This window comes from Mus caroli, chromosome 1, assembly GCF_900094665.2.
Source record: "Mus caroli chromosome 1, CAROLI_EIJ_v1.1, whole genome shotgun sequence".
NCBI classification, from domain to species: Eukaryota; Metazoa; Chordata; class Mammalia; order Rodentia; family Muridae; genus Mus; species Mus caroli.
The window spans coordinates 127,553,487-127,625,140 of NC_034570.1; the positions used below are offsets into that span (position 1 = coordinate 127,553,487).

At 48.0% G+C, this 71,654-nt stretch overlaps 1 protein-coding gene across 1 annotated transcript; it reads right to left on the reverse strand.

The window, feature by feature from the left end:
• Positions 1-10,502: 10,502 nt before the first annotated feature.
• On the reverse strand, positions 10,503-41,672 carry Igfn1 (immunoglobulin like and fibronectin type III domain containing 1). Its single transcript, XM_029481289.1, has 24 exons — positions 41,655-41,672; positions 38,648-38,756; positions 36,687-36,826; positions 35,045-35,144; positions 33,726-33,770; positions 33,479-33,524; positions 32,734-32,911; positions 31,581-31,694; positions 30,202-30,370; positions 28,763-29,035; positions 27,959-28,008; positions 23,497-23,614; positions 22,889-23,013; positions 22,125-22,266; positions 21,504-21,803; positions 20,599-20,898; positions 19,896-20,069; positions 18,823-18,951; positions 16,483-16,785; positions 15,722-15,810; positions 13,463-13,658; positions 12,338-12,637; positions 11,340-11,666; positions 10,503-10,809 (listed from the first exon to the last, which is right to left on the reverse strand). Exons 1-24 carry the CDS (start codon positions 41,670-41,672, stop codon positions 10,796-10,798), a joined length of 3,759 nt encoding a protein of 1,252 aa, XP_029337149.1. The 3' UTR covers positions 10,503-10,795.
• Positions 41,673-71,654: the final 29,982 nt, after the last annotated feature.

Genomic DNA, 71,654 nt, shown 5'->3' on the forward strand with positions numbered 1-71,654 from the left:
CCAGCAGGAATCTGAAAACTCTCATCTCAGCCAAGCTGGGAACCTTTCCTTTCCTGGCACCAGGGACAGCACAGTAATAAATGGAGAGAGACTAGGCTGGACCTCCAGGAGCCATCTTTGTGTGTTCACACTGCACCCTCTTCTCTGTGGCATCCTGCCTCTGTCCATCACTGCCCCCCAGCTCCCGGGTCAACACACTTGACTCCCGTTTGGAGACTGTGACTGGTCTTCACCAGGTGATGCTGGTGTCAGAGATGGCACAGGACACAGTGTGAGGGGCACCTGATTGCTCTATAGATCGGGATCTGCTCTCCAGCAAGAACATGAGTTGATTCTCTGTGCTATAGCACAGCTTGGTGATGGGTTTCCAGACCCTACTGCATGGACCATGACTGTGCCCATGAGAGCTGAAGACTAGATGCAGACAGACCCTGGATGTGGACAGGCTCTGGCTGTATGTTCCTGGGACTGGAAGCAGGAGGTGGGGAAACAGGGACATGGGCCTGGGTTTCCTGGTTTGGGGGAAGGCCCACGAGGCAGGAGTCATCCATTGAGAACTGCCAGGGGTAGCACACTGGCTGGTTGGATGTAGTTCTGATTAGTGGAGCCTGGGACTAGGAAGGGCAAGGAAGACAGGAGATAGTAACCCAGCCCAAGGGTCTGCCCTGAGCTGGCATGGGCCCAGTTCCCTGCTGTGAGCCTGCAGCTCCTAGCTCAGCTGTTCCACAAGGGCAGCTGTGGCAGATCTCTCCCAGCCTCTCCCTTGGGCCCCTCCCTCACCAGCCTGTGCCCAGCCTGTGCCCCACATCTCAGGCACCTCACCCAGGACATCACGTCCTTGGAGTATGACAGAGCTGCTGGCAGCTGAGACCACACCCTGAAATGTCTCTCCTTTCTCCTGGCCAGCCTCACCAGATTCCCCAGGCTGAGACTGGCAAGGAGGGATGGGCTAACCCAACTCTATCTTTCAGGGAAATGTCTTTTCTGGGAGCCCCATGCCAGCTCCTAGCCAGAGCCCCTGGTTAAGCCTGGCTGCCTTCTCACTTTGCTTTCCAGCCATGTCCAGTGTCATCTTGTCCCTTGATTGGACTCTGAAGTCTCATCCAGGTCATCTGAGTCGAGGCTCTGAGGGAATCCCACTCTTACTGGGCCCCAGGAGGGTCCCTCCCTGACCCTCAGAAAGCCTCCCCCCAGCTCTGGGCCTTGAGGAGAAGGGATGGGGAGATGGTATGTATGATTTGGTCTACCGTCTTCTCCACACCATGTCCAGCAGGGGTAGAGAAGGAAGTCTGAAATCTGTCTGGGATCCCCGAGGGAAGGAAGCAGAAAGGAGGGATTTCAGAGGAGACTTTGGAGAACTAAGTAAAGGGGTGGGGGTGGGGTGACAGAGATCAAGAAAAGGAGATGGAGCCAGGCTGTCTCAGAGCTTGTCCTCTATCTGGTATTCAGTCCCTTCTGGTAGACACTCAGAACCACGCTCCAACCTCCAGAAGACCCCAGGATGAGGAACTGCTCAGACAGAGGACTACAGAAGGCAGGAGCTGAGAAAGGAGACCTCTTTCTCCAGACTGGAAACAGGACCCATGGGGACAGCATGCAATTCTCCCCAGAGAGGCTTATAGAGAACAAACAGCGATCTGTTGGTACCCACAGTTCCAACCTTACCTTCATGTCGCTCCCCTATCTTAGGCTGTTCCCACATTTTCCCCCCATCTGTCACTTTAAACATCAAGACTCTCTCTATTCCAACTGTAAGTCCTATAGCACCCCCTGGTGGCACACCAGGAACAGCCTGTGATGGATGATAGTGTCCTAGGAAACCCAAGGCACCTCCTTCCCAGCTTTGCCCACAGCCTCTGCCCCGTCGCATCCTTCCTCTATTGCGGGGGCCTCGTGATAATGCGGTCTGGTCTGGCAACTTTACACCAGCTTTAGAAGGCTCCTCCGTGATAGCAGAGAGCCGGGCCACACTGCCCGAAGCCTGCGCGGCCCCGGGATGAGGGATGGAGGTGGGTGGGCGTGGCATATGAGATTTAGAAGTAACAGTAGTACCTTGACAGAAAGGCACCTTTGATCCTCACGGAAACTCTAGAAAGATTCGCCTAGGACTTTCATTTTGCGATGAGGGACTGAGCGCAACAATGTTAACCAACTTGCCCAAGACAATGCGACCAGTAAGGACGGAGCCAGGATTAACCAAGGCATCCAGGGAGCCCTGAGCTAGAGGTGCCCGTAGAATGCATAGCCGCAAATCCAGAACTAGCTTGGAGACGGAAGTCTATTCTGCCACTTACTCAGGCAAGGTCCTCTCTGAGCCTTATTTGTTCTCTGAGGGAATTAGACTACCCTGTCTCCATGACTGCCCTGAGATCTGGCCTACATATAGACTTGGTAGGCTTAGGGACCAATTGCTGCCCCAGCTGTAGTCTGGCTGCAACCCCCACCCTCAATACCCACACAAGACTGAATGGGGTCCCAGGGTCTTAAGGAAAGCAAAACGACAGACTGTAGGTGAGTGCTCAGGGAAGCAGTCTTCTTGTTTCAGCTTCCCTCTTCCAGGAAGGTCCTCTAGCATTTATTTCCCTTGAAGCCTTGAAGCCTTCAGAGCCTTTTCTCCCACCTGTGAAGCTACAGTTCCTTCTTGGTCACCAGAGGGCGCTCTTACCTACGGCCCCAAGGCTCTCCTCCAGGCTTGGCTCAGGACCCACTTTACTTCCTGTGTCTTATGGCCTCATGGCCAGAACTGTCCCCCAAGGTGAAGACTTGGTCTCTGAGCCTCTTAATGGGACACCTAGCAGCTATTGTACCAAGTAGCATCTGAGGCTGCCTGGGGCATACACACAAACTAACCAACAACAAACAAAAAACCTAAAACCCGAACAGCTGTGCGATTTCACCCCTTATTATTACCATTGAGTAGTGACCTCACGCCTGTTTACCTGTTTACCATTTTCCTGCCCTGTGTTGTCATCTCCTGAAGGCATGACTTTGTCACACAAAGGCTGGGAAGAGGTTGCTGCTGGGTGGTTCTCATGACCAATTCCAGCATGTCTTGGTGGCCACCAGATGCCTAGGAAGTGCCTGTTACAGGGCAGTAGGTAAGACCATGCCAGCTCTGGGCAGGAGGGCACATGCACAGGGAGACAGACATAAAACACTGGAGGAAGCCAGGCCCCGTCCCAGCACACCCACAGTGTCAGAACTAGAGCCAGCAGGAAGGAACGATGTATAGGTTTAGTTCAGAGAAAACAACAGACACAGATTGGCAACGTCTTAGGCGTTGTCTGTGGTCCTGGTGCTATAGAAGGAGGTTTCCATGGAGACAGGAGGCCCTACCTCACTTCCCAACATGATGGAATCTTCTGAGACCACAGCCATTGATTAAGGATTGGGGCAAAAGGACACAGTGGGTGGGTTGGCAGAGTGGGGAACTGCTGTACTTTTTTTTTTTTTTAAGGTCAATTATCCTTGTCTTCCAGCAAACTGAGGCTGGTTCCAAAGGATGCAAAACGCTTCCCGTGGGTGCCTGTGTGGAGGTGTGCTCTGCCTAGTGAGAGGCAGGAAGGGCTCTGTCTGTTTCTTCAAAGTGTTGTTTAAAGAAAGTTAGCATTCCCCTTAGTATGGAGCAGGAAGATGAGCCACACGGTCCTCCACTACCTGTGGGCAGGCCTAAGGCTCCTGGCTTTTGCTTACATTAGGCCTCCTCCACAGCCAATAGGAAGAGTGATTTGGACACAGACTGGGAGAGTCCTCTTGACCCACATGTCCTACAAGGCTGTGCTCAGGTGTAACCTCCTTCAGGAAGCCTTTCTTGATTCCTTAATGTGAGTTAGATGTCCCACAGGTGCTGTCCCATAGCTCTGCTGTGCTTATCTAAGCCACCACTGGCCCAATGTCCTGAAGCTGCTTGGCCTCTGGCCAGTGTGCCCTGAGGTTAGGGCCATCTAGGGTAGAGGCTAAAGTGTTCCCTTAACAACCAAATACAGTAAGTATTGTGTACCACTGCTCGAGGCAGTCTATAAATTAAGAGGTCATTTGGGGGTCAGGCTTTGAGGCTAGGCAAACATCCACAAGGCCAGAAGTGAGCCTGGCCTCTAAGTCTCCCTTAGTTTGTCAGAAAGGTTGCCACCAGCATTTGCATGGATAGGGGAGCACGGGGGGGCCCCAGTTCAACTCAAGAATATTCATCCTCAGCTCACAGTGGGTAGGCAACACAGGGCCATCTCTAAGGGTCCCTAAGATTTAGTCTGAGGAGACTGGCCTGGCAAATGGCTGAGAAGTGCTTAGGTGATGGGTCTTTCAAGATAACCCCTAGGTCAGATAAGAAGTTTTGGTATTTGGCAATTGACTTGCTCAAGGTGCCTTTTGTGTAACACTGAAAAGAGCTTCTAGGAGGCTGTCAGCATTCGTTCGTCCTTCAGAGACTGGTCCCTTGCCGCTGAGAAGCCTGAATCCATCCTGCAGAGGCCCTCTTCTCTTTGATCCATGGTCCACGTAACCCCAAACAACAACATAGATCCACAGTAGGTTCAGTACCTGAGAGCAGCTCTTCCACACACATGGCCACTCTACAGCTACTCAGGAACTAACAGCATCCAGCCGACTGTGCGGCTTTGCATACCTTTGCAGTTCTGTGATGTGAATCTCAGTCCTGAACCATGCTAAGCAGACATTCTATCACTGCTCTGGACCCCGGCCCCTATATTTTGATACCAGGTCTTGGTGCACAGCCTAGGCTAACCTCAGATTTGCAGTCCTCCTGTAATTCTGGTTGCATGTCACCACAGCAGGCCAGCCACATGCTTTTTTCTAACAGCCATGACCAAAAGTCAGGGTAGATGAGTTTAGAACTCTGAACAAAGCTAATGTTGAGGGGTTGTCTCGATGACGCAGTAGGGAGAGCTGCTTGCTAACAAGCCTGACACCCTGAGTTTGATCGCTGGGACCCACATGGTAGAAGGAGAGAATCCACTCCCAGAAGTTGCTCTCTGACCTCAGTGGTAATGTTAGTCCAAGCATCCATAGTAACAGTACATGACAGCTCAAGGCCACTTCCACCCTGCACTCAACTTTCCTGTCACTGCACAATGAACTGCTAGGCCCCTTCTGGTTGAAAAGACACCTATATGCAGTTGAAGAAGCCAAACAAGGGGCCATTTGAAACCAGGACTGTGTAGCAGTACTCTATCCCTCTCTACCCATTGGAGACATCACCAACTTCTGTCTACCTGTGCCCCAGCTACACACCTCCATCCCAAGCAAGGGGTTTCTCATGAACTTAATGGAAGATGCTGTTGGCATTTAGTCTAGGCTCTGCCTCACAGTTGCCTGGCAACAGCCAGGTGTGCCTGACTCACTAGGAAAGGTGCTACTTGTTCTCTCCTCTCTCTCTGCCTTTCTCTCAACTCCCCTCCCCATGCCCTGAGTAAACTTTATTGTATACTATACCGTCGTGTGGCTGGTCCCTCAGGGAGAAGGGATGCCTCAGCATGGGCCCGCAGAGGCACCCCCTTCCCCCACACCATACCACACCTCCATCAAACATATCCCAGGACTCTCTTTCTTTTTACAAAACACAACAGATGCATGCTTGGTTTACCTAGTACCACCCTTGGAGTGCATGGTAGCCCTGTTTCCGCTGAGACACTGGGAGTCTGTCCAGGAAGGGATTAAAGCAAGGGGCAGCTGGAGTGCCCAGGGCAGAGAGCAGGTGCTGCACTTACAACCTAACTATAGGACAAATAGTTGGGATAATAGCCACCAAGGCTGGGCTGTTAGAGTTATAATTGTTAATGCCACTCCTACACTCAGCTGTGGGGGAAATAGCAACGCCAAAGTGATTATAGAGAACCCACTGTCTTTACAATACCAGCTTCCCATCCATTAACATAGCATATTCATTTTTCCATGCCTTATTTTTAAAGTAAAGTTTTATAATTTCTCCATGTGGGTTTTGTTTCATCTTTTATCCATTTGATTCCTTGGGCATTTCATGTATTTGCTGCTACCCAAAGTGGTAATATTTTTAAAGTGATATTTTCTAGTTGATCTCTGCTGGTTGTAGAAATACAAACTGTCCTGAGTTAGATTCTTTTATTCAGATTCCTGTTAAATTCTCTGAGTAGTGTGTGTGTGTGTTGTGGAACTCTGTCCTTTGAGCCTGGCAAAGCAATGGCCATACTGCAATCAGAACAGCTATGATTTCTCAAGAGACCCTCACAGGATTAGGCACACTAACCTGCTATGGAAGGAAGGAAGGAAGGAAGGAAGGAAGGAAGGAAGGAAGGAAGGAAGGAAGGGCTCACAAGTCTCACGGGGCACACAGGAACAAAGGTGTATGAAACCCCATCCCCACAAGTACATAAGTAGGTAATGATTGTGTCGGTGTGGTCACCTACAGATGTCCATGCTCCCTTAGGCAACTCCAGTTAAGTTCTGTTCCCAAGCTATAGGTGGGCAGAAGCGTTTCTTTGCCTTCTGTTGCCCCCTCTGTCGCGAATAGAAGCAGACCCCTCAGGGACGTCCATGCCACACTTGATGCCTGAGGCCCAACACCACAGGGCTGGGGATGGATAAGCTTGAGAGGCACAGTCGGATTACCTCAGCTATTACAACAAGGTACATAACCAAGGTTTCTCCACCTGAGGGTTGGGTAAGGCTGGGGGGCTCTCCAGGGTGGCTCTCTATGTAGTATGGAGTGCTATGCCCTTTAGTAAATGAGATCAGCAGTGTGAGGGGAAGAATGTCCCTAAATGGCAGATGGACTAGAGAATATATTCCAGTCCTTAAAGCACGCCATAATCAGGCACTGGCTGCAACAGCGTGGACTTTGTTATGGGCAATAAGAATTGCCCTCAGGCCTCAGCGGGCACCCACACACGTGCGGTATACATATATGCAGTATACATATACATTCATGCAGAAATGAAAATAATTTCAACAGCCACAAAGGTGGGGAAACCCACGATTCAGCATGTAGATGGGGGGCACAGTTATGATCCAATATAGTAAACTGACAATCTGGAGAACTCTGCATCTAAAATGCCATGGCACATATGAGACACGGGGCTAGTCGACAAGACAGGCTACTGCTTCATCGATGGCAGAGAGTCTCAGGAATATCAGGGACAGAAGACATCACAGGGAGGAAAGATATCATTGAGAGTCGGGCTTGAGGGGGTGGAGCCTGATGCCCATTTCACTGGGTTGGAGAAATCGCATTCATAGGAAAGGTGGGGACCGAGTCCCATAGTAGAACAAACATTGTCTTTACAAAGTAGGAGAGGCCTTGTTGCCCAAACGACTTATGTTGACAGGTAGATTGGGACCCTAAGGTACCAACAGCACTCAGGGGTGGAGGAAAGGAAAGGTGAATGGCAAGTGTATTTGTGTCTCTTGAAAGCCAATATGGCAAGATTTGTAGCAAGGCAGAGAGTCTGGGGGTGTGACAAGTGTCAAAGTTGGGGCTTGCAAGCCTTCAGATGCTTTAAAGCTATAAAAAACAAAACAAAACAAAACAAAACAAAAAAACCAAAGGGTGTGAGTGATTACCTCCTGCTGAGAAGAGGGAGCTCCTTGGAATGGGAGCCACAGCCACCACGCCTCTGAAGGAAGTACTGGCCACATTGCCCACAAGACCCCATATTGAACTGAAGATCTATTAGTCTCCTACTAACTTGGAGGATAGCTGGGCTTGGACAGGAACCAATGTGACTTGGTTTCTCGCAGCCCCTGGGGCATCAGAAGCAGTGCGTATTGCAGAATGGTGGAGAGGAAAAGGATAAAACCTATTGAAGACATGGGCAGTTGTGAACTCCCTCTCCAAAGACATCCTCTGGCCATTTCTCTCCTGCAAGGTGTGTCCTGGGAGTGGAGATGGTTCACCCAGCCTGAGACCTTTCCAACAACCCAGGATGGACGATAATGGAAAGGTGGTGGGGATGGTTCAAGGACTTAGCTCCAGTTTAGTGATAGACACAACAGGAGAGAGCACAGCCTGGACCAGGCCAGGCAAAATAGCAAGAGTAAAGCCTGCCTAGTCCCTCAAGGGTGTGGAAATGCACAGCAACTCTGACGCAGCATCTCAGGATAGAGGTAGGATGGACGGCTCGAAGAGCATCATTGTGGACTACAAACAGCTGAGGTAGCGAGTGCCTCCCATCCACAGCACTGAATCCTGCACTGCTGTGGTGTTTGTTTGTTTGTTTGTTGTTTTATTTTTTGAGGCAACAATAAAAACAGTAGGGTCTTTTCCTGGTGCATAAGGAGATCTCATCAAATAAAACCAACCTGCATGCTTTACACATCTAGAGAATTAGCTGAAGGCAGGATAGTACTCATGACAGAGCAAGAACAGGGATTCAGCCTAAACAGTGTGCCGGGGCTAGGCGCGGTAGTGAGATTCTTAGAAGGGCAATGCATGAATGATACCCTACAAAGAGACTGATAAAATGCTACGATCCTTCGCACAGGCGAGGATGTCAGCCAAGGGCTGTAAACACAAAAGGCACACACAGAAGCTGAAAAGGTAGTTAAATAAAATCCCAGGGCTTGGGGTGTGCCATCTCCCGATGAGCTGTCCACCAAGGAAACCCCCAAAAGAATAAAGTGACATGCTGTTGCTACTGTGACTTAACACCCCAGAACTACATACCAAAACTTTATTGCTGAAGAGGCTGTATATTCTGCATAAGGGACACAGAAATGGAGCGAGGCTGGAGGTGGAGGCTCTGCCTTGCTAGATGGCATTTGTAGTATCAGAGGGGCTATGGAGGCTGCTGGGGAGAATTGTTGCCAAGGGTCCTGCTCAGCTACATAGGCTGCGTGTCAATGCCATTGTACAGTGAGTGAGACAAAGGATAGGTTAGGCTTTGAAGAACAAAGATTAAAGCTCAAACGTGTGATGATATAGATAATCCAAAATAAAACAACACATAGAAAGAGAGACTGAGGAAAAATGAGCTGGGCCCTCATGAGCCAAGGGAGAATATCAGGCAGTCTAACCTAAGGGAAGCTGGGGTCTCACAAGTAAAAACAATTTGACTGAATAATTAACAGAAGTGCCCGCACTTGAGGAAAATCAAGATGGCGGAGGACCTCTCTACAAACTCTACAAGCCAACACTTAACGTTAGTGGTACAGACTTGGCATCTCAGAACTGGGGAGGCGGATGCAAGTAAGGCTGGCTGAACATTGTAAGTTCAAGGCCAGCCTAGCTCTCTCTCTATATATATATATATAGAAAGAGACTCTGTTTTATATAAGCCAAAAAGTCAACAACCCAAGCCAAGCAAACAAAACCAAAAATCCCAAAGCAAGCAAACAAAAAGCTATCAACCTGGAGTTCTATGTCCAGTTTGGGAAAAAAAAATTTTTTTCGGGATCTGCGGAGATGGCTTAGTAGGTAAAGTGCTTGCAGCAGAAGCATGGGACCTAAACTCAAATCCCCAGAATTCCCTTCTTGTCCTGCTGCAAAGATGGCAAGAGAAATCCGGAGGACGAGGCAGCTTCCTCAGCGAGGCGGGAATGGACGACAGCCTGTCATACAAAGGCATTCTGGAATCACTGAACATGTCTAGTGGAATGCTCACCTCAACCACTCTCAGTCGTAGGAAGGTGTTCTTAACATCCACCCCCAGCCCCTCGACCTATGACTTCTGTTTCTTCTGCCTACGTTTGCCATGCATTTTGGTGAAGGGGAGAGAATAATCAGAAGGCAGGCAGAGAAGACTGTGCCCGCTAGTCAGGTAACCTTTCAGACCCGGTTGCAACATTCTGGGAGACTGAGGACTTGGCTTTCTCCAGGGCTCATTCATTCTCTTTCCCTGCAAACTCCAGAACAACTCTAGGTGTTCTGAAGTATTGGACCATACTTACAGGAGGGTACAGGTATAGGTATACAAGTATACAGGTGCGCCTATAGTTTCGATGGTGATGGATCACATAGAGATGGTCCCATCCTACCTATCACATGGGACAGTGAAGCTATGGAGAAATTGGCTGCGTGAATATGGAATGAGAATCAAATCTTTATGTGCTTGATAGTCTCCTGGCTCTGCTGACAGGAGCCCCCAGAATAGATTGCAGTAGAACTCTCCCCAGTCCAGAATGCTGCTGGCTCCAGGGAGGAACAACTGGCTCACAGTCTCTATGCACACAATGTTTAGGGAGGCTTAAGTCCTGCTCGTCCCAGGGTTTTTGCAGGGCAGAGGCATGCAGAAAGCAGGAGCCAAGAGAAGGGAGCCTCCACCTTACAGACTGTCTCCCCTACCCTGGCTTTTTTTGCCCTGCTGCACATGAACACAGTCCTGACTCATTCTCTCCCGTGAGCCCAGACATTCTCAGCTCCGAGGTTTGGCTTCCTTCAACCAAGCAGCCCCAAGTTACTCTGCAAAGAATTCACCTTTGACAGTCTGTCCTTTTAATGAAGTACAGATAGCCCGCAAGCCCCATCCTTGATGCCCTCACCCAGGTCCTCTGGCCTCTCTGAATTTCCATTCCTCTGGTCACAGTGGGCTCAGCTTCTGCCCCATGCACCACCCTCTCTGGAGCTTCGTTCAGAGGTGCTTAAGACTACAGCCTCCACTCTTCTTCTAGGTCTTCTTCAAGGACTTCAGCCCTTCTGGATGCCTCTCACTAGAAGATCCCTTGTTCCTGTCTCACCCAGGAACATCCACTGTCACGCTGGACCGCTGGGACCCCAGGCCAGTGTGGGTATCAGCAGCAAAGCTTCAGAGATTTGCCATCCATCTCATAGCTGTAGGGTGGGGCAAGGCCAGCATTCCAATCAAGTGGCCTAGGAGTCGTATTCTACAAGACAAGGAATGTTTTCAGATGATCCTGAAGGGACAGTGGGCCCTCTCACACCTAGCCCATTGTGAAGAGTCTGCAATGCTGGGCGTGGGATGACCCAGAGCCACCTAAGTTTTTTATTATTGGCAGCATTATTCACCTTGATGAATGGAGATGGCCAATGAGAGACTCAGCATGACCTTTTAACTCTTCCTATCCGACACAGTTATAAAAGGACTTGCAGAGCAAGAGGCTCATGTCTCACCCTGAGACATGTGCCTGCCCACACGGGGACTCTTAGGTGGGTAGTGTAGGCCCCTAAAGTAGCCAAGGTCTCATTTTACAACTGAGCAAATCAAACCCTAGGAGGTTCTGTAATGGTTAGGTTAAATATATAATAGAATGCTCATGGAGGCAGGCAGAAATCTCATGGTATACCATCTGTGTCTACTTGAAAAGCCAGGCCCTTGAGGGCTCCCTGAGGTCAGAGGCTACTCCTTCTGTTCCCTTCTGTTCCCACTTGGTCCTCTCCAGGCAGCCATGGTTACCTGTGACAATGAGGGTGGCTGTGCTGACAGCTTGTCCCAGTGGGTTCTTGGCCACAGCCTTGTATTCGCCACTGTCCTTAAGGGACACGCTGGGGATGACGAGGGAGCACACACCCAGCAAGTCAGTACTGTACACCGCAGGGTTTCTGTCCAAGCTTTGGTCATTCTTGAACCAGGTGACATGGGGCTGGGGTGAGCCCTGCACGGCACATGTCATGCGGCACTCACAGCCCTGGGGCAGAAGGTGAGCCCGCAGACCCACCAGGAAGCGGGGCTTCTGGCTCAGGTCAGGTTCCTGGTATGTCGGAGACTTCACTGTGAACCTGTCTGTGGTGCATTCCCCGGGCAGAAGGAAGGATGGTTAAAAAGCGAAGAAGGCCCCACCAGGACCCAGGATTGCAGAGTGCATCGCAATGCTGAGCCTTTCCCCACAGCTCATCTGCACCACCTGACACTGTTTTTATCTTTTTCCTAAAATCTTGTTTGGATTTTTAAAAAATGGTCAAAAACTTTAAAAGTTATTGTATATAAATCAGAACATAAGTCTCACTCCCTGGAGATGACTGTAGCTGACATTTTGGTGTAGCACTTTCTAGATATTTTTGTATTTTATAGACATAAAATGACCCAGCCAGTATTGTAATCTTTCTTTTCTAGTGACCCCTTTAAAGATCTACACCTAGTTGATTTATAAAATATACTTTGTTTTAATAGAAATACTAACTTCTATTTTTAACTCATTGCTTGCTGTTCTTTTTGAGAATTCACCCAAAGGCCCCCAGACAGTCCAATACTCACAGCCTGACTCTTTCTGCCCATCGAAGTGGGGCCCAACCTGAATCCAGTGCAGTGGGCACCAGTTCAGGTGGGCACTGAGCAGGAGGTGGGAGGCCCACTACATGTCTGGCTAGACGGAAGGCCCCAACTCCATACACTTCACAGCCCAAAGCACAGAGGCAGACACTTAAGTCCCTCCCTCCCTTTAGGGGTCCCCTTACCTCTCTGCCTGGGGATACACCAGGGTTGGCTGGTGTCTGAAGGTTTGCTGACCCCCATCTCATTCTTGGCCAGCACCCGAAAGTGGTACTCATGGCCAGGGAGGACCCCTAGGAGGGTAAAGCGGTTGGTGCGGACATAGTCGGCCACCTCGTGCCAGGATCCGTGAGATGAGGACCGCATCAGCACTGTGTAATGCAAGGGGATGCCCTGAGCCTCATCAGGAGAGGGTTCCCATTGGACTGTCACTGTCCCAGGCACATTCTCCTGCAGGTAGATGGACCCTGGTGCCTGTGGGCATGCTGAGAGAGAGAGAGAGAGAGAGAGAGAGAGAGAGAGAGAGAGAGAGAGAGAGAGAGAGAGAGAGATCATGTTGCAGAGAACATGAAATTCTGCTAGTGTCTTCTCCTGGGGGTCTACAGAACACTGTTGTCAGGCAGGCGATGGGCCAGAGGGCTTACCAACTAAGTCTGGGTATACAATTATCTCTGCATGGTGAAAAATATCCCCCAAAGAATGCTCTTTTTTTTTCTTTTGAGGCAGGGTTTCACCCACATTAACCCAGGCTAGCCTTAACGCTGAGTTCTGCCTCAGTCTCCCATGTCTGGGATTATAGGTACCCACCACCACAGATGACTTCCAAAAAAATTACTTATTAATTCACCTTTTTAATAGATAAAATGACGGGACAGGGACAGAAGTTAGAGTTTTCATAAAAATCAAATCACAAATGCCTGCGGTTAGTCTCCCTGCATTTCTGAACATTCCAGGCTGGGGAACGAGAGTCATTCCGGGGAAGGGACAATCTTAACTTGCACCAGGGTCGTGGGCAGATTCTTCCCATGGTGTCCTTTAGTGACAAAATGCTGGGAGCCATTTTTGCTCTTGGACTCAAAACAAACAAACAAACAAACACCCCCACAGATTAGAAGTAAGGGTGTGGTATCTCCAAGTTCATAGGTCAGAACATCGGGGCTTTCAGGGACTCTCCTTCTATCTGGCCTCTGAGCCTTGAAGTGTATAGGCTCAACAGTGTGGTCACCTTGCACACTCAGCACAATGAGCTACGCCCAGGACAGGTGCAGCCTTCACACCCTGGTGAGAGCTCCCTGGCTGAGCGGCCTCACCTGCTACACTGATGAAGAAGCTGTGGGTAGCTTCCTTCCCCTGTAGGTTCCTCAGCATCACCGTGTATCGGCCACAGTCCGAGAGGCTAGCTGCAGGGATCAGAAGCTGCGTGAGGCCAGCCTTCACAGTGGTCACACTTCTTTTGGGCAAGGGCAAGCCATCCTTCAGCCAGGTCACCTCAGGCATTGGGGCAGCCTGAGAACCAAGGGCAAGCTCAAATTGAGAAGAGGAAGGTTTTTTGTTTGTTTGTTTGTTTTAAAGTGTCTGTTCGAATAAATTATGTAGTCAGTATATAGAATAATAGGCTTATTGATGACATTTTATTGCATATGTATCACTGAATCTTCCTGATATTCACTGCTATAGTCCTTCTGCTTTCATTGTACACAATTCTCTCTCACACACACTTGTGCACACAGGCACACACCTACACACACACACCTACACATGCACACACACACACACACACACACACACACACACACACACACATGCACTCGAGTGCACTCAAAAAAAAGCATGCTGATTTTTTTTTCTTTCTTCCCTTAAGGCCGTCACCCTCTTGCCCCTGTCCTTTGTGATTGTTTCCTCCCTGACCTTTGCTCTCCATGGAGGAAATTTTGTAAAAGGAAAAGTATATAAGCTGGGTCCAGTGTAGAAGGGCAAGAAGGACTATTCTAGGCAGGAAGAGATGTGCCTGAGCACATGGAGATCAGCGAGGAATAGGCTCTCAGGGAGGCAGCGATGTGTGGGGCTAGCTGGTAGGTATGGAAGGATGCTGGGATAGGAAGAGCAGCTTAGCCGGGAGGCTCAGTAAAACGGTTCTGGCCCTCAGCCTCACCCCCACGCAGACATCTAGACTTCCCTGAGCGAGGTGCTGCAGTTAGGACAGTGCAGCTGGTTCTGGATTTACATGAGTGTACTTGGTGGGAGTGAGAAGAAATTCACTGGGACGAGAGTATTCCTTCCCCCCAAGGCAAGCTAGGGGTGTCTGGGGAGTTCCTGCAATAGAGAGAGGCTGCAGGAAGCAGACTATGCATCTAGCCTGGAACTGTGGTGACGAGAGGAGAGGAGAGTGGCAGGCTTAGGAAAGGAGCTGCCAGGGCTGGTTAAGAGCAGGTGGCACAGGCCTTTAATCCCAGCACTTGGGAGGCAGAGGCAGGTGGATTTCTGAGTTTGAGGCTAGCCTGGTCTACAAAGTGAGTTCCAGGACAGCCAGGGCTACACAGAGAAACCCTGTCTCGAAAAACCAAAAAAAAAAAAAAAAAAAAAAAAAGAAAGAAAGAAAGAAAGAAAGAAAGAAAGAAAAATAGAGCACTGACTGCTCTTCTGAAGGTCCTGAGTTCAAATCCCAGCAACTACATGGTGGCTCACAACCACCCGTAATGAGATCTGACGCACTCTTCTGGTGCGTCTGAAGACAGTGACAAATAGCAGAGGTCCTGAGTTTGATTCCCAGCAACCACATGATGGCTTACAACCATATACTCATTTACATAAAAATAAATCTTTAAAAAAGATTTATCTGTATCTGAGTGTCAGGCCTATGATGTCCCACTGCCTACGGGACCCCCATCGTGTGCACCTGAGAATGCTAATAGTAAGTTGCCCATGGGGGGTGTCCCAAGGATTTAGGCATCAATGATTCGTGGAAAGCACAGAGCACAGCATCCAGGTTTCGACCACCACTTTCTCAGCCCTTTGGTCAGCTTAGTCTCTTTGGTAAGAGACTGAAGAACTCAGTGCCACGTGAGAGATGAGGAGTTAAATTAGGGAGCGGTGATGGCATCAGGCAGTCTGTGTTTTACTACCACACTAGTGACTCTACGTAGAGTTGTGTGGCATTGACATTGGCTGGGGACCATCCTGAGTCAGACCCTGATCATTCACTTGCACAAAAATATATTCTAAAAGCAAAAATGATCATCTACCCTGCTGGCTCCCTCAGTTCCCGGACTAAGATTGGGAGAGATGCAGCTCTAATTTGGAGGTGTAATATTTGAAGCGACCACTAGAGGGGTGTGTAACCCCCGTTCACTCAGAGAGCAGCATGAGGCCAAATGCCAGCTTGGCTTCAAAAACCATCTTCCTCCCTACCCACCTCACATTGGACCTTATTTCAGAGACAAGTCAAAGTCTATGACTAAGGTTAAAGAATAATAAGGAAGAAGGAACACTCCACGATTGTCTAGTTTCCTGGTTGCTCAGTGACATCCCCCCTCCCCATGCCTGCCACACACTGCTTCAGGTCTACTCACTTCGAAGGAGATAGGAACGCGAATACTGTCCCCAACCCTGACCATCAGTGTATCCTTTGTGCTGGAGTCCATGAGGAACCTGGGACAGACTAGAACACACAAGATGGCTTGTCACCTCCCTCCACAGTGAGCAGCTAGCTCACCTAGGATGCAGATCGAAGGCTGAATCAATGGCCTGACAGAGAGCACTTGGAAGGGTGTGTTGGGGGAGAAAGGCCATGAGACAGGAACAGTCTTGTGGGACCATCAAAGTTGCCACCTGGGAAGGGTGGGTGACATCTTTTAATGGGGTGACATCCACTGAAGATCAGAGCCAGGCCAAGAATCTAAGATTCTGGACTCAGGAGCTCTTGGCTTTTTATTGTCTCCTTATTGTCACATGACAACTAGAGAGGATTTGTATGGCTCGAAAAGACAAAGGATCTGCTTCTAGCGATTAAGGCCCAAAGGGAAACACAATCTGCCTTGCAGTAACAGGGAGCTGGGGTATGTGCTGTCTCAAACCAAGCAGTGCCCACTCCTCAGAGTCACTTGTTTTAAATCATGGTTCTGTGTCATAACAATGGGGAGACCCTGGGTGAAGCATCTCGGGCCTTTGTGGTCATCTCTGGAGCTGTAATGAGAACGCATTTCTAAAAGGGGTCCACTTAGCTCAGTGCTCCATGCCACCCCTCTGTTAAGAAGGCAACTGGTGACTGCATAGCAGTGCCTCTCAGGAAGGGTCTATAGGATTCATGGTGGGGAAAGGGGGTGACACTCACCAGTGGCGGGCATGGCATGAACCAATGTGTCTAGAGAAGTGGCCTGGCTCCGGCCCCCATCATTAACTGCTGTCACCCGCACAAAGTAGCCTTCTTGTGGCCGAAGCCCCTTGGCTGTGAAGGTGGTGCCTGGCACAGTGCCCACGTGGCACGGGCTCCACTGATGGCTGTCTGAACCACACAACTCCACAATATATCCCTGGGCTTCATCAGCATCCTGGGCATCCGGCACTATCCAGCTCATGGTGATGCTAGTGTTTGATGTGTCTGTAACCCGTAGATCCCGCACAGGCCCTGGGGGTCCTGGGCAAGCACCATGGAAGTTTCAGGAGTGTGGCATCTTCCTCTGAGGAGTCTTCCAACCAAGGAGTCTTGGGGTTTCTTTCACTTAGGGGTTTCTGCAGAACTGTGGGTACCTGGCTACCCCCTCAACTCACCCACCAACTTGCCAACCCCTAACTATCCCATAATCCTTGACAGTTGGTATTTCCAGTTGAGAACCGTTTGTGCTCCATTATGTCTGGGGGCTGGAATTTTATGTCTCTATGCTGAATTATAACTCTTAGTTGGGAACGACACCAGCACAGATTTCTTGTTCCTTGTCTGTTAAATGGGAACAACAGCAGCACTACCTACCCATGGGGACTGTGGAATAAGCAAAAGTCAAAAAGTGTGTGTGTGTGTGTGTGTGTGTGTGTGTGTGTGTGTGTGTGTGATTTGGATATTTCACTGCAGCACGATATTCTGGCTGTTAAGGCTAGCTGCATATTAAACATTCTGTCTGTGAGATACCAGCCCCAAAGGCACTAGGATTGGTAAGGGATTATTGGTATTTCTAAACGTGTGATCATTGGTATTTCTAAACATGTGATGATGTTTAAAATCACTGGTCTAGGGGAGTGCTTCTAACCTTGAATTTGTACTCAAATCACTGGGGACTTTATTGAAAACAAAGATCCCAACTCAAGGGTTCTGAGGTGCAGAATAAGATTTCCTTCCTTCCTTCCTTCCTTCCTTCCTTCCTTCCTTCCTTCCTTCCTTCCTTCCTTCCTTCCTTCCTTCCTTCCTTCCTTCCTTCCTTCCTTCCTTCCTTCCGTTCTCCTTCCTTTCTCTCTTCCTGCCTATATATCTATGTATCTATGTATGTGTCTATCTATCTATCTATCTATCTATCTATCTATCTATCTATCTATCTATCTATCTATCTATCTGAAATATGTGTGTCTCCTTCTGTTCAACTTCTTAATGCTGGGGTTGGATTGCAGATGTGCACCACTACACATGGCCTGAGATTCTACAGGAAGTTTCCCAAGTGATATTTCCAGGCTACAGATTTTGCACAGTAGTAAGGGTCTAGAAGGTAAGACCTACTGCTGTAGCTGCTGCAGACACTAAACATTCTGTTTCCTCCATCCCCATCACTGATGAGAGAGCCAGTGGTTGACAGTGAAGCAGAATAGGTTTGCTCTGTTTGCAATGCAAGGACACATGGGCTGGCTCCCCTCCCGTCTCCCTTGTAGAATATTCTGTTGTTACTGGAGTTATACACGCAGTCTGTCACACAGCTGATTCTACAAGTGCCTTGATTCTGCTGCCTTGATGGCTTGTCATCAGCAGGCTTATCTGAGGGGCTCAGAGTAACCCCTTCTAAACTCTGTGCTCTGGAGCAAAGCATTTAATAGGGGTTTTGTGAGAAGGGCACTCACTCTCTACTTGAATCGGGAGTTTGAATCAAAGTTAGGCAGGCAAGTGTCTTTCTTGTGGGGCATGGGCATACCAGAAGATGCTATCGTACCTATCTTTAATGACAAATCTTTAGTTTTTGCTGTTTCTGTTTTCTAGAGAATGATTCTTCACATCTCTGATACTGCTGAGACCTCAGATAGGCAAATACTGGGCTAGGCTCTGTTAACCAAAGACAGAGGCTGGGATGGAGGAACCTACCTCCACGTGCAATGCTGGCCCCTTTGCATATGATGAACAGTGTGAACTGGATGGAAAACTGAAGCTAAGCTTCCCTGCTGCCTATTCCCCAGGGATGAGACTCTCCACTAGTGAATGGGCAATGCCACTGGCCTAGCATGGCTAACACTGACCTTCCCTGAGGCCAAAGAGTGCCAGACATGATCTTGCAAAGTCTTCATTCCTCCTGCGTGGCCCCTGGACCCATCTGATTTCAATCTAGATCCTTTAGGACCCCAGTGGCCTTTCAACCTTGACTTCCAGCTCCTTAGAATATCTCCCTCCAGACTGCCCTTGACTTGTGAACTTGCATCCCACCGTTTCAAAGCTATCCCATGCACATCCCTCCCCAACTTCCTGGATCGGTGCCTTACTTACTCATGGGGTCTCTAGCAAAGACAGCATCCGATGGAGGCCCAGGATCTCCAGGGCCCGACAGAGTCATGGCCGTGACCCGGAACTCATACTGGCAACCCTGTCGCAGACCCACCACAGTGTACCTTCTTTCTGTGGAAGACCACATCCCGTATTAGTTTCCCATTGTGGGACCAGAAAACGGGGACAAATCTCAGCACCCCCATATTCAGGAGAAGATCAAACGTGGGGTCTAACACAGCCCTCCTGCATCGCACCAACCAGGTGTGACAGAGCTGCTTCCAAGGTGTTTTCATCCCCATCCCATCTGGTTTGCCTCAGCCTTGCCAGATGGTCATGATGGCACTTTGATGTCTCTGATTCATGCTGCCTCACAGAGTCATAATACTTAAATACTAAATGGTGACATTAGAGATGTGAGGATATGGTCCCCAAGTAGCCTTAACTCCTAAGTGGCATTGCCATTACCGGACTCCTGACAGTTTGTCCTGAGCCTGGTGTTGGGCTTCCAATACACACAGAGCACAGCCATGCATGGGGTTCTGGAGGCTGCTGTAGCACCTGCTTCAGCCTCAGTCTCATCCAGATTCTTTCTTATCTCTGGAAGCAGCTAACTCCTAGGATACTAATTAGAGAGTAGGGTCCCTTCTGTCTGTGTTATAATCAAGGAAACTGAGATCTACAGAGGAAGTGGGCTGCCCATGGTCAAAGCCTGAAGCGTGTGTGAGGGGGTAGGGAGGAGAGCTGGCTTCCAGCCTGACACTTCTATTCTAGGGGTCCTCTGCTGATAGACCTTGCTGGATGAATCTTTGGGGTTTGGGGGTGGGGTGTTTAGCAGCATCCTTGTCTTCTTCACACAAGATATCAAGAGCATGTATTCTCCACCCAGCTGTGACTATCACAAATAGCTCTAGACGTTGCCAAATGCCCCCACAATGGGGACAAAACCACATCAGCTGAACAGCATCTATGTTAAACTGATCCTCACTAGTGACACCAAGGGATGCTGTGGCCAGGAGGGGCTCTAAGGCAGCTTGGAATGGGGTCAGCGAGAAGCTGCCCTCAGACCAACTCACCAGACACAGGCTGCTCATTCACAGCCATCCAGGTGTTGCTCCCCTTCTTGCGCTTCTCGATCAGGTAGCCCAGGATGTGGTTACTGCCAGGGCCCTGTGGTGCCCCCCATGTGAGAGTGATGCTCTGACTGGAGGCTGACAGGATGGATGGGGCAGAAGGGGGCCCTGGGAGAGCTGAGGGCAGAGGGAGCCAGTCAGCAGAAGCTGAGACAAGCACCAGTTTGTGGGAGGTGGGGCTGTGGGGAGAGGGCACGGGGAATCTAGGGGCACAGTCACACTCTGCTGTCTCAAGCATTCCAGTGCTGACTCAGCGTTTCCTGCCACACTATATTTGCTGTTCTGGGACAGAGATGATAGAACAGAAAATGCTCTCCTGCCTTGGTTGGAGCCAGTTCTGAGATCCCTTAGCCTCACCTACTGATAGCTTGCTCCAGAACAAGGACACGTGATAGAGAATGATGTTGGCCAACATGCAGGTCCTGAGAGAAGGGGGCTGTGTGTCTCAGCCTCAAAGAACTGTAAAAGGCTACCAAATTCCCAAAAGAAGTCATAGTAAGATGTGTCTACTGTGCTCTACAAAGGCCTCAAGTCCCACCCCATTCCCATCCCCCAAGCATAGCTAGTGACCCTCAGGTTGTATTCTAGCCATAGTAGAGAGAGAGAGCAGAGGAGTTCTGTATCCAAATGTTATCTGTTCTCTCACCCTCAGGACCCATCAACACCTCCTCCGACTCCAGGGCATCTCCGGCTCCCACTGAGGTCACAGCCCGCACACGGAAGACATATTTCTTGCCCTGCTCCACGCTGGTGTCGGTGAAGCTGGTACTGTCTGGTGGGGGCTCGCCCACCTTCAGCCAAGTGCTCCTTCCAGCCTGTCGCCTCTCCACCACATAGTGTTGTATGACCTGCCCCCCATTGTCCCTCGGGGGTAGCCAGCGGAGGCAGATACCTGATCTGTGGCAATCCTGAACCTCCAGGGGTCCTTGTGGGGGCTGAGGCTTGTCTGAGGACCCGTGGAGAGAAACAGGAGGAGAGAGGAGTCAGAGAAGCCGGGAGGGGGCATGTTACTTAACCCCCATATCATCGGATAAGTCTGTAAAGGAGTGGACAGCCCAGAGATACACATGGTTCCTGACACAGCCAGAGGCTGAGGCAAGGCGGAGCTCCTGGGTAGGTTCCAAATGTCTCTTGGTGTCTTTGGTCTCTACTTCCCCAGTCCTGCCTTAGGAGATAGAATGGGACCTCCAGCCTGTACCTAGCCCTATTCAGTAGCCAGTATGTCCTTCTGCTTAGTGCTCTTGTATAGGCAACCTGACCTTGCTGGTACAGACTAGGGGCCACCATTCCACTAATCTTCCCCCGACTCTGCTGTGTTAGAGCTCACACAACAGTGTCCACCAGCCTGTACCTGGCCTTGGCCTATCTCTTCTTCCTAGGCAGTCTGGGGACAGGGAAAATGGGTCAGTAGGGGTGGCTTAGGATCTTAACTCTCATGCAAATAAAGACCAAGGCTAGCAGAGTCCATTCCCAGACTGATCCAGGTTCCCAGGGAGGTCCTGGGATCCCAGAACCCTGGGGCCCTGACTGGAGAACAGGCAGGGTCAGCACCTATAACTTGCAGGGTGAACTCAGCCTGCACACAGCCTCCCTCGCTCCTCAGCGTCACGCTGTACCGGCCACTGTCCTTCCTGCACACGCTGGGGAGGCACAGCCATGTGTAGCCATCTGCCAGAGCCAGTTGGATGCCCTTGTGGTCGCCGCCCACCACCTCGCTCCCATCTTTCCTCCAGGCAGCCTGAACAGGGAGGCGGCTCTGGAAAGGGATTTTCACAGTGACTGGCTTCCCAGCCTTGAACACCAGTGGCTCTCTCAGTGTCTCTGTCACATCTGGAGCAATGGTGGGGGGATCTGGAGATTTTAAAAAAAGAGTAAAAGAATCAGAGAGGACCACGTTCTGGGCCACTGGGGATCATGGGAAGAGCCTAGAGAAGGAACTCCCTACCCCACCTCATGAGGACTAGTAAAGGGAACGGGCTGGGTCTGCAGCAGGGAAGGCCAGGGTCAGACCTCAGCGAGAACTTCCTAGTAAGGAAGGAGATGGATAAGATGTTGGGTTGGGGGAGGCATGGGTTGGCTTCATGAACAATCTTCATAGACTGAGAAGATTGCAGACAAGCGAAGGATTCAAGGCTTCCACCGAGGAACATTTCACCTGGTGCTGGGCCTCACCCTGCACGGTCAGGCTGGCCTCGCTGTGCTGGCGGCCGGCTACAAAAGTGTATTTCCCAGCCTGGGTCCCCTCCACGTGGGTGAGAATCAGTCTGTGCGTGAGCCCATCTTGCTCAAAGATGACTCCATCTTGGGCAGTGAGCTGGAGGCAAAGATCACCATGGAGATGGCCACTCCCACCCTGTCCAGTTCAGCACTAATAACTGCCCTGTGGATTACATGGTTGTTATCACTTGCCACTATGCCTGTCCATGCTTCTCAGAGATCAGTGGCTGCTCAGAGAGACCAGTGAGCCCAGCTGGCCATCAACTCTCAAATCAGCCCTAGGAGATGAGCGCTGTTATCGAGCAACTCATCCAAGGTCACATAATTGCTAACAGAAGAGCAGGGATCAGGAGTCAGACTTCACTGACACTACCATGCTGTGCCACCTGGTGTGACCGCTTTGATGGGGCTCAGAGAAGCTGCTCAGAGAGACCAGTGAACCCAGCTGGTCAGGATGAGACCAATGGGCTTGTATAAAGCCTTGTAGGCTGAGTGGAACTCGTGAGAGAGGATGATGGGAGAGTGTCATTCACGATTCATAATGAGTTTATTCAAAACACACCACACACCCACTGTCTAAATGTCTCCCAAAGTAGAAACATCAGTAAAATAGTGAAATATAGTGAAAACTTCTATAAAGTCTCTTCGGTCTACTTCTCTGCTTTGCTATGGTCCCTGACCCCATTAGTTAGGCAAGAGGGGTTATGAGGTGTCAGTACCTTGACTCCATCCTTGAACCACGTGCCAGGTCCCAGGTCACTGGCAAGAGTACAGGAGAGTATGGCGGCTTCTCCCAGTTGTACCTCTGTATCAGTCAGACCCTGAGAGAAGTGGTCCATGGAGCCTAGAGAAGATACAAAGGAAGTCCCCAAAGCCCAGCTTTGGCCTGTGTTGAATTCTGGGGAGCCTCTATGGTCCTGCCCACAGGGCTCAGTCAGACGCAATGCTGGGCCTCTCATTTCCCTAGGCTGGTACAGAGATGAGGGTGTAAGGGAGATAGATATAAAGCACCCCCATATATACCCCCGAGTCCCACAGAGAGGCATTTGGAGTCACAGAGGCAAGCTAATACTCTCGGACCTTGGACATGGAGTTTCAAGAGCTAATACCAAGCAGACCTTTGAGTTTCACATAGCTTGGATCCCTTCTGCACAGGGAGAGGAAAGGAGCGGAGGCTCCCTGAGTTTGCAAGGGATTCTGGGAAATAGAGACACTGGTAGTGATGAGTTCCTGTGCTGAAGGTAGAACTGGCAAGTAGGCACCCCAGTGTCCAAGGACTCTACCCTCTGGCTCCACCCTATAAGAGCCACCAGCTGGGAGTACCTACCTCGGGCCTCCGAAGAAGAGCGGCCAGTGCCAGGCTGGTATCTGGATCTGGGGCTCTGGGTAGCATCTTGTGCCTGGCCACAGACATCTGACCTGCCCTCTTGGGTATCTCTCCTGCTGCCAAGATGCCTGTGGGGGCCTCGCCTCCTGTCTTCACTCCAAGGTTCTCTCAGAGACCCTCTATCCTCACTGCCAGCCCAAGGCTCCAGACCTCGGGCCCCCTCTGGGGTTGCTCTCTTTGCTGATCCAACTTCAGTCCCAGACTGCACCTGATGCCTGCTTCCACAGGGACCAGGCTTCCGGCCTGACCAGCCAGGGTCTTTCCCTCCCTGATTTTCAAACTTGGCTGAGGCCCTGGATCTTTGGACCTTGCCAAGCTCAGCCTCCCAGGACCCCGACTCCTGGAAGGATTCTTTTCCTTCTCCCTGTCCTGTTCCTTGTTGAGAACCTGGCTCCTGGATTCCTTCTGATACACTTTTGAAGTCCCTTCTGCCAAATGGACTATATAATTCATTCTGGGGTTCCTGGGGCTTTGATGTGACACCATCTCCGTAGATAGTGGAATCTCTTCTACCTGGAACACTTGAGCTCCCTGTAAATCCAGCCCTGCCCCCTACAAACTCTGAGACTCTGCTCTCCAAGGAGCGTGGTCCTTGACACTCTCCAGCAGCCCCTTGGCCAGTTTCACAGCCCCTGCCCTTGAAGGCTCCTTGTCCCATATGGGTTTCTCTGAAAATGGCATCAGTATCCTGCAGTGAGCTAGAAGCCCCGGAGCTGCATTGAACCCGGTCTTCCCAGTCTGCAGCCCGAGTGTGGCTTGTGGCTCGCCCACTGCCAGGTTCTGACATTACCTTGGTCTCCCTTCCAGGTGTAGAACTTCTGTCTACCTCCTGCCCTACCCCTGACAAGCTTCCAGAACTTGTTCCCCTCCTCCTGCCATTGAGTAATGAGCCTCCACATCCCTGAAGTGTCCCTCCCTGCTGGTCAGCAACTCTACGTCTTTCTGTTGTCCCCAAGCCTGATTTATTAAAGTCAAAGTCATTTTCTGGCTCCGGAGCAGCTAGCCCTGAACCACTCCCATCCTCCACTGTCCCCCTACTATCAAGAAGCCGAGATGTCCCTATAGCTCCTGCTTGGTCTACAGATCTGATCTCCTCACTCGGCGTCCCTCTGTCCCTGAGAGACCCTTGGAACCCAGAATCATTTTTCCATTCTCTGATACCTGGTTTCCCCACAGAGCCAACAGCCCCCAAGGCGTCAGGGATTCCCAAGGACACACAGCCCCCAAGACTGTTCTTGGTACCCTGCCCCCCTGAAAAGATATGTGGCCTATCTGGTGTCCCCAGCTTCTCTGTGCCCATAACACTTTCCCCGTGTGCTATGGCACCTGTAATATCCAGCATTCCAGCTAACCCAGAGCCCACCTCAGGCCCTGTTGCATCTCTAAACCCCATTACTCTGACTTTCTCCCCATTATCTTTGGAGCCAATCTCTGCTGCTCCCTCATAAACTGACCCAAGACCCTCAGACTCATGTTCTTTGGGTACAACCAGTGACCCTGGTCCTCCTAGCCTCCCTGAACCATCTGCAAGGCGCATTTTCCTCTCTGACCCCATCTCCCCAGGACCCACTGAGCTTCCCCTATAACCAACCCCATTCTTGGACTCCATTCTTCCTGTTTCTCCCAAGCCATCCCTTATACCTGCCTTATTCCATGACAAAATGTCTCCCGAATGTTCTAAACCGCCTGCCTCATTCCTTGATGAAATAAGTTCAGAATGTCCTAAATCATTCTTATAGCCTGTCAGGCCCCCTAATGCCCTGACCCCATGACTCTCAATGTTGTTCTTATAACCTGCTTTACTCTCTGACCCCGTACTTCCAGAACACCCAAGTTCATTCCTATAATCTACCTTAGACCCTGAACCCACGGCCCCAGGGCCCCAAGTTCCACTTTTATAACTTGCCTCACTTGCTGGTCCCATTCCTCTGAGGCCCGAAGAGCTACCTCTAAATGCCACCTCACCATCTGGTCCTGTTCTTTTAGGCCCAAGACCCTTTGATTCTTCTCCATAAGCTGTTTTGTCGCCAGCACTCCAAGGCTCTGGAATTCCAGACCCATCTCTATAACTGAATGCATTGCCAGACACTTGAGCCCAGTGGCCCTCTGAACTGGCCTCATGAGGAGATGGTGCCCTGGGGTGCCTGGCTTTGTCCCAATTCTCAGTTCCAACTGTAGAGGTCCTGGCACCAAGAAAACTGATCCTTTCTCCATCTCCTTCCTTGTCCCTTCTCCCCAGAGACCTTGGTCCCATGGATAATGGAACCCCAGTGCCGTTGCCAAAGTCTCCTTCCCTAAAGGCCCCCAGGACTCGGAAGTCCTCATAATCTCCAGTGTGACCCCAAGAACTCAACCCTCCGGAGTGCCCTGGTTCTGCTTCTGTGTATCCCTCTCCATCCTTGCCTGCTGTTCCAGAGTCTTTCCTACCATGTCCACCCACAGATCCCACTGTCTCAGAACTCCCTAAGCCACGGTCACAGTGGTGCCCTCCAACATGGCCTGTCTGACCATGGCCTTGAAATACATCCCTCTGCTGAGCTTCACTAGAAGGCATTCCATGAAGGCCAGCCGAGCCATTTCTGAAGCTGGCCTCTCTTCCAGATACCTTTCCTGCAGGACTACACTGACCTTTGCTTCCAGACCACAATCCCCCAGGGACCCCTGAGTCATGACTGTAAGTACTCCACTTCCCAGACTCTGTCTCCGCAGGTGCCCCACAGGTGGCCTTGCAACCAATATCAGGGCCAGATCCTGTTCCTTCCTGCATCCTGGATCCATCACGACAAGTGGCTCCATTCCTAGAAGCCATCCCTTCAGAATACTCCCATTCCTCCTCATTCCTAGACTCTGCCCACTCTGGACCTCCTAAGCCCATCCCACCTCTGGACCCTTTTCCTTGGGACCTCCCTGACCCATTCCAGAACTCTTCTTCAGATCCCACTGCCTCTGGGTCTCTTAATCCTTCCATGTGTCCCAGTGTTCTGCTAGAACCCTGGACACCCAGGCCTGGGGATGTAACTAGCCCGTGGTTTCTGGCATCTATCCTCTGACTAGACATCTTCAGGGCAGCTACTTGGGAACTGCCCACGCTTCCTTCCTTCCCACCAGACCCCAGCACTCCAGACCCACAGTGGCCTCCCATCTCTCTGATATTGGACCACGTGCTATCCTGAGGACCTATGTTTCCATACTCTGCTCCACCTGGCTTCCCTGCTTCCCTCTGTCCCACTGTCCAGCTCTGAGGAAATTGGAGGCTTCTGGAACCTTCCTCCGTTCTGCCCAAGGCTCCAGCTGAGCCTTGACCATTCCTTCCCTGAATCTCTTGTAAGCTACCTTTCTTACTCCTGAGATCTTCTGGGCCGTCAGGGCTGGGTTTGTAGACCCTCCCCACAATCCCATGACCACCTGTGCTCTGGAAAGAGCCCTCAGCTTTGGCCTCAGGACTCGTGCACCCCAGAAGTTTCCTGTCTCCAGATAGTGATGATTTCTGGGTGTCATTGCCCGCAGATGTCTGTCCTGGATATCCCCCTTCTCCCCAGTACACCCCAGCTTCTCCATGGCCAGCATCTCCACCTGGCCAGCACTCAGGGCCCATGCCTGCCTTGGAGCTGTGAGCTCCCCCTCTAGGAAACTCAGCGACAAAAGGACTTCCGGCCCCATTGCCTCCTGGAGCTTCCCCAAGGCGGGTTCTGTTACCTGACCCTGCTGCTGTTCCCCTCTCCTTTCTCAGGTTACCCCTACCTTCCCCTTCCGTCACATCCAGACAATCGCCCCACATTTCTGTCCCCTTCTTTTTCAGCTGAAGCCCCTCAGCATCAGACTGGGATCCCCACGGCACCCTCTGCCCTGCCCCTGCTCCCAGCTGAGGGTCGCAGCGTTGTCCCTGGCCATATCTGTCCAGTTCACTGCCATGGCCCTCACTGTGTTCCTGTCCTTCTCCTCTGCTCTCAAGCCTTCCATCCCGAGGGTGGCTGGAGCCAGCACTCTGGCCTCCTGCTGTCTCCCATCTGCCATTCTCACTGTCAACTCTACCAGGCCATTGTTGTCCTCTCTCCAGGAAGCCCAAATCTGATTCTGTATCCTCTCCCTGAAGATGAGACCTTCTGGGGAGGCTTCTACCACAGTCTCCCTCTCTTTGTGGCTGACTATCCCCTAGAAGAGTGACCCTGAGTTGTCCTCCTTCCAGAAAGCTCTTTTTGTCCTGCCCAGGTCCCCAAGTAGAATTAACTATGTCTTCATCCACCACCAAGGGATAGCCATGTTTGCCAAAGGCACCCCTGTCTGGGCCTGCTGTGAGCTGTGCCCCACTAATCTCTTTGAGGGAACCCTGCTCTCTGGATTGCCCTCCCTTGATGCTGATGCCTCCAGCGTCTTCTGCTTCGGAGGCCAGAGCTTCTGGAGTCTGCAGCCGGTGGTCAGTATCTGTGGTCTGAGGGCCTTTATCCTTCCCACCTTCCGTGAGGTGTTAATTACACAGAGGTCATTAGCCCATAGAGAGACAAGAGAAAAGACCCTGTTAAATGAGGGCAAGGCTCCTGTCTGACATGGTTGTTTTGCCTAGCCCTCACCCTCCCCAGTGGAGAAGTTGCCCATTAGAGGAAACAAACAAAACAAAACAAACAAAAAACAAAAAACCAAGGATGTTTCAGCACATTTAGTAGGTGCATCCATCACCTCCTCCCCCAGGCCTGTATCTACAAGCCACCCCATCCTGCCACGTGTGTCATGGGGTTTTGGCACACAAGCTTCTGTGTCAGAGTTGTTAACTTATCAAGCTGCTGTGGGTTTTGGAAGACCCATTTGTCCTACTGTCTGCCTTGCTTCTGCCCAATTCAGTTTCTGGGGATCATATTGCCCCCAGATGCCAATGCTTGCGAGGATTGGAGTGTTTCCTGGCCCACCCAGGGGCTTCTCATCCACATTAATCATGCGCCACGGGCATAAGCTCTATCCCAAGTCCTGGGTCTCAGGCTCCTGAGTGACCCTAAGAGGTTTAATGGAGTACACACAGCTGGGTTTGGCAGGCCATGATGAGGCTGGGTTGTACTCAATCAAGAATAGATCTAAGGAGCCTTCCTCATTCTCTCTGAGTGAGAGAAGTATCCAGAAGTAGATGACAAAGGGAAGGAAGCCCTCCTGTTTGCACTCTGAGACCTGAGACCTTGTCATAGGAAAGGCAGGGGAATTCAGAAGTGTGTCCACTCACCTTCAACCACCAGCCAGGCACTGGAGGCATGGAGTCCAGTGTTCAGCGAGTAGAGGCCCATGTCTGAGCTACTGGCCCCCTTCACAACCAGCCGGTGGGTTAGCCCATCAGGGGACACAAATACTTCATATTTGTCACTGAGCCGCAGTGGTCGGTGCTGGAAATGCCAGGTCGCATTGGGACAGGGATTGGAGAGAGTACATTCAAAGACTGCATTACCCTGTTCCTCACAGTGGGTCTCTGCCAATGGGACCACCACTCTGGGGGGGATGGCTGCCATAGAAACAGGAAAGAGGAGGTGTATCAGCTTTGTAGTGTGACTCGGGGACTGTCTAAGCACTGGAGTTAGGAATTAAGAAATCTAGTCCAGAGCAGTTTGTCACAATCTTCCTGTCACCTTGGATAGGTCGTCTCCTTACCCAGTTTCTATAGCCACCACCAGGTTCTTACTGAAAGCATTGGTACCCTCACACACACACATAAAATGTAGGGTTGTAATCATATTGTGATCTCCGAGAAAACTTAAATTCTCTTTTTACAAACAAGGAGATGGAGGCTTAAGAAATTAAAAGATCTATGTGTAGCTGTGTATATAAATTGATAATCCCAGCTTCTGGGGAGGTCAAGGAGGGAGAGTCACAAGTTCAAGGCCAGCTTGTAGCACAGTGGGTTTGCGACCAGCCTGGACAGTTTTAGAGAGAGCATTTCTCAAAATAAAATAAAGAACTGGGGGACCGGTATTTGCCTAGAATGAGCTAGGCCTTAGGTATAAAAAAACCAACAATGACTTGTCTCATTCTGGCAGCTAAGAGGTGTCCCACTCCCAAGGCCATGATCCACTGCCCTTGTCACATTGTTTCTGGGCTTTCAAAGCCCATCCTAGTACCCTAGGCCTGCTGGGTGACCTTTCCCTTCCTGTTCTTCAGGCTTGGTTCAACCTTGTTCTTTATGATCGTTCTTCCTCTAGGTCTCTCCTTGTCCTCCTAAGAGGCCCCTGGTCAGGTGCTCTATAGCTGGTGTAGACACAGGAGCCTGTGGATACAGGACAGAGTTCATAGAGGGGCACAAGGAGGGGAAGGAACACAAGAAGCAGGACTAGAAGAAGCCTGGGCTGCATGGGCCTGTCTGGCCCAGGTGGAAATTCTTGCTTGGGAATTGTGGGAAAGATGGACATTTATCAGAAGGGGTGATGTTGTAGCAAAAGGGTCTGGGTCTGATCTGAAATAATTGCCACAGAAGGCCTGTGGGCAGAGGCATGTCATATATGACTGTGTCCCTCAATCACTCTGTAGAGCCCAGCTGGGTACCAACAGGAGGATCTGGGTGTACCCCTCTTCCTAGTTGTCTTTTGCAGTGCAGCCTGTGGCATGTATCCCACTCCATAACACAGCATGGACCCCCTCTCCCCTATGCAGACCTCTGGGATGAAGAATACTCACTGCTGGACTCTAACTCTGTGGAGAAGACCACAGCATCCTCTACCATGACCTGGTAAAGGCCAGCATCCTCAGGCCGCAGGTCCTGGATCTGGAAGTGGTAGCGCTTTCCCAGCCGTCTCAGACAGTGCTTGGTCTGGTTATCAACACCGTAGGGGATCATCTCACCATCCTGAAGCCAGGAAAGGATGGTTCAGGGCCTCAGTGGGTCCAAAGAGCCTCCTATCCTAGCTTCAATCTGGTTACTGGCCCAGGTCAAAGACAACATGATCCTAGAACCATAAATGATGTGGGGTTGTAGAACCAGGGCAGAGAGCAGTGCGTGGATGTGGAGGGATGGGTCATGAGGTAGGTGGAAATATATGTTCTAAGGATGTCCAGTCACTTCCCATGAGTGGAAAACTATGCCCTGTATGCAGAGACAGCTGAGATTGCTGATACAAGTTGTGCTTGGAAGAGAGTTGTTACACAGATCTGTGTTAACGTTAGCAGGAGAGGTCATGCTATGAGCTCATTCAATCACCCAGGAAAACGTTCAGAGAATGTCTCCAGGGATGCACAAAATGTAGTCATTTATACATACACTCATCCTTGCTAAGCCATCTATAGATTTGTTACTTGCCAAGAATTGACAATCGCTAACACTTATCAGCTGCCCACTGTGTGCCAGACACTATTTCAGATACTTGAGATATTACGATAAACAAGGATTCCTGATCCAAGGAAGCTAAAACCCCATAGGAGAGAAAGTAAAATAATAAGCAGCATAAGTAATTAATTTGTTTATAGAAAAATAAAACTAAGAATAACAAAGCGGAATAAGGGGGCGATGGGCTCAGAAGCACCAGGGTGAGGCAGGGAGCTCAGCAGAAGCACTTGGGTGAGATGAGAGAATTAACCACATGGCTGTTAACACGCTAGGCACATGAGCAGCTATAGAGAACAGGCATAAGGCCAAGGAGCAAGACCAGGGCAGCAAGGAAGAAGAGAGACGGGTGGGAGGAGCCAGGTCCCAAGTTCAGACAAGCATGCAGTGTCATTTGGGCATTGCACTATTCTATGAGGTAGCTCTTCTGATCCTTTATTTCAAAAATTAGGAAGCTGAGGCTCGGGTCTGATGTCGAGCTTAAGGCGGTGGAGACAGGGTGAGTTCGGCTGCAGAAGGGATGCATATTTGCAGCCCCCAATCCCACATACCCATCCTGACTGCACATGGTTGGCATATACTCAGAACTCTGTCCCTACCCTATTCTGGCATTAGAGTCTATATAGAGTGACAGATCTGCCTCAAATGCTTACCACCTGGGTGTTCTAGATGATTCCACGGGACCCACCACTTCCCTCCCAAGACCCACAGCCCCTGTCAGGGCCTCGAGCCTTACCTTGTACAAGTAAATCTTGCTCTCGAGGTTCTTGAGATCCAGCTCCAGGTCAAACGTAGCGACCCCTTCCTTGGTGACCTTGATGTGTCTCAAGTTGGCAATGGCACTGACATACTACAGGGCAGACAAACCCGTTAGAAGAGAGCAGGATCTGGTCTCAGCCCTGGCCTACAATGTCCCTGAAGAGCAGGAGTTTATGGAGGTCTCAAGTGAGGATACTTAAACCCTCAAGGAGGAAAATTCAATGAAGGTGAGGGAGGAAACCAAGAGAGAGCTCTGGGTGTCCATTCATTTGTTCCTCCTGCTGATAAGCATTAGGAGGACATCACTAGACAAAACTGTGTGCTAAGGTGGGCTGGAGAGATGGCTCAGCAGTTAAGAACACTGTCTTCTTCCAGAGGTCCTGAGTTCAATTCCCAGCAATCACATGGTGGTTCATAACCGTCTATAATAAGATCTGGTGTCCTCTTCTGGTACGTCTGAAGACAGTTACAGAGTCTTAGCTACTCATATACATAAAATAAATAAATAATTCTTACAAACTAAATTGTTTGCTAGGCCCTGTGTTGATGCAGGTAAGAACGGTTGAAAGAAATGCTAAGGCTCTTGATTAAAAAAAAAGCTACTTCCAGAATAATAAAAACTAGTTGCTTTTCAACTCTAGAAGGAAAAAAATAGACTTATGTCAAGTTAGACACAAGAAGGAACTTCCTATGTAGGTTATAAGATGCTGGATCAGAGTACTAGAAATAAAGTCCCACATCTGGCAATGATAACAAGGATGACAAGGATGACAGGGGACAATCATTAGGCCCTTACTGTGTGTTAGGAGCTGGGCTTGTTGCTGTAAACACATCCTCTTACTTATTCTCTCAGCCCTACAAGTCAGATTGTGCTAGAGCCCTTGTTTTACATGTGAGGAAATCAAGACCCGGAAGCCCTATCTTTTCTAAAGTTCAGAGTTCAATAAGCATCAGACCAAGGTATCAAAACCCAGAGCAAGCTTAGAAGGCTGGATCCTTAGCAGGACCTCTTGGTGGGGCTCAATGGAGGTAGACTGTCTACTGTATTGGGTTCTCCAGAGCCAGCTCCAAGTGTGAGGTTCTTCCAGACCTTGTGCTCCAGGTAGGGGTTTGGGGCAGGGCCAGAATACCTGGGCCATTCTGTCCTCCTGTTCCTTCTTCATCTCCTGCAACTTGCGCAGCATGCCCCGGAAGTCAACGATACCATACTGCATACAGATCTTCTCGTAGTCCTTACGGTCTGCAGTCACCAACAGCTGCCACACCTGCTCAGACTCCATCTTTTTTTCAGGGGTTGGGGGTGGGGCCCTGAGGATCAAGGCAAGTGGGTCAGAGGCCAGGAGGTCAGAAGTGTCCAGGTATTGACCCGCTGATCCTGGCAATCGGAGTGGTGTGGGGAATCTTCACTCTGAGTACTTCAAGGGCAGGCACAGAGGCTGAAATCTCTGGCATGGACCACTACCTCAAGTGGAAGAAGAGAGTGGATGAGGCAAGCCTTACCCTGTGGCATCAGCTTGTAGGAGACTTTGGGCTCCTAAAAATTGGTGGTGTTGATTTCTGGGTAAGAGGTCTTTGAGTAGAAGTGAAGTTAAAATTGAATTGTTTGGTTGCTTTAAACCATATATATTTTTTAAATTACTGCTCAAGTGGGCCCTTCCATTTTTGGGCGGTGGGGAAGAAGACTAACTCAAGGCTACAGAGATTTAAAGTGGCCAGATCCAGGATATGCAGTTCTGTGCTCTTCTGCCCTCCTGTCCACTGATGGCAGTCTAGCTCCTTTCTTATATCAGAAGTGGAGAGTGAGTGAGCCCAGCTTCCTTATGGAAGGAGTTGAGGTGGGAACCATATGAGCTTCCAAAACAGTCCCAGACCCACCTTTTTTTCAGCATCTTCCGAAAGTCCATGAGCTCCTTCCTGAGGTCTAGAAAATAAAGAATAAGTCTTGAATCCTAGGTGGGCTGTCTAGGATCCAAAGAAAGGCTATGTGTCAGGGGTGATAATCCATGTTTTCATTTTTTATTTTCTGGTAATGCCCACAAGTGTATGCATGTGTGTGTGGCTATATCAGATGGGGAGCAACATGCAAAGGTCCCCAGAGGGGTGTTCCAGCCACTCTACCTACCCTCCTGAGGTTCCTTTTGCCTTTTTCGGTTCTTCCGAAAACCCACTGGACCATCCAAGGAAGAGAGGAGAGAGGTGGTGCGGACAGACAGGGAAAGAAGCAAGACACTTGGATGGTCTTCCTGGGAAAAGAACCCAGCCCCAGAGCCCTGCCCACCCACTGATTCTAAGGCACATTACAGCAAAAGGAAGAGATGAGGGTGGGGACTTCCATGAGCTTTGACACCTCAAAGCTTCACCGTGAGCATCATTTCATGAGGGGGAGACTCACTCACGTGGCTACAGGGAATAATTGACAGGAATAAAGGAAGCAACCACAGCAAACTCAGGGCATCCAAAGAGCATCTGAGAGCTGCCAGCACAGAGGATGGGACCCAAACTGCCAAATACATCAGATTCTGTTCTTTTCACTGTTCCCACAGACATTCATAATCATCTTCTTCGTCATCTGCTTCCAGTGGAGGGTCTAGGGGCACCCAGTACACAATCTCCCCTTGCGCCACAGCTATCATGTGACAGAGTTCTAGCCAATGACATGTTAGCAAAAAGCTCCCAGTTTTTGAGTCTTAAGCTTTTGCTGTTTATGAGAGAGGCAGGTGTACTTGGGCCTTCCCTTTCCCTCTCTTCTTGCTTGAGTGTGGAATAAGTTTGGATCTTCAGTGATCAGTCAGCCTGCTAAGGATGGCAGAGCAGCGAGACAAGAACTTGATCGCCTATGAGAGCCCAGAGCTGTTATTGAACCCTGGACTCCAATCTCAGAATTTCTTACTATGAAATAATTTTAGTATCGTTATTTCTTGGACTTCTTTTACGATTTTTTGAATTCTTAAAGACAAGACGAATGTCAACGTACTTGAGAGACTAGGCTTGCTTTCTCTAGAGGTATCAACCTTTCCATTATCACAACTCAAAACTTTAAGAATCTTCAAGCACCATGCAAACCAAACCAAGCATGTCTGAGATAGGATTTAGTCTTTGTGTTACTGGTCAGAGGGGTCTGATATAGACCTACACAAAATAGCTCTTCTAGAGTGGGAAAACTGAGATCCAGGTGGGAAAAGAAACTAACTTTGTAGAAGATGCAGGACTAGGAACCAACATCTGGATCCTGGCCCCATTCAGAGCATCTGCCACAGGGTGTGGCTGAAGGTGTGCCTTTTAGGCACATGTAAGCTGAGGGCCACTGGGTGGAGCCAAAGCTCCTGCAGGAGATGGGGGAACCATAGCAACAGCCTCTGGGTCCTCCCTCTTCTCCTGCCACCCTGTGGCTCCTCTGAGAGTGTTCTCTGGAGAAAGCTGGTGCTGATGGGACAAACTCACCTTCAATGACCGTAAGCCTCACTGAGCACGTGGCTTCTCCATAGGCATTCTGTGCAGTGCAGCGGTACAGATCTGAATCCTCTCCAGTCAGCTTGTTGATCTGTGGAGAGGCCGAGGGCAGGGGAAGGGAGCTAGCACTTACTGCACGTACTCCATGTGCTACACACCATTGTGTGTTAGAAGTACGAGGATGCACAAACATGGCTTTTTCCCCTTTGACTCTCAGTCTTTATCAAGAAATACAGACATCAAAACAAACTCTGGATTCTGACAGAGGACAGATGTTCTTGCCATCAAGGCAATATGGGCTGTACAAAGAGCTTACCCTGGGGGGAATCAAGTGAATCCGGCACTGAAGAGGATCTCTGCCATGTATTATTAGCTATGGGACCTTGGGCAAGTCCTCTGTTCTCTGTGGATTTTGATTTCTTTGTCACTTATAAAATGGGGATAAGGATATCTTACAAAGTAGAAAGTGGTCAGGATTAACTCATGTCCTCTGGCATGAATGATTAGTTCAGGGCCCGACACTTGTCAGTGTTCCACGGTTATTGTCTAGAATAGTACTAATATTAACCCACAATTGCTTAAGGGTGCAGATGCTATTTGACTGGTGGTAAGGTGCATTCCAGAACACCTCCTTTAAGCTGAAGATATTACCAATTGAAAATGCATTTAGTACAGCTAGCCTACTAAATTTTGCCCTAGCCTTGCCTACTTTAATATGAGATAGCACATCCCAGAGCTTGCAGTTGGGCAAGATGGCTAAGTCCATTTTATAAAGGAGAGTTAAATACCTCATGTAAGCCAGTAAACACAACATGCTACAGAATACAGTTATCCTCTGACTGATGGAGGCTGCGGGTAGCTGCCATTGCTCAGAGTGGCTCACACATACATATTTCTAACCCATGGAAAGATCAAACTGAAAATCTGAAAACTCGATGTGTAGTTTCTATTCAGTGCACATGGCTTTTCCACCAACACAAGATCAAAAATTACAAGTGGGACCATGGTAAGTCAAGAGCTGTCTGTACTCAGTTTAAGGTGACACACTGACTAGTGAGCCTCAACCTTTCTAGTGCTATGACCCTTTAATCTCTACCCTCATGTTGTGGTGACCCCCAATCACAACATTTTTTGTTGCTTCTTTATAGCTGTAATTTTTCTACTGATATGGATTATAATGTAATGATATGCTGTGCAGAATATCTGATATGTGACCTCTGTGAGAGGGTTGGTTGACCCTCAAAGGGGTCACACTCACAGGTTTAGAACCACTGACTAGACCCTTTCCATGGACTTTTAATCTTTATAATTCTTTAACATGTGTACTATAATTATGCTATCCCATAGGTGAAGAAATTGAGACAGTAAGAGGCAAGTAACCAGCTTTCCAAAGCCAAAGCTGTAGGCCTGGGACTGTGGTCCAGTATGGTCCAGGTGGTCTCCTGATTGTTAGAGAGATGACAACAAATCCATCTGGGTTCTCCTGGCTCAGGAGACCTTGAACTACGGGTTGAAGATGAATAGTCCCAACTGTGGGAATATCTCTCCTTCACCAGAGGACCAGAGCCATTAAGAATTTTAGGGACTGGGAAGAGAGCCATGAACCATGGGTAGAAACAGCTGCAGGGCTCACCTGAAGCACGTGCTCCTCTCTCCCGGGAGCAGAGGAAATCTGGTACTTGCTGGAGTTGCTGAGGTCTCCTTTGGTGCTCTGCCAGTGCACATCAGGTCTGGGCTCCCCACAGACCACCGCCCGAAAGATGGCATTTTTCCCTGTGGCAGGGAAGAGGCAACGTGGGGGTAGAGAGGTAACATGTTATTTGGATTTAACCTTACATCACCTTGCCTGCTGTAGGCATCCCAGCTCTCTATTCCAAAAGAAGTTCCTGACTTTGATCCCCTTACTCGTGATTCATAACGCCAGATGGAAACCATAGTTTCCAGGTACCCAGGAGCAGTTGCTGGCCTGACTTCCATCATGCAAAGGCCTGGTGTCCCCAAGAGAAAGATGTGGCTGGGTTGTCTATGGTGGTGGTGGTCGAGAGGGCAGTAAGCAGGGATGGAGTGGGAGTCGGATTTCTTCAGGAGTGTGTGCGTGAGCGTGTGCGTGTGCATGTGTTAGGAGGCTAAGGGCTCTCCCAATCCAAGGAAGTGAATGACATTTTATGAGTTTGATTCCCCCTATCTAGGAGGATGGGCAACACAATCTTAGAAAGCAATGGCTTGTACGCGAAGGAGCTGGTGCCGGGACGTAGGACTCCAGCTCAGAGAAGACCTACAGTTCCATGCAAGGCAAATGGAGTGGGAATTATTTCACCCTCACAGAGCCGGGCAACCTCCTGCCAGAAACATCTCAGCAGAAGAGCCTGAAGGTCCCAGTGCCCTATCGTCTGTCTTGTGACCTTGTTTCAGATCTAGAAAAGTATAATATGGTAGCATTATTTTTCTTATGTCAGAATGTTGTTAATTAAAACTTACAGCAGGGATAACTGCTAGGGAAGGAACACCAATTCCAAGTGGGTCCCTGTGGCGTTTTACAATGGTGCTCCTGAACTTAGACTGGCCAGTGGGCCACTAGACATGTGGCCCTTTAGGGCAAGGTTGGAAGAAATGTAGTGTGTGTGTGTGTGTGTGTGTGTGTGTGTGTGTGTGTGAGAGAGAGAGAGAGAGAGAGAGAGAGAGGGGAGGGGGGGGGAGAGAGAGAGAGAGAGAGAGAGAGAGAGAGAGAGAGCACAGAGGTCATGTGTCTTCCTTGTTCATCTTCCATTTTTTTTTTAAAATGTTTTTCCTTCACTTTTATTTTACCCATATGGGTGGTTGTCTTAATGTTTGTCTGAGTATCATTTGTGCATGATGCCCTCAGAGGCCGGAAGAGGGCATTGGATCCTCCCTAGACCCGGAGTTACAAGCAGTATGAGCGGCGGCATGGGTTCTGGGAACCAAATCCGGGTCCTCTGGAAGAACAGCCATCCTCACCACTGAGCCATCTTTCCAGCCCCCTCCACTAATTTTTTGAGACAGGGTCTCAAGATCTGAAACTCATTTGGCTAGACAGGTTGTCCAACAAGGCCCCAGGGCCCTGCTAATTCTTTCTCCCCCATGTGCAGACCGTGTATACCCCAGTGTCCAGTCCCCCGTGTGCAGACCGTGTGTACCCCAGTGCCCAGCTTTTTGTGAAGATACCAGGAAACCAAGCTTAGCTCCTCAGACTTACAGAGTAGACACTTTCCTGGCATCCAGGGAGAAGAGAGATTTTAGCCTCTTCCTGTAGAATACATTGAGATAAGGAGAGGAGAGAAGGAGAACCTGGGATTCTGATTCCCTGCTTAGTATTGGCCAGCCCTTGTTCCCTGCATCAGCACAGCATGGACTGTCTTCATTCCTTTTCCCCACAGTCTCCTCAGGCTCCTGTCCCTCCTAGGTATCCAGGCAGACAGACAGGCGCCACTTGAATATAGGTAGACTAGATACATAGGTGATGGACATAGGAGGGACTGGGTACCCAGAAAGGTTAGGTGGCCAAGCCTTGTGCTTTCTGGAGAGTTAAGAGAGCAGGAGCCACGACTCCCTCAGCAGCATCCAATGGGGCCTCACCCTCTGGTAGAGCCAAGGTAACAGGCTTCTGCTTGAAATCTGGTGTGCTGCAGCCTTCTGGGATCTCGTCCACCAGCTGCCTGATGTTCACTCCCGGGATGGAGGACTTCTTAGGGGGCTTTGCTGGAGAAAGTGGGAGGAGTTCACCTTGACCTCCCTCCCATTCAGTCAGAGACCCAGGTCCCTAGTTTCTCTAGAAGTCAAGGTCAGCTTGTCCTGCCCACCCGCCATCTGTAAACAGCTTTAAGCTTTAAGACTTTAAGCTTTAGTGGAAATGTGGTGGTTCCTCTCTAGTTTGTGTGCCCCAGGAAGACGCTGGGTGTGTCGCTAGAGAAAGGAGGGTAGGAAAGGGCCATTCTTCAGGAAGCAGGAGTTCAGTTCCTGTGGAGGCTCGGTAAAGCAGAGCAGACTCCAAAGCCCACCCTGAAAAAGCAGAGATGGTGTGTTCCCAAAGAGCTCTGGGCTCTACCTCCTCCCTGCCTTCTGGCCACATGAGGAACCACAATGTGGGTGGAGGGGACAGTTAGTTCTCTTACCAGCCATAGTCCCAGCTTCTCTGTGCTCCTCTGAGTGGAAACCGATCTCCTGAGGGCGACAGATGAGTTGTTTACGATAGCCCAGGTTGCTATCACTCCATCCCTCCCGTGACACCAGGGACACCAGCCATGATCTAAGGTGAATGTTGGGGGGTGGGCAGGTGGTGCCCCTAAGAAGTTGTCTAACCCCTAAAATGAAAATGATTCATTTCCTGCTATTCCCTGGAATGGCTCCACTAAGCCAGTTTCTCAGGGAAGGAGTAGGTTCTGCTCAGTTCCTGAGGAAAGAAAGCCATGCTGCCTGAACTGTTAATCTATTGCTTGCTTGGCTTCCTGGTGGGACCCTATCTCCAGTCAGAGATTCAGACCAAACTCATTCAGGAATCTCGTTCAGCAGTAGTGACTTCCCACATTTGGAATGCAAATTCTCCAGTGATCTCTTAGCTTTTCTACTGGGGCCCAGGAGCCTTCTTCCTTTATCCTTAACCAGTGTGGAGTCCTTCAGGAATAGGATAGGTTTGGGGATTGGATGAACACCATGAATGAGTTAAAGGGAGACTTGTAAGGATCCTCCAGCAATCCCACCTAACACCTGAGAGGCTGAAGCACTGCCAGACGGTTCCATTTGGAGGCGCTATACTTGCTGCCCCCAAAACTCGGTCATTGATATTGAATCACACATGACAGCAAATTCAGTGCTTTCTTGAACAGCTTCCCACTCACTGGCACTTCTGGCCCTCTCTGCAGCCTAGTCATGCCCCCCTGTGTGCTGGAATGTCACTGTGTGCCAACTGCGTTCTGGGGCGGTCACAAGCACCACAGGAGACACAGACAGTGCATGAAAGGAGTCACAAGGGTAGACAGGAGAGAAAACGACTCCAATGAGCAAGGCTTAGCTACACTAAGTGGGGGTGGGTACCCCAAGATCTTCATTCTTCCCTCTCTCAGGTCAGTAGTGGATAGACGGAAGCACCCAGGCACCCAGCCACAGGAGGTTAGCACAGCAGAGCCACCATCACCATGAACTCTAGTAGATTGTGTGGCTATTTGCCACATCAAGTAATTCAGATACCAGTCCCTTACCTTCGCCTCCTGCGGGTCCTCCAGTTAAGAACCAATGATGTAGAAGCCTGCGATGCTCAAGGGTCCTCAGTCATGCTGCTTCAGGAATACTCTGGAAGAAGAACAAATCCAAAGACTAATGAGGGAGAGGCATGCCTGGCTAGAGAACAGAGGGATGAGGCATGTAGGCTTAAATAGGAGGAATGGGAAAGGGGTTAATTCTTTCCTTTATGATTTATTCCCACATCTGGGAAGACTGCTAACTCTTCTTAAAAGCACTCATTTCAGCCTACCTCAACCGGACTCTGAGTTCGGGATCTCAGGGTGTGTCTCCCCTTAATTCTTCCCAGGACCCATAGTTCTCACCCGCTGTCCCAGAAGCTGTTCCATTCTGACAGCTTAGGTCCCTGATACCTTCAACTTCTCAACAGAAAGGAATAACGAAACAAGATTCCTCTCAACTGCTTTGGCCTTGACGTCGATACTCTGAACTGCTAGTAAGATTTTTAACTTAGTTGTTGTATAACATTCTCTACCAGGCAGTGCCTGGAAAATCAGAGCCAGGGTGGATCCACTTGGACAGGACCCACTGAAATTCCCTCCTCCAAGATACTCCAAAGATACTGGGCTTCCCTAGAAGTTTCAGAAATGCACTCCAGCTTGTGATCAGTGAGCCGGATATCCATGGGGCTCATCTGACACCCATTGTCTGCTCTTTCCTGCTCAGAAAAGCTAAAGCACAGCCCAGAACCTCTCTCCCTGATTGTCCCAGACCAGGTGGACAGCCAGGTACACAGTGTAACTCACCTGCATGGCCCACCAGCTTCCAGCCTACTTCTTGGTTTCCAGCTGCTGCTGGCTGCCAGGGACTCTGAGCCGTCTGGTCTGGCGATGGACCGGCAGAGCTGGAACAGATGTAGGTCACTGCAGACGCCTTGCTTGCTCTCTCTGCCCCTCCCACTCACCCCACCTACTCGTGCTCCTCCTGTGGCCCAGGCTTGGCAGGGGAAGGCCCCCAGGGCTAAGGGACCAGTTGGGGAGAAGGCCAGATATGGAAGGGTCCTGAGGCATCTACTGGTCCAGCTCATGTTTTGCAGAGTCTTAAGCTCTTTACCCGACCAGCTGAGGGTACATTTGCTCTCTGATGCCTCATTTATTTGATCCCTTTGAGTGAGGGTGTTCTCATCATTGCTCAGCCTCAGTTCTTCTGCTAAGCTCATCCCTTGGGACCCTTGACACAGTAAGTCACACTGATACATAAAGCCCCTGTCCTTTTGATAACTGTATCCCATAGAGGTACCAAACAGTCAACAAACTTTGAGATTGAGTCACAAGACCCGGGGAGACTGAAGTGTGGAGCTCAAAGGCTCAGGTACTGTTAGGCCCTGAGTATACACGTTTAAGCAAACAACGAGTCTTCCGCTCATGAAGTTTAATAGGACAGAAAGATGGTGACCAGTTACAAACTGAACAGTCTGTAAAAGAACCAAGAGCAAACCAAGGATGCCTAAAGGTAGGAGGCCACGAAAGGCAGCCCCAGCTCAGTCTGGACAGGTAGGGTCTAGAAGCCACTCTAGGATCCTAGCTTACCTGAAAAGGACTGTTGAGTTATGACAGAATCCTGCTTGAGTTTGAAAAAAACACTCACTCTGGCTGCATGGAGAAGGAACGGGAGGAAAATAGATGATAGATAGTCTGGTTCTCAGGGGGGAAGTTCCATAGGCCCCTGGCATTCCAGCTTATGGTAAAAGGTGGAGAGGGAGCCATGAACAAGAGAGAATCCTTGGCATTTCAGATTCTCTGCTGGTCCCCAGGGAGATAATGCACTCTTCTCTGAGGCCTAGAGATGGCCTTGAGTTGTTTTCACTACAAACTAACCTCTATCTTCCATGTTTTAAGAGGAGTCATGTTAAGGATGTTTCTGTTCTGTGCACCCCCATTACATTTAGATCCTTCTCATTGCAGCAAGATAGGACGTTTAGGTCTCCAAGAAACAACATGAGTCAAGTCATCTCCCTGACCTTACATCCTATTCTCAAGTATGGTATGCAGAAATATTAAGTAGGCTGTGTAAGAGTGAGACCCTCCAACTCTGCAGGAGGCCCTGGGCAAGACATTGATCGTGTTCTCTGTCGCTGGCAGCCAGAAAGGAAAGGATGGAGTACCAGCCTCTCCCAGACTCTTCCAGTTATCACTCAAGACAACAGATCTAGGGTTGTGAGTTTTCTTTCCCAGTGACTTTCCTATACACAGATGTCATTGGTGACCTTTCCCACTATTGCTGGTGGCACATCACCTGATTGTGTGTGTGTGTGTGTGTGTGTGTGTGTGTGTGTGTGTATCCATCCCAAGTCTTTGCCGTCATTGAGTAGAGAATAAGGCAGAGGTTTTGCATGCGCTCTCCACTATTCCTCTAAGTTAAAGCAGTCCTGTCTCCACAAGAGAGAAGCTGTATGGTAACTTATTATATGGTAAGCAACAAGAGGTCCGGGCACCATAAAGGCTCCCTTTTGGGGCACCTTAACCCACATAGGATAGAATTGATGATAGGGTCTCTGACACACCAATGTTAACATGCAATGATCCTGTCATTTTGGGGTGAATTTCACAGACTTGAAATACCACGTAACTTGGAGAGTTTAAATTGACTCATGGGTTGACATGACTCTATGCTATGGTATAAATGCCTTTGCTCAACTCACTGAGCCAACCCAGGGTGTTCCACATTCTCCTCTCACCCTCATGGGTCCAAGGAGAGGGGTTTTTAAAAATCATAGTTCTAATTAAAAGTTTGAAAGCACATACCCCCCCTCTCTCTGTCACACACACACACACACACACACACGCACACACAGCAGGCAGGGATAGATTCTCATGAGCAATATGAGCAATAGAAAGCTATGAATTCCTTGTGCAGATGACGTCACAGGATGAAGCCCGAGCTCATACTCAAGACTCTGCTCACCAAGGTCTTCTGGGAAGTCTGAGTTAGGAGAGCTGATGACAATGTCATTCCCAGAGCCTTACACCTGTCCTCCCGAGGTCACTGGCAGGGATGCTTCTGGGGCTGCCACTTCCTGAGAACCATCTACCCTTTCCAGTCTCCCAGCTCCACTTCAGGGCAACGTGCCTCCCTGTCTCAGTCCAGTCCAGCATCAAGCCAACCTCAGTGTAATGAATCCCATGTAGCTTCAAAGGAATGAAGACCTTGGAGACCCCAAGGACACTTTCATTCTCGCAAAGCTGCTTTCTGCCACAGAGTAACTAAAAAGGCCTTGCCAAGCAAGCCTTGCTGACCTCAAGGCTTCAAGGGTGGCTCGTCACCCCCAAGATGGAGAGGCTGGGGAAGGGTCAGCTCTGGTTTATAGGAGGGGTGAAACCACTGTGGGTCATTTATTAGAGCAGTATAGACTGTCACAGATCAGAGCTGGACAGGACCTCATAGGGCATCAACAATGAGAAAAGGACAGTATTTGACCTTCATAGAACTCTTGCTGCATGCCAAACAGTCCTTTGCATTTTTAAGTATATTATCTAGGGGCTGGAGAGATGGGCTTAGTGGTTAAGAGTGCTTGCTGCTCTTGAAGAGGATCAGAGTTTGAATCCTAGCACCCACATATGATGGATCCCAACTACCTGTAACTCCAACTCTGAGGAGTCTAATGCCCTTTTCCGGCCTCCATGATCCTCTCCCCACCCCCTTGTAAATATATAGTTACACAATACACATACACATAAATACAGGTGAAAAAATCTAAAAACCAATTAACTAATGTAACCCTTCACAACAAATACGTAAGACAAGAGGGAACCAAGACACAAAGCTCACATGGCTGGTGAGTGGGTCTGGACCACAGCCAAGTCTACACTCTTAAGTAGAATTCTGAGGCTCTAATGCAGCTATAGCTCCTTTTCTGAGACAGGTATTAAGACCTGGTAGGGAGAAGTGATAAGCAGACACATGCCTTTCCCTGGTTGGGATCAAGACATTTCGGAAACCTGCTTCCCACCGTCTCCATCAGTCTGAAAAGGTAATTTGTTCTCTCTTTACACAGGGCATGAGCCGCCTTTGCTGCTACCATTGCTGATGTTGTATAGTTCATCATTTTGAGAGACCCTTGCCTATTCCTATAAAATCACAGCACAGTGCAGTGTCCCCGAGTGTATGTGTGACAGTCGTTACACTGGTTACTTCATGTAGCCTACATGAAATAGACATGTATTACCTCCAATCTGCAAAGAAGCATTGAGGTTGCATGATTAAACTACATCCCTACTGTCCCACAGCTAGGAATGCGAACGAGGCAACTGGATCCCTCTACTCTTGCCCCTGGACCAGATATTCAGAACCTTGAAAAGGAGATAAAAAGATAAAGGGCTTCCAATTTCCATGTCTGGTGGTGAACCCATTCATTAAAGAAGTCTCCTGAAATATACTAGAAATGCAACTCACTGTTGAGAGTTTGCCTAGCAGGTACAGGGCCCTGGGTTCCATCCTTGGCCAAAACAAAGGGGTTGGGGGACTATACCAGGAATCATCACTAGTTGAGAAGGCTCTGGCTACTGCAATTTTTAAGCCTTCTTTATAAATGGACAATGATCATAAGTATTTCCATTTAACTAATTGCTACATTTAACTCACAAATGCAAAAATGCCTTCCCATGTGATTGTGCTGTTCATGGACTGTGACAGTGTTTATTTGGTGGTTAGTTCTTAGTTCCCACCTGTGGGGTGATACAGGGATGCTGATGACAGGTGGAAGTAAGCATTCTCTCCTTTACTCCTGTTACTGGCTCCCTGAAAATAGAGTTGGGGGCTCTTGGGGAAGCACACAAAATCAACACCAGAAGAGGTTCCCCCTGGGCAGGAAGCCAGGAAGGCAAGTCTCAAGGGTTCCTAGGAAGCCATCTTTCCTTTCTTTATGACCAAACTATCAGCCAGGCCCTGCTCACCATGACCACGGTGCAAGAGGAACAAGCCTATTGGGAAGGTGTCCTTGAACCATCTTCCCCTAGAACTGTGATGCAGATGGAGCCCAATCTGACGTCATGGCAGCCATGCAACATGCCCATGACAACCACATGGCTGTCATTCTGATACACTGGCCTCCCAGGGAGAGGCTTTGGGTGTGCAAGAAGAAATGATGGAGGAAGCTACCTGGAGGTAGCTGGTGAGTCTCCTGGAATCCTCACCTTAGTTCTTAGCTAAATTACACCTGAAACAACCTCAACGCTGCTTTATTAGGTGAAAGGTTACATCCAGATGAGTTTGGGATGCTGAGTAAGAAGCACTGAGGTCATTTGGATGATTTGGGTAAAACACAAGTGAACCCAAGGCAGATAAGAGCAGGGGTGGGGGTGGAGCTAGGTTCTGGGCTCGATGGCTCACACCATTAATCTCAGCACTCAGCAGTAAGAGGCAGGTGGATCTCTGTAAGTTCAAGCCAGTTTAGTCTACAGAATGAGTTCCAGGATAGTTGGGATTAGTGAGACACTGTCTCAAAAAATAAACACATAAAACAAAACAACCAAAACAAAGAGTGGGGGAGTTGAGACTCTGGAATTGGTCCAGCAGACCAGCCTGACAGACTATTAGAAACAAACTCCACCAGGGCTAAGTTTGTAGAGAAATATCTCTTCCTGCCCCCACCACAAGAATCCAGCATACAACTAATATAAGCTTTTGATAGCATCCTGACTTCATCCTCCCTCCTGTCTGAAAGGCTATACAAGCTTTTGATAGCATCCAAAGCCCTTCTGCCCACGGACCCCTCCTCGCCTGACTCTTTCTCCAACTCAACAAGCTGACCTGTCTCCTGACTTCATCCTCCCTCCTGTCTGAAAGGCTAACTGTCCTTGCCCTGTAATCCCCATATCAAGTGACATTTTCACATGACTGTGTCCATTCACTTGAGTTTCATGTCTCAGAATGGTCCTAGAGGCATGCTCTGTCTCCCTCAGTCCTGGGAATATCACAAGGGACAGAAAGTACCTCTCCTTCCTTGGACAAGACTGTACCCCTAAGACATCTTCACTAACAGAGCCTTTTCATAGGCCAGAGCCCCAGTGATGAAAAGAAGCTATGTTCTCTTTCTTTGTCCCATTCTGGACAAAGGAGCTCTATTTATAAAGAAGAGAGTTCTGGTCAACCACTTGCTTAACAGATACCATATAGGAGCCTCAAGCTCTCTTCCTCCACAATAGGAAAGAGCTCAATGTTGCATCTCTCTTGGGGACTTCATAAGGAAAGCTGAGAGGTGTCCTCTGCACTTTATGGTAGAATTTGGTATTCATTTGAGAATGACTGAGGAGCCACAGAGGTGCATAAGCAGAGAAAGAAAATATACTGTCTCAGAAAGAGTCCCTAGGTATGTTGTCCTGTCTCCATCTATTGGCTTGACAGTCCTGAAGGTAGAGGCAACATCTTCTGTAACAGACTGGGGGCACCAAGGGTAAAAGGACAAGGACTCCCAACCCCTGTACTTAAGCCTGGATACACATGCAGGGGAGGTATGGAGCTTGTGGACTGTTAGACCTGACATGAATATTGAGGCCTAGAGAGGGCATGTGTTGTCATTGGATCCTTCACTCCTGCTGACCTGGTGGGACCCAGGATCATGGGAGAGAGTCCATGACCCAATCCCCCAGTCTCTTCCATGGCTTCTCCCATAGGATCAGCTGTTTTTCCTCTGGCACCAACTTCCCAGATTCCCAGCAGACCAGCCACAGGCAACTGGTAGTAAAGATCAGGTTGAAACCCTATCCCTGTCCAGTGGCTTGGCCCTGGAGCTCTGGCTAGTGTTGGTTGGGTACCAGAGACACACTTAGGCTGAGGACTCAGCAGGGAGCTGGCTAGGAAAGACTTGGGGGAAGTTATGCCATTGGAAGTTAAATCCCCTGACTAAGAAATTCAGGGACAGCATCCTCCCCCAAGAGCTGGAAGACAGCAGGACCCTTCCATGATTGAAAAGATAGTCCTCTAATTGCCGTGTGTGATGTCAGAGACAGACACTTGATGTCGGAGGAGACACAATCCTGCTGTCAGGTCACCAGAGGAAAGCATCCATTACAGCTATGGTTGACTCTGATGGCTACTCTCCGAAGCCAAGATGGAAACTAAAATGCATTAAACATGCATGCTTAAAGCATTTGATGTTGTGATCTCTTGTTATCTCCTTCCTTTGTTCTCTTTACACTGTGGGTTAGAGGAAAGATGCTTGCACAATGTTGTCTCTGCTTATCCCACTCATTTTCAGAGCTTTAGTGTAGACTTTGCTAGTCAATGCAAAGTAACAGGGCTCTTACCACTCTGATGATCTTATCCATGTAAGAAAATCAAATGTGGGCCCATGCTGATGGGTTCTCTCCTCACCTCAAAGTAAAAGCCCATTCAAGAGGGATTGGGTCTCGTTCATTAAGTTGAAAATAGTTCTTGGAGAAAACAGAAACTTAGAGAGTTTCTGCTGCTTTGATCTAACCTTGACCAAAAACAACCTGGAGGAACAAAGGGTTTATTCAGTTTAAAAGTCATAGTCCGTTATGACTATTAAGCTAGGACAAGAGCTCAAGACAGGAACCAGGAGGCAGGAACCAAAGCAGAGATCAGGGGGGAATGCTGCTTACTGGCTTGCTCTTCATGCCCTGCTCAGCCTGATTTCTTATACAACCTAGGCCCATCTGCCTAGGAGTGGCACCACCCACAGTGGGCTGGCCCTCCAAAATCAATCACTGATGAAGGAAATGTCCCAGAGGCATACCCACAGGCCAATCTGATAGAGGCAATTCCTCAATTGACTTCCTAAGAAGTAAGAACCAAAAGATTTTGGCTTGCATTGAGTTAAAACAGAAGCAAAAACAAAAACAAAGGCACTAGCAAGCAGTCTCTGTGGCATTCCTGACTCTAACTTGGCATGAAAGAATAGTTTCTGCATGGTGACTCTGTGATTGTTATGTCTGGAGACACTTAGAGACCTGCCTGTAACTGTGATGTTCAAGGGGAGAAGGTACCTATTACAGCACTGTATAACAAGACTGGTGTGTGTGTGTGTGTGTGTGTGTGTGTGTGTGTGTGTGTGTGTGTGTATAGGCCTAAACTTTTCTCAACTCTACTTTTAATAATGGTTCTTAAATGCTTTAACCTCCAGTCTAGCCCACTCCCTACCAGAGGTAGTGGAAAAGAAAGGTTATTAGGATAAGGGGGAAGTGGACCTGTTTAGAAATTGTTGTTTGGAGCAAAGCCCATCTGTGTTGCCAGGAAATAAGCAGTTCAGTTCACAAGTCAGCAGCGGCAGCTCAGTCCACTCACAAACATTTTACAGATAAACCAGCAGTCAGTTCAGTAGTGTTGGAATAGCAGCAGCAGTGACATGACCCAGCAGGAACAGACAAGCCTCAGCGAATTGGTAAGAGTCAGCAGGAAGATTAGGACCACCAGGGACACTAGAAGAAGTTCTCTCTTAATGAAACTAAGGTCAGGGAAGACTGGAGACCAAGAAGTGTTGCAGAGTTAGCTCTACAAGCAAGCCCCTCTCACTGTCCACTGAGTCCTATTTATATGTGCTCCAAACATCTCGTGTCCTCCACTGGTCTTGCCTCAGCATGTGAATCTCTTAGCCAAACTCCATGTGAGTCTGTATCAGCTAGCATCACTCTGTCAATCAACTCCAGGCTATGGAAGCAGCAAGAAGCTACCAGCCTACCACCGGAAGTTTTTTGGTGCATTTCTTTCTATGAAGTCATGACAAATGAAGCTCAACAGGGCATATAGGGCAAACCAATACATAGGTGTCATTAGTGAAGAATCCTTCATCCTGTGTTCTTTCACATGCTTGCTTTAGCAGAACATCCTTTTACCCGTGTCTGCTTCAGGAAAACATTCCTTCATGTGTTTGCCCCAGCAAAATACCATCTGACACGACTGACTTTCTAAAGAACTCTTAATTAAGTTTCCATTGTGTGTGTGTGTGTGTGTGTGTGTGTGTGTTTGAAAATGGGAATTATAATTACTAGAAAACAATAGGTCCCAATGGAAGCCATCCCTCCTAGTTCCTGAATAGAGATGAGAGATGATTGGCAGCAGAAGAATCAGAGAGGCACAGCAGAGAGCAGACTTTCTACTGGTGGTGGTTTGGCAAAAACAAGGCAGGGCCAATTAAGTTACCAGAATTTTCTAGGCAAATCAATTAAAGTCCATCAAATATTTAAATTGCCCCAACACAAATGCTAGTGAGTCACTATAAAGTATGAATGAGAATGTGGGGTACGTTTGGGGATATGCAAGGCATTTGACTCTGCAAGATGCAAGAGCCAGCTCTGGGAGGTCTTGCTCTTAAAATTCCTGTGTTTTCTTTCATTCTTAGCATATGCCCTCATCATAACTGATTACCATTCATTTAATTTCTCAATCAAGACTCAAAATGGATGTTGGGTCTCTTTTACAGGAGTCAAACCCAACATTCTGTTGAAGGCTTGACCTGTTTTCAGAGCCAAGTGAGCGATGACAAGGTCGTGTAGATCTGAAAGCTATTAAAGGTCAGAAGCTAAGTATCTTACAGAGGGCTGGCTGGCAAAATGACTCAGGGGTAAAGGTGATTGCTGCCAAGCCAAATGACCTGAGTTCAAATCCCCCAGAACCCACATGATGCAAGAAGAGAATCCTGCATGTTGCCCTCTGACCTCACACAAGTGCTGAACCACACCTCCCAACGTAATAAATAAGTAAATAAGTATGTGTGGTTTTTAAGTGCCCTGAGTGTCCCTATGTTGTAGGTAGGGAATTGAGAATGAGGCGAAGTGAGAGTAGCAGGAGCCTCAACTAGTGATGCAGGACTGCTGGGGGTGGATCAACGATGTATAAAATGAAACAGGGTGGGGGGGTTGACCATCTTTTATCAGCAGCGTACTGCTGTTAGTGCTGGTTGCCAATGGCAGGAAGTCCTTGTTTAGCACGTGATACCCCTCCCTCCTGCACTGTCCAGCTGCCCAGCCTGCATCGGTTGATTTCGGACACACAGTGTGCTCCTCTCTCTTAGGTCCCTTTCTCCACTTTCCTGAACCGCTCCTCCTCCCACCTCCCAGCTTTTCATTCTGGGAAGTACCCAGGGAGTTCCTCAGGTAACTGAGAGTAGGTCTTGGGAACCACCTATCAACCTGCTGTGTTAGTCGCCTGTTCCCAGGAGACCAACAGGAGCCAGATGAATCTCATTAATGCCCATGGCGGAAAAGGACTTTGGTGCCTGGTGACTGACTGGTGCCACTAATCAGGACTCACTTGGCAGTGTGCCAGCATGGTGGCTTCACAGAACTGAGAGCCTGAAGAACTTATGTTCACCGTTGTGTCTCTCCTGGAGTTAATGATTGTACTTCTCATCTGTTGTGCTACAGGAAGTTCCCCAGGACTCTCAGGCCGATTTGCTCACACTGTGGAGTGTGATCTGACCCACAGGAATGAGGGCTGATTCCCCAAGCCTCAGGGTTTACCCCAAGAGTTATCTCATCTGCTGGCTTTTCTTTGTCTCCTCAGGGAGCATCTACAGATGGCTATATGAAGGCTTTCTTCAGCTTCTATCCTGGCACCTTCACTGTAGGAAGCAGGGATAGGTTGATCCTCAACACAGAGAAACAAAACAAACACCAAAACCCCTACAACTTCAAATGTTTATTTTTTTAAATCAAGCCTGCCTGTCGACAAATATTCACAGAGATCATGAATGTGCGACCAAATTGGGCTATATAGTGAGTTCTAGGCTAGCCTGAACTACATAGCAAAGAAACTGGTCTTTATATCCTGGGTGGCATGAGAATTTAAAGAAAGAAGTTCTCCATTCCTGGCTGACTTCCTGAGATCAGTTTAAACCAACTTTTGGCTGAAACAGACTAAGACCACAAGCAAAGTAGAAATTAAGATAGCAGAAAGCTTATTGTGATCGAAGTGCCTTGAACTAGCAGCAACATCACTTCTTAACCTACACTGTGGATGGTCAGGAAACTCCAGAAATGATGAGCGGTTTACAATTGTGTGAACCTGGGTTCGAGACTTGTCTCTGACATTTCCCAGTCATATGACTTAAACACATTGATAATGCCCTGCTTGGAAAGAGACAACATCAGTGGTGTAGGCACTTAGACCGGATAGACCTCAGATTTGAATTCCACTTTACTACCTGCCAGCTTTGAATGGATGAGGAGGACTTAACTGAACAGAGGGGGTGGGGGAAGTGGGTTTCATGGGAGAGGCAAGTGGATGGCAGCCATGTTAGACTATAGGGTCTGATAAAGAAATGACTTTGGCTTTGACTCTGAATGGAAAGCCACTGCAGGGTTTTGGGCAGAGGATGATGAGACATACCACATTACTAAAGGAGCTTTCTGGCTTCTGGACTAAAATTTGATGGAAGTAGAGGGAAGTAGAGGGAGGGTAGATCTTCAGCCCACAACGTCTAGAAGAGAGAGGACAGCATGGGCAGAAGTGAAGAGCAGGCCATGAGGTGCATGTGTGTATGGGCCATGGGATCTACTGCCATACCAAGCTTATCATTCTATAATGGAGTAATGATTGGTAGGGCCTGTCTAACCCACTGATGAAGAGTTCTCTGGGGCAAGCATCACATGCTTATTATATTGGACAATGAGTTTCCTGCACGGAGTCTAATTCAGCACCGTAGTGAAGGAAGATGATGTATCTGGGGAGCTTCTTGGCAAGTTGTACCAATGGTCTCCATACCAACGGCCTCTTCTCCACCCTCCTTTTCAGCCCAATTGGTCTGACTCCACAGCCATGCAGGTCAGCTACAGTCAGCTGCATGGGGGATGCAGCCACTGGACAAAGGTGTCAGAGAGTGAGAGAACCGTAGAGACAGAAGCAGAGGGGAGGGGAGATGAGAGTGCCACTGATGGGTGTGGTAGAGCATGATGGGGTAGTAGTCACAAGGTTGAGGCCCAGAGATGAGGAAATGGAGCCTCAGCTTTTTCCATGGCTAGCGTTGGTGGAGATGCTCCCCACTGAGATGAGCCACGTGGGCTCACTGGCTCACTGGCTGCATCAGGACCTCTGAAAGCTGTGCAGTTGAAGGCATGTGTTCTTTTCTAGGTGCTAAGGATCCAGGTTCCATGCCAGCTTTCTGTTGGTAGCTTGGCAGTTCTTGGATAGGAAAGAAATGGCTACGTGAGGGTAGTGATACCAGGGTCGAAGTGGCGCGGGTGAGAGCAAGGGTGAAGAAAGCTGGTAAGGGGAGGCATGCTGCAGACATGAGTGTGCTTCTGAGAGAACCAAGAGAAGACTGTGGCTGGGGTCTGCAGGAGGAGAAGCAAGGGAGCCACAGAAAGGGGCGAGAAAGTGGAGCTGTTTCCCTGTCTGAAAGACATGCCATAGATTCTTCCTTCAAAACTAGGAATCCTGTTGGGGGATGGAGAGCTGGTAGAAGAGAAGAGGGGTTAGGGTTGGGGGCACATGCCTTTAAGCCCAGCACTCTGGAGGGAGAGGTAGACAGATCTTCAAAGGCAGAGTTCAAAGATAGCCTTGGTCTACAGAGTGAGTTCCAGGACAGCCAGGACTACACAAAGAAACCCAGTCTCAAAAAACAAACAAACAACCCAACCCAAACCCAAACAGCTAGTGATCCTTAGCCATGGCGGTCACTTTAGATTCCTGTCCTGGTCGAGGACTCCAAGGTGCTCATGGTGTCACAGTTGTGCTCACTCATGCCTCAGCTACAGTTTACTCTGCTATCATTGGCTCACTCATGCAAAAAAACCCCACACTTTGTTCGATATGTGTAGGTATGAACATATGTGCATGTGTGTGCTTGCACACACACACACACAAACACACAAATGTGTGCGTGGCAACCTTTTTGGCTTTGGGGCTACATGGAGATTTAATCTTAAGAGAATAATAATGGGATGGATGCCAGGGGGTGGAAGGGCAGCCTCTGGATGGTCATTCCTTCAGTCTCTGCTCCAAACTTTGTTTATGTAACTTCTTCCATGGGTATTTTGTTCCCCCATCTAAGAAGGACCGAAGTATCCACACTTTGGTCTTCCTTCTTCTTGAGCTTCATATGGTCTGTGAATTGAATCTTGCATATTCCAAGCTTCTGAACTAATATCCACTTATCAGTGAGTACATACCATGTGTTCTGCCCCATCTAGGGATCCATCCCATACCCAGTCATCAAACCCAGACACTATTGTGGATGCTAACGAGTGCTTGCTGACAGAAGCCTGTCATAGCTGTCTCCTAAGAGGCTCTACCAGTGCCTGACAAAAACAGAAATGGAGGCTCGAAGCCAACCATTGGACTGAACACAGGGTCCCCAGTGGAGGAACTAGAGAAAGTACCCAAGAAGCTGAAGGGGTGTGTGTGCAGCCCCATAGGAGGAACAACAATATGAACTAACCAGTACCCCCAGAGCTCCCAGGGACTAAACCACCAACCAAAGAGTACACATGGAGGAATCCATGGCTCCAGCTGCATATGTAGCAGAGAATGGCCTTGTGGGACATCAATGGGAGGAGAGGCCCTTGGTCCTATGAAGGCTCTATACCCCAGTATAGGAGAATGCCAGGGCCAGGAAGTGGGAGTGGGTGTGTTGGTGAGCTGGGGTATGGGGCAAGGAGTAGGGGTCTTCAGAGGGAAAATGAGGGCAGGGGATAACATTTAAAATGTAAATAAAGAAAATAGCTAATAAGAAAGAGAATAATAATAATAATAATAATAATAATGCTTAAAATATAACTAGAATTCCTCAGAGCCTAATCATCATCACTTTTGTTCATTATCTGAGCTAAAGAGAGAAAACCCTGGTACTGTTGAGTTTTACTCCAGCCTAACCTATAAGTACTGCATTCTAGTCCTTCTGACAGAGTACCCCCTTCCTACCACTCAGCCATGTGTGAGCCCTGAATTTCCATCTTTTCTTCTGCCAAGTTTCATTTTTCAAAGCTTGGTGAAAGCCTGTCTATTAGAAACTGCAAGGTCCAGGTCCCTGTGCCTTGTCTCCCTCTTCAGTCCACCTCCAGCCTCCCAAGCATCCTATGAGCACTGGCAAGCGCTGGTTGCACATCTTGCCACCCACACATACTCATCCTGATCCCCATGAGATTCCCAAGGAAAGGATGAGGTCTTCTCTCTCTGCTGTGCCCCACAGTGCCTCAGCCTGGGTGCTGCCCAAGAATTACTCAGACTTGAGGGCTGCTCCAGGGAATGTGATCCTTAAGGGCAGAGATCAGAGCAGATTAAGCATATCACATGTTTACCAAATGATAGCACTGAGGCACAGCAAGGGGTGGGCAGGGTAGTAAGCCTGGACACCCCGCACCACAGGTGCTGGGGCTAAGCTCATTGCCCAGCAAAGTTGATCTCAGAACTTGAGACACACCTACCCTGCGGACGGATCAGGCCTGGAGCAGCTGCCATTGACTGACTACTACAGATTTAGCACCTCTGACTGTGGCCATGAATGAGCTGTCTGGGTGCTGAGTTGACTGCTCAGCTCTTCTGCTAGGGATGACCTGTAAGGAGAGGAGAGAGAAGAAGCTGGGATCATCAGGGTGTGGGGGAAGGGGATTCTTATATGGAGTTGTGGAGACTCTGGAGAGAAAGGAAACCTGGAAAAAAAAAAATCAAGCCCCTGTCCCAAGGGCTGATCAAGGAGGCAGAGGTTTGAGGACAGAACGAGAATGCTGTGTTTGTTTGCAAGCAATTTTAATATCGATAAACATGCTTTGCTTGTAACCAAGGCTCGCTTTGCTCATAACTGTAGTCTGGCTGAGCTGCCAAGATGGTTCATTGTGGTCGCCCCCAAGAATCCATCAAAGGTCGTCTCACCAAAGGCTGTAATGCCTAGCAGCCAGCCTGATACTGTGCAAGGCTTGCACTTATGGCCACTTGTGGTAGGCCTAAGAAAGAGGAGGTAAAAAGAGATCAGGGCTAGTTTGCAAAGAGACGAGAGATAGGCTTTGTGAGAGGTAGTCAGAGCAGACTGGAGACACACCTCTCCCCCTTTCTACCCCTCCCTAGGTGGTTATTAAGCAGAGACATGATGGGGCACCATGTCCTCAATGTCACCTTCCACCTATGTCCTAGGCTCTACAATAGACACCTCTGTCCCTCCCTTATTCTAGGAGCATTTGATAGGTTTATATGACCTTATCTGGAAAGTTCTTCCTGCCTTGTAGGAGACATTGCTATGTCCCAGGGATGTCACCAGAGCTTCTAGAGTACAACCTTGGCCCATGTCCTCCCCAATGGTAGGAGGTGAGGCTGAAGGCTTCCTTTAAGTTGACAAAGCATGAAACTCTTAACTCTAACTACAATTGGAGCCATCTGAAGGACACAGTGAGTCCTCACCCCTTTCAGAGAGAACCAGAAGTTGTTTCCAATGATAGAAGGGAGAGTTTAGTTCTATGACAAGAATGGGACTCTGCTTCTTCATATTTCTTAGAGGCATTGTAGGGAGCATAATGGAGACATTGCTATGATATTTACGGGAACAGTTACTCACCTACTGACACAATTTAATAAACAATACGGAGCAACTACCATATGGCATGTATTGTGCTAAGGGCTGGTGTCCTTGTCCTCACACGGTTTAGGGGGTTAGGGTCCAATTTGCTCTCCTGGAGAATATTTAGAGGAGACAGTGAAGGCTGGAGAGATGACTCAGGTAAAGAACATTGGCTGCTCTTTAGAGGCTCCTGGTTCAATTTCTAGCACCCATGTGGCAGCTTACAACTATCAGTAACTCCACTTCCAGGGAATCTGATACCCTCAAACAGACATGCAAGCAAAACACCAATGCACCTTAAAAAAAAAAAAAAAAAGCAAGGAAGCAAGCAAGAATCAAGAGGAGACAGTGATTCCAAGGGTGTGACAATGACAGTGGTAAAGGACTTGGAAGATCTGATGGGAACAGACACAGTGACCCTAGTCAAGACTTCAGAAAGGGAGCAATCTGGGAAGCTTCCTGGAGGAACTGGAGGGATTTAAAAAAAGAAAAAAGAAAAAAGAAAAGAAAAGAAAGGAAATGAAAAGAAGAGAAAAGAAAAAGGTTAGACTAAGGGCTGAGGTTGGAAGAGAAGGAGATGTAGATGCTTCAGAGTGTCCCAAAGGAATCAAAGCAAGTCTAGCCTATTCGAGATGATCCCTCAAGGCTCCTCTCCAGCAGGAACTTCCCCAGACAATGAGCTCCCAGCAGCCACACACTGGCTAGTGAGGGCTTACTAGGCACTTTTTTCCTGGGTACATCAGAAAAGGTATAGTGACATTGTGAGCTCCAACACAGAACATGGAACTCCTTCCCTAGGGAGGCAGCTGTCTAAAAATAGGTCGGGGCAGGGGCTGGGGGGTGGGTGGGTGGGAAATAGCTGCCTAAACATTACAGGGATCCTTACTCTTGAGACAGTATCCTAGCCCTCGGTTTCTGTCTACTCATGGTCTCTGGTGTGTAGGAGAGGCAGTATTCCCTGTTGGTACACGTCCAGGATGCACCTTATCCAGCTAGCATCATACACAGAAATTGTTGGCGCCCCACTGAAGCCAGCTAAAGTGCCCACACAGTTCCTACTCCGAATTACCTTCTATCAGGGAGCAGCAAACTACGGCTCACAGACCAATTATGCCATTTTCACATCATCTATAGCCGAGTTTCTGTGTAATGTGTATTATATTCATAAATTGTTGTTTGATCTCATTGAGAAACTGATTCTGATATATATTCTGATACTTCAGCACCAAGTCTGGGGATGCCCCTCAAACAGTGACAGGAAGGAAGAGAACACCAAGTTAATCCAAGAGCATTGTGCCCCTTGAAAGCATCTATAATGTAAACTATTCCCAACAGAGGTTACTATTGTTTCTCCCATGATATAAAACTGCTGATTGAGCCATGAAGAGCCATGAAGAGAGCGATCAATCAGGACTGCCTCAACTTTCTAGTTGGTTTCTGCTGGATGTTTAAGGATGGACAATTTGATGATGTTATCTCTGTCTGTTGCTCTTTGTTCTTTTTTTTTTTTTTTTTTTTTTGGAAGCCTCATCCCTGGGGACACTCTGGACTGCCTGGGAATTCCATCTGATTGACTTGGAGGGATTTCTCTTTTGATTTCAGCTGGATATTTTGAGTGATTGATTTGAAGAAGTTTTGCTCTCTCTCTCTCTCTCTCTCTCTCTCTCACACACACACCTATCACTTATCTATCCATCTGTCTATTTATCTATCTACTTATCTATCATATCTATCTATCATCTATCTCTATCTCTTATTTTTTACTTTGGTTTGCTATATACTTACTAAACTTACTCAAAACTAGAAGTATGGTTCTTGTAGTTCATCCTCCAACTGTACAAAATGTTCCATCACAATTGCAAAACCCAATTGTATGGTCTGCATACAATATTCACTCTCTGATGCTTCATAGATGTTTGCAGAACTCTGGGCTAGATAAACTGTGTGTTTTAAATCCTTGTATGTGTCCCCAACAAATCCCTGAAAATCTGCCTCAGAAACTCCATCTTACCAAATGTCCTGACCTCATGAACTGTCAACCCTGAAACACATGGGCAGGAAACACGAGGAACCTTCTGGGGAGATTTACCTTGTGTGCCCATGCAGGTGCCAGAGGTTGGTGTTAAGAGTGTTCTTCAATTGATAGCCACATTAATTTTGGAAACGGGATCTCTCACTGAACCTGGAGCTCACTGATTTAGCTAGATTGGCTGACCAGCAAGCCCAGAGAACCTCCTGGAGCCTCCAACCCCTGCTCCAGCTTGGGGATTACAGGTGTGAGCCAATACGCCTGGCTCCTTTACTAGGGATCAAACCCACATGTTCATACAAGTGCAGCAAACACCTTACTTACTGCCTGTGCCAAATCCCCTTTATAAAGGAAAGCTGTCCACTGGGAGTCCAAGAGGGCATTCTGAAGAACAGTGAGACCTGGACTCTTAACTCCTGGCTCTGTGTGAGTTGACACTGGATGATGCAAGGATCACTTGAAAGGTCTGACAAAAGATTATGAGCAAGAAGTGTCAGGTGACGAGAAGTACTAAGGTCAGGGAGGCCAGCAAGAAGACTCCACATTCCGTCGTGACCTGTGAAGAAGAGAGGCCCTGCCAAATATTACTTTTTTTATTTTCCTACTAGCTATGTACTCAGCACTCCTAATCCTACAGAGTTGGTACAAGTCTCTCCTGGTGCAACAACCAAATTCAACCAGGGAACATGGGCAAGACTGTTAGATGGTAGAAAGAGAAACAAGTGGAGTCTGACAAGGCAGAATCCCCCAAGGAGAGAGAGTCTATTTGTGATCAACTGCAAGGGCCTCTGTAACAGGGCTGCACACACCTAGAGTAGAAAGCTCCAGACCCATTCGTTCTAGGTGGCTCTGAGAGTGGACTGTGGAGTCTAGACTGGAAAGCCAGCTCTGCCACATACTTGCTCTATGACTTTTGCCATGCAATTTAAATTCTGGGCACATCACTTTTTATAGTTATGATGGTTGATACCGCTTATGAACTTGACAAGATGTAGAGGACAAGCTTCTAAGAGGCCAGCTTCGAGGCATGCCTGTGAGAGATGATCTTGATTAGGCTAATTCAAGTGGGAAGACCTATTCTAAACATGGGCAGTGCCATTCCCTAGGCTTGAGTCCTGGACTGTATAAAAAGGGAAATGCTAGCTGCGAATTAATTGCTCTCTTCTTACTCACTTTGGATACAATGTAACCATCTGTATCATGCACTTGTTGTCATGACTTTTCCAGCATAATGGGCTGAGTCCTTGAAATTTGAACCAAAATAAAACCTCTCTACCTTAAGTTGTTTTTGGTATTTTATCACAGCAATGGAGAAAGTATGTAATTAATGCATATAAAACAGGGCATAATAATATTTGTTTCATGGGGTTTGGAGGATTCTAAATGGGTGGATATTTGTGTAATTCATAAAGGAGTGACTGGTAGCTGCTTAGTTCTAGATACACAGTGGCTGCTAAGCACATCCAAGTTGTTAAGTCCTTTCTCTTGACTGATACTCACTTGCTCTTGCTCTTGCTCTGGAGTCAAGAATAAATAAATGCTCTGTGACGGAATGCTTGTCTAGTGTACAAAGGGGCCTAGGTTCAATTCCCAACACTACAAGAACAAATAGAAAAGAAAGATAGCTATTTAACAAAACAACACAATTCCCCGTGACTTCCAACAAGTGGCAGATACCAATAGCTTGCAGTTTGCCTGAAGTACACCCTGAGTGTGGATGGTAGAATACCCTGAGATCTTGGGTCTTTTCCTACCATCTCCTTAACACTAGGCTTTATTAGTTTCTTTTCTTCTTGATGTGAGGAAATACTTGACAAAAGCAGCTTAAGGAAGGAAAGGTTTATTTTGACTCATACTACAAGGGTATCGTCCATCATGACAGGGAAATTGTGGCGGCTGAGGTGCGACACAGCTGGTCACACACATCTCACTCAGAAAGCAGAGCACTGGACGCCAAAGCTTTGCTTGCTTTCTCCTGTTTTATATTCGAGGACCCAAGTCCATGAAATGGTGCCACCCACCTCAAGGGTGGGTCTTCAAACCTTAACTAACTCTCACAGGCGGATAATTGTAGACTCTGTCAAGTTGATAATCGATATTAACCATAAGTCCACTCCTTGTCAACTTGACATCAAAACATCACTTTTAAGTTATAACCTTCCACCCCTTGTCCCCATAGGCTCATGGGCATCTTATAATGCATTCAGCCCAACTTCATAAACACTCACAGTCCTTTTGTGAGTTTTTAAAAAACGTGCTTGTATATGTGTATATGAGGGTCTGCCATCTGTGAGCAGGTACCTGCAGAAGCCAGAAGAAGATCTCCCACAACTAGAGTTACAGGAAGTCATGGCTCACCCAGCATGAGTGCTGGGATCCAAACTTGAGTCCTCTGTGTCTTACTTTGGGTTTCTATGGCTGTTACAAGAGACACCTTGAACATAGCAATTCTTAAATGGAAAGCATTTCATTGGGGCTGGCTTACAGTTTCAGAGGATAAGTTCATTATTGCCATGGTGGGAAACATGGCAGTGTACAGGCAGACATAGTGCTGGAGAAGGAGCTAAGAGGTCTCTACATCTTGATCTGCAGGCAGCAGAAGTGAATTGTGAGCCACTAGGCAGGCCTGAGCTTCTGAGACTTCAAAGCCAGCCCCTTCAGCCCAATCAGGTCACACCTACTCCAACCAGGCCACACTTCCTCCAACAAGGCCACATCTCCTAATAGTATCACTCACTCTGGGCCAAGCATTTAGCATTAAGTCTCTGGAGCCATTCCTATTCAAACCACCACACTCTGAAAGCACTATCCATCATTAACAGTTCTAATAGTGTTCAAATGTGAAAGTGAAGAATCCTTTTTAAGACTCAGGCAATCTCTTAACCACGAGTCTCTGTACCAGCACACAGTAAAATTCCCACTTCTGAAGAGAGGAATCCATGACAAGAAATATCAGCAAGTCAAACATGGAATCCTGTCCATTATCTGGGGTTCCTAATGGAATGATCATCTAGATTCTAAAAGGCCCAGCATCCTCGAGAACATCTTTAATCTCAGCACTCAAGTGGATTTCTGTGAGTTCAAGACCAACCTAGTCTACATAGTGAGCTCCAGGATAGCCAGAGCTACAAAGTGAAAGTCTAGAAACAAACAAACAAACAAACAAACAAAGAGGAAGAGAGAAAAGATTCCAAAGGGCTTTAGTAAAATTTCAACTCCCTTTCGGGCACACAGATATCCTATTTCTTAGGTCGGTGTTACTTCATGCCTTCGGCTTTTTTTGGCAGACATCCCATGGTCCTGTCATCTCCAACATCCTGCCATCTCTAGTCTAACTTAAGCCTCATCTTCCTGGCTTCATACCACGGCTAGTTTCCTTAGCAAGTATAGCTTCTTCCTCAGCATCAGGCTTGTCCACAATGTTAAATTCCACCCTCTCATCGCCAACGGGCACATTCCTCATATCTCGCTTCCCTACTCTTCCTGCCATCTTTACTCCTCTCTACCTGTAGGCCTGTGTAAACGCAGTGAACAACAACCATGCCACTGCGGCATGCTATTGCTATCTTCTCTTGAGAGTTCCTCTGACAAACCAACTAGCTGATTACTTTAAAATTCTGCCCTAGTCAAGTTCTCAGGACACGGGCAGATATAGACAGGTTCTTTGCCACATAAATGGCCTGTGGTCCAGTTCCCAACATTTCCTCTTTCCCTTTGAAACCTCATGAACACCCCTCCACCCACCCACCCCCACCATACACACACACACTGAATACCTCTTCTAACACCCTGGCCTTCCAAACTCCCATCAGAATGACTTACTAAGCTCAGCGGGTGGTACTCTAATGCTTTTCCAGCTCCAAGTTTCATTCCCCACCCCCTGCCCCCCACATTCTTCCCAGAAACCAGTTCTAACATGGTCAGATTTGTCCCAGCCACAACCTCACTCTGGTTATTAGCTATTTTTCCTGTTGCTGTAGCAGAATATCTGATAGAAGCAATGTAAGGAAGGAAGGGTCACCTTGGCTCACAGGACACATCCATCATGCAGGGGTCACGGCATCAGGCGTGACATAAGTAATCACATTATATCTGCAGCCAAGAAGCAGAAAGAGATGAAGAGCCAACGTCCAGCTCTCTTTCTCCTGGACCCTGGGCCATAGGACAGTGATACCCACAGTTATCCTGGGTCTTCCCATCTCAATTGACTTAGAAAATCCCTCACAGACATGTTGAAGGTTTGTTTCCTGTGGTTCTAGATCTCTTTAAGTTAATAATCAGTACTAAACAGATATTTAGATATTTAATAGTTTTTGGAGTATTAGAAATCTAGTCCCGGGCTGGAGAGATGGCTCAGTGGGTAAGAGCACCCGACTGCTCTTCCGAAGGTCCAGAGTTCAAATCCCAGCAACCACATGGTGGCTCACAACCATCCATAACGAGATCTGGCGCCCTCTTCTGGAGTGTCTGAAGACAGCTACAGTGTACTTACATATAATAAATAAATAAATCTTTAAAAAAAAAAAAAAAGAAATCTAGTCCCACCAGAATCCTGGTCCTGACCCTAATAGACCCAAGAAGGATCTAGGATCTCAGTGGTAGGTGCTATGAATGTCTAAGACTTGGAGAAATACAGACACCATCAGAGGTCACAGAAAGAGATGTATGATCTTGGACATGGGACTTATATCTTGAGCCCAGTGACCTGGCTATTCATATCACACTGTCCCCTTACCAGGAAAGACCTCTCTGAGTACCCAGTGACAGCTTGTACTGATATGGGAAAAAAATCACATTATGATTCCTCTGTGTAACTAGCAATTGAGACTAGCGAACTCTCCTCACAGTCCCTTGATATTTAGAGTAGGGTCTTCCAAATTCCAGGCTCTATTTATTTATTTTTTCTATTTATTTTTAAAAAGAATTTCACTCATTTTTAATTATAGATATAGTGAGGCACATGTGTACGTGAGTGCAGGTGTCCATGGAGACCAAAGTGCTGGACCTCCTGGAACTGGATTACAGATGGTTGTGAGCAACTTGTCATGGATGCTAGAAATCAAATCAAATGTGAATCCTCTTAAAGAATAGTATGCACTTTTAACTGTTGGGCCATCTCTCTAGCACCTAGGTTTTTTTTTTTTTTTTTCATTTGCAATGATAGGAATCAAGCCTAGGGCCTCATTCATACAGACTAAAGCCCTGTAACTTCTTAAAAGTATGCAAAAAATTAAGCCAATAAATACCTTTTAACAAAGGAAAATAAAGGCACCCACTAAGCACATAATGTTTAACAGATGTTGTGTTCGCATCTCATTCATGCTGGGACATTTAGTGGAGGGCTGGCTGGGCTGAACAAGACACTAACATACATGTGTCCTCATGCCATGTCCCTCTGGGACTGGTTTTCCTGTGTCGTGGTAACTGTAGGATCCTGTCCCCTCCTCCATATTCCTTCTTGCCCGTCCCTCTCAAAGATGGCAGGCTGCTGCTCTTCCCCAGGCTGAGCCAGCTGCAGTTGGCTATGATTAATGGCATCTATTAACAGCAAGTTGTAAACAGATCAGGTACACAGTGCCCATGAAGATCTCACCTCCCTAAACCCCTTGCCACCCCATGACTACTCTTTAACTCTCTAGGCTCCTGCTGCTCCCAGCCTGAGAAACATGGTCTAGGGAACGGCTTTACTAAGGGACTCAAAATGTTTTGGAAGTAGGAAGCAAACCTATGGGGCAAAGTCCAGAATCCTAAAATTGGTTTGGGAAGCCAGGATGAAGGCCCAGGTCAGGGAAGCCGATTTGCAACAGCCTCAAAGAACTATCAAGGCTGCCTCTAAGCTGCCTGGACTTGGGCAAATTACCTCCCCATCTCTGGGCCTCAGTTTCCCTATTGAGTGAGCAATTGGTTCGAATACTTTCCAAACTCCTGCTAGAATCATTAGAGCCGCAGGGATCCTTATGGACATCGCTAATTAGTCCCTGCAAATAAGCAGGCTCATTCCACTTCCCCAACCAGCTACCAGTGTCTGTCCAAGCAATAGTTCGGGTTCCTTCTGGGTAATTATAACCAATTTAAGAACCAAACCACAATTTCTTAGGGGGAACATCCAGAGGAGGATGTGAGACCCTCAGTCCAGAAGAACCCATAACTTTCTGAAGATTCTCTCCTTTAACCCACAGAATATGGACACGCCTAGGAGGTCAGCTCTTAACCCATTTGAACAGATGAGAAAAACGGGCCCACAGAGACACCTTGATGGCGGGTGAGTGGCAGTTGGAGAGATTAGCATCAGCTAGTCTGGGTCAGCCTCTGGTCTCTCAATGCTCCCCAGAACGCGAACTGAAAGCCTTTAAAGCCAGGAGACCCAGCCAACTATGAATGTAATCTGAGGTAGGTAATCTCTGCGTGTGAAGTGATTAGGTGTAAAAACAGCGGATTAGTGTGTCCGTGCAGCTATGTCTCCTGGGATCAGCAGGACCTAGCCTCTTACCCTGCCTCGGGACACAGAGCGGTGACCTCCCTAATGCAATGCAAGACCACCAGCGCTCGCGTCTGGAGCTCAGAAACCCCATACATTCTGCTGTACGTCTTCACCGGGTTTTCCACAGCGACCTAAGCCTTTTGCATTCTGGGCAGGAACGCTGTGGGTTGAGATCCTGACCTGGGGGCTCGCGCACCCCCACAGCAGGAAAGCACAGAGGCTCTGCAAGCAGGATCCTCCCTTCTCAAAAATCCTTCCAAGCTCTGGGGAAGGCCGGAGCCAGTGGGCAGCCCGTTGCACCGCGGACGCTCCGGGAGATGTGTCACATTTTTCTCCGGGTTAATTACCTCAGGTTGGGAATCCGAGCCGTATCTGTCTCGGGCACAACAAGCCTTGTCGCCTGGTGGGAGAATCTTAATCTTTCTAAGGTGACAGCTGCTGGCCCGGGACAGAAATGTCCTTATTCTGGGGGCGCCACCTGTTGCACTAAACTGCAAAAAAGCCCAGGAGTCTAGATTGAGGTGGAGCCTTTCGGAACAGGGTGACCAGGATTGGACAGATGGAATGTCAGATTACCCGTAGGCGGGGCTAGGGTGGGACTTGGCCTAGAAGGAATTCTCTCTTGGTGAGCCCCACCCACTTTATCCCTGAAACACACAGGGCACTTGCCCTTTGCGTCCACATGGGCAAATATTTAACCTTTCCATTTTTGCAGTGGCTTGTGAGTCTGGGTGTCCTGCAGAGTTTGACACATAACAGGCACCCGATACCTGTTTGTTGAATGTGTAAGTCCATCAGCTTGTCTGTCTCCTAGGAAAGTGTTGTTCCCAGACTAGCACGTATTTCATCACAGGGTTATGACTTGTCACGTGTGTCGCTAAGTAAAATGCTAAGCATCCAAATGGGCGTGTTTATCACTTTCAAAGGTAAGTTAGATGAGATCATTTTTTTCTTTTTCATTTTAAATTTGTTTTTAAAGTTTGTTTGATTTTATCTATATGAGTACACTGCAGTTGTCTTCAGACACACCAGAAGAGGGCATCGGATCCCACTACAGATGGTTGTGAGTCACCATATGGTTGCTTGAAATTAAACTCAGGACCTCTGGAAGAGCAATCAGTGCTCTTAACCGCTGAGCCACCTCTCTGACTCCTCGATATTATTTCTAATCAACCTAATAACTTGAGCTAGTGGAGTCTATGATATCAGCTATTTGGAATTTTGAGACAGGAAGATTGCTGGAACCCCGGATTTTGGAGTTAGCCTGGGCAACACAGTGAAACTCATCTTTTAAAAACAAACACAAATTACAATAATTGCCTTGCAAGTGGGACAGAAAAGGGTGAAGACTGTGGGGGACGCTGGTTGGTTGCTTCTTCTTTTGCTGATAACAGCTTCTGATGACATCTTGGGAGATGGCCTTGGGTGTATCATCTGACCTTTCTGCTAATCAACAGGCATTAGACCAAGTCCAGAGCATGTAACTAACTCTCTTCTATAGAGATGGGAGGGACCATCTCTTACATCCCTGTGGAATGCTACGAGGGAGCGGGAGCGCTCTCTTCCTTCCTCTTCATGTCTAGTTCCTTGACCATTTCTTAGACTATATGAATTTCACACTTACTTTCTGTGTTTAACTATTTAGTGTCTGTTGCTTAAGACTAAAGCATCCTAACTGTGGGAATCACAACCACGTATCCCTGCTTTAGACAACCTGGTAAACATCCTTCCTTGATGCTAAACTGAAAAAAAAAAAAATCCTCGGTGCCTCCTTTAGGCCCCATGAACTACAAATTCTATCCCTCTTCCCCAGGACATGCCTTGGCATGGTTAAGAGAGTTGTCATCCCCCGGATTCTCATATGGTGTTCAAGGCATCCATTGCATTGGCCCCTGTCTAAGTGCATTCTCGTATGTGCTCTTCATGGTCTGTGTCCCTAAACGGAAGGCAGCACTCAGCTAGATGGGTGAAAGATTGACTCGAGATCCATGGTTCTCAATCTGTGGGTCTAGACCCCCTTGGAAGTCAAGTGACCCTGAGACCATGGAAAACACAGATATCTGAGTCACAATTCATAATAAAAACAAAAATACAGTTATGAAGTAGCAAGGAGATAACTTTATGGCTGGGGGGGAGTGGTCACCACAATATAAGGAACTATATTAAAGGCATTATATCACAGCATTTAGAAGGTGTAAACCGTTGATCTAGATAGAATTTGGTTTTTTTTTTTTGTTTTTTGTTTTTTGGTTTTTTTTTTTTGGTTTTTCGAGACAGGGTTTCTCTGTATAGCCCTGGCTGTCCTGGAACTCACTTTGTAGACCAGGCTGGCCTCGAACTCAGAAATCCGCCTGCCTCTGCCTCCCAAGTGCTGGGATTAAAGGCGTGCGCCACCACCGCCCGGCGATAGAATTTGTTTTAATTTAGCTATTAGGCTCTAAGCTTTGTTAAGTCACACCTAAGTCAAGTGAGCTTGCTTATTGACTCTTATCAGCCACATCACATTGGACTATCCACCGATGCATCCTCCACTATTTATCTCTTGTATTTACGTAAGTGGGAAACAGACTCAGCCTTCATTTCAATAATGCATTTTTTGTAACTGATGTTCTCTTTTCTTGTATTCTTATTATCCCTTCTTATTGTGGTTTGGATCAGAAATGTCCCCGACAGGCTTCTTATTCAATGCTCCAGTTCCCAGCTGGTGGCATCATCTGGGAGGTGGTTTAAAGCTCAGGAGATGGGGCCTGGCTGGAGTTGAGTAGGAGAGGGCCAGTGAATGTTATAACTAAGATCCATTCCCTGGCACTGGAGTGATGGCTCAGCAGGTAAGAGCACTGATTGCCCTTCCAAAGGTCCTGAGTTCAAATCCCAGCTACCACATGGTGGCTCACTACCATTTGTTAAAGGTATCTGATGCCCTCTTCTGGTGTGTCTGAAGACAGCTACAGTGTACTTAACATATAATAAATACATCTTTGGGACAGAGCGAGCAGGGTTGGAAAGAGCAGGGCTGGAGCGAGAAGGGGAAAAAAATCCATTCCTCTCACCCCCTGTTTACCATTAACTCTCAGTGGAAAGAGCCTTCTCTTCTATAGACCCCATCTGCCCTGACATTTCACTTCACCATGAGTCACACTTGGTGGAACCCAGCATTGAAATCTTTGAAACCATGAACTACAACTCTTCTTCCCCACATGGTGGTTTGAATGGGAATGGCCCCCATTGACCCATGTGTTTGAGTGCTTGGCCCATAGTGAGTGGCACTGTTAGGAGATACGGTCTTGTTGGGGTAGGTCTGGTCTTGGAGGTAGTGCGTCACTGTGGGGGTGGGCTTTGAGGTCTCCTATACTCAGGCTCTACCCAGTGTGGAGTCCAGTCTCCTCCTGGATACCTTTAGAAAACAGTCTCCTGCTGCTGCCTTCAGATCAAGATATAGAACTCTCAGTTCCATCTCTAGCACCATGTTTGACTGTTCCTCTGCCATGGTTCCTACCATGATGATAATGGACTGAACCTCTAACCTGTAAGCCAGCCATAAGAGTTCCCTTGGTCATGGTGTCTCTTCACAGCAGTCACGACACTAAGATACCCACTGCATATGTGTTTATGTTACATGTTCTTTACAGCAAATCTGAGAAGCACAGAACGCTGTTACCGTGACCATTGCTGTAGCTTTGCTTGAGAATGTAGCTGAAACACCTTTTGAACTCACTTGGAAAAGGCTGGAAAAGCCCTAGGAGGACGGTAAGCACAATTTAACGGGCAGTTCCACTGGGAGCTCAGAAGGCAGAATCAAACAACAGTGTGGACGGCGATGACTGTGCTCATGGGGCTGGAGATCTAGCTGAGCAGTTAGGAACACTGGCTGCTCTTTCTGAGGACCTGGGCTTGATTCCCAGCACTCACTGAGTGGTTCACAATTATCTGTAACTCCAGTTCAAGAGAATCCAGTGCTGTCTACTGGCCACCAAGGGCCACTATGCACACTCATGGTGCACAGGCATAGATGTAGGCAAAACATGCATACGCATAAAATAAAAAGAAATAAAATGTCCAGAAATGGAACCTTTGGGATGGGATTAGCTCATGAGGGTTTGAAACATATGAATTAATTAATCCAAATCATATCTCAACAAGTCTAAAAGAAGGGCTTTGTTTAAAAAGTTAACTAAGCCATGAGTTCCCTCCCTCGCTCCCTCCCTGTCTCTTTCCTTCTTGTCCATGAAGAGGAAAGTTTCAGTCTATCATACACTGCACCCCACCCCAGACATGGCAAACAACATCATCATAGTCCCCCAAACGACAGTCAAGTGCTTACTTGATCTGTAACTGGGAGCCAAGGTCAATATTTCTTTCTGTAAGTTGACTTTTGCAGGGTTTTGTCACTGAGAAGGAAGCTGGGCCAGCATTTTATTGTACAGTTGTTACAGCTCCATGAAGAATAGTTTAAAAAAAAAAAAAGAAAATACGTGACATGCCTCCTTCTGTGTGTTGGCCACAGCTCGCTATCACTCATCCCCACTCCTCCTCTTCCGTCCCCTCTTCCTCCTCCCTCCTCTTCCTCCTTCTCTCCCACTGCTGTCCTATGCTTTCTACTCTCCACGTGTATGTGTGTAATGATGTCTCTAGAAACATCATTTTATATCCTCTTCAGTCTATAAGGAGTAAAGTCTTAAATTTTCCGGGTCTGGCCTCTGACAGTGAGGTTGTTCTGAGGTGGACACTCTGCTGCTTTTCATCAGGCCTTTGGTGGCTGCTATCTCTCAGCTTAGTGAGAAAACTTTAAAGAATCTTATTCAAAACAAGACCTAGCTAATATGGGAGCCATTAGTTATCTACCCATGCAAATTGTATTTTTAAAAGGCATGCTGGTGGCCTCCAGCTGTCTGAGTAGCCAATCCCCACTATTAAATCATGTGGTCACTGATCCCTGTGGACACTGTACACTTTGCAGTTGGGAACAACTGCAAAGATCCAACTAGGGATCATGTGCAAACACATAGCAAGGCTAAGGCAAAAAATAAATTAGGAGCCAGGTGTACTGGTGCACGCCTTTGATCCCAGCACTTGGGAGGCTAAAGTAGGTGGATCTCTGTGAGTTAGAGTTACATAGTAAGACCCTGTCTCAACAAACAGACACCTTGAAAATAAATAACAACAAATAAACAAATCCAGTTAATGGTCAAAAACTATAGCCAAATACTATTATGCAATTCTATAGCTTAAGAAATTTACAATAAGGGCTGGAGAGATGGCTCAGCAGTTAAGAGCACTGACTGCTCTTCCAAAGGTCCTGAGTTCAAATCCCAGCAACTATGTGGTAGTTCACAACTACCCGTAATGAGATCTGATGCCCTCTTCTGGGGTGTCTGAAGATAGTTACAGTATACTTACATATAATAACTAAATAAATCTTTAAAAAATAAAAAGAAATTTACAATGTGTTCATTACATTGAAGTATCTAAAAGGTCCTAAAGCAAAATATGTATACTGAATTTACTCTAAGAGTTCCCACACTAATTTATTCATAGGATTCACATTTTCCCCTATACGGGTTGCATCCTTCTTACAGTAACATTCCTTGATACAAGTCTTAAGAGTGTGTTTTCTAAATTGTATTTTGAAAATTACTACCACGTCTCAGAAAGGCCATAGATTGTCATCTTTGGTCGGAGAGTTAACAGTCTTCGTAATCAGTAGTAGCCTGGGGACCTTTGTGAGTCTCTAGGGACTTTCAGGGAAATCACAAACTGAAAACTTTCCCCCCTAGAAGCACAAAGAAGTGATTTGCCCTTTGGGGTCTGATTCCCCTAGAATTCTACAGTGGAGATTTTCCAAGATTAGATGTATCACAAAGGATTAAATGGAGAAGTATATGTGAGAAGTAAACGTGAGAAGCCCCTGTAATAGCTAGTAGAGTCTGTCACATTCCGCTAGCTATTAAAGGGGTGACAAAAAAAGATAGATGCCATGCTTGTCTCTCAGATCATCAAAAGGTGCCTATGTGTGCGATGTAAAATAAAGGTTTGTAATTTTTCTGTTTTAATTTTGATAGTGAAAATATAGCTAGAACCCTCACAAACAGCCTCGGGAGTTCTAAATCATTTCAAAAGGGTGTAAGAGGGTGTGGGACTAAGATGTTTTAAAATGCCATTCCAAATTAAATCTCCATAGAGGGAAACTGAGGCTCTGTGCTCCGGCAGGAGTTCCTTTAAGTAGAACCAGTCTGTGGGTTTGATTCTATGGAATTAGCTCAACAGCACTCTTGCCTACTACTGTGAGCTAAAACACAAAACAAAACCCCCAAATATTTGGCTTGGGTAAGACAATTGGAACTCCAAAGTAAGCTGTTATCTCATATGTATGCTGTCTACACCCAGAAGCAATGTGCAGAGGCAGAAGGGCTGAGCCAAGGAAAACAGAACACTGGGCAAGGCGACCTTACCTAAGGCCACAAGCATCACAATTCTGGGGAGTGATTACTAGGAGTGTACACAGCTGAAATGTGTACATGTGTGTTGCATATGACTCTGTATATGTGCACAAGAGACTGGAGGGTCTACGTCATTTATTACATTTGGGCAGAATATTTAGGACGATCATTTCTTTGGTAAAGATCATTTTGGAGAGACGCTGTTGAGAATGAAGAATGTCTGTGAGACACTGAGAGAGGATGCCTTTACATCAGACATCTCTGCCCTGATATCAGTACCCTAGGATCCCTGATGCTTGATAAATTCCGCTTTGGTCAGAGACAAGACATTTATTTACTTAGGGATCTGAGGATGGTACCCAATCCATTATAAGGATGGTCCCTGTGCACCTGCCTCAACATCAGTGAACAGAGTGACAGCTTTGTAAATAGATGGATCAAAGACCACTCCACATCCTCAGGGATGGATCTTTTGGACATCCCATGAATGCCTGGCATCTCTTCGTTGGGCTTTATTCTGTTTAGGTCGGATGATCCTGTGGTGTGACTCAGATGCGATTGTAAATGCCAATTTAGGAGGGTCATCATTTCCTAGGAGCCTGGGGCTATGGCGATACTGGACAGATACACTTTGCTGGGTATCACAGGGGCAAGTAAGGGCATATAGCTGATGCCTGTGAGAGGTGCCCAGGTCAGAGGTAATGTCAGCCATCCAGTCCCTAGCTAGGAGTACCAACAGTAGGGAGAGAGGTGGAGAGGAACTCAGACCCTCTGTCCTAGCACGGATTCTAAGACCTAGCTTACATGTGCAAATTCATGCTAAGATTGTTGAGATACACCCTACCTGTTGCTTTTGTATCAATGTACCATGAACTCTGTGGCTTAAAACAACACAAGTGTAATACAGCTCTATAGGTCTTAAGTCTGATTTGAATGACAGTGGATTAAAATCAATA

Bases quoted from the DNA above. Each gene is read 5' to 3' on its own strand.
- Igfn1 (XM_029481289.1), bottom strand. The intron at 33,525-33,725 runs GTAGGTAGAGTG...TTTATTTTCTAG, and splicing joins GCAAAAGGAACCTCAGGAGG to ACCTCAGGAAGGAGCTCATG. The intron at 16,786-18,822 runs GTAAGTAAGGCA...GTGCTTGCCCAG, and splicing joins CTTTGCTAGAGACCCCATGA to GACCCCCAGGGCCTGTGCGG.